Raw genomic sequence first — 72,089 nt, forward strand, 5'->3', positions numbered from 1 at the left:
AAATTAAAACATAAATATCAAATTGTAAATTATTCTTTATTAGGAGTAACTAAAGGAAAGAATGTATTGATCAACTCTGATATTAAATGTCTCAGACTTTAGAACAGAATAACAAGTATTTTAAAAGCTTTTCTTGTCTTTGTTCTACCACTTCATATTAAGATGCTGAGTATAATATAGAAGTACATATGGAATATAAATATAATGTGAGCATATTATACTATTATGTATAATTGGGCTTCCTCAAGTGATGTTTTTAACAAACTTTTATTATACATACTATACACTATTATTATAGAAATTATTATTTCTGCTTAAAGGTGATTGTATGGTTGGGAAATGCAGATATATTATGTGTAAATTTAAATATTTTTCTAAAAAAGTATAAATCAGATGTTCATGAATTTTGGAAATAAAAATACATAATGCCTAGCTAGTTCTTAAGAGGTAGGCTATATCTTCTGTTTTTCAAAGTATTTACTCTGAATTATTGGTGGAGCTAACTTTTATTGAGGTTTCTCTGTTGCCAGGTACTTTATTACCAAGGTTGCCATCAGAACCGGGAATGACATTACTCACTATCAGGATTGAGAAAATTGGTCTGAAAGACGCTGGACAGTGCATTGATCCCTATATTACAGTTAGTGTAAAGGGTAAATAACTGGCAAATTGCATTATGCTTTTTCTCATATGGGACAAAGTTTTTGACAGGGGATGGTATTTTATATGTGACAACTTACTTTAATGCATTCTATAATGAGGCAAAATCCTAGAAGAGATCATAACAGAACATAGTTCTGAAAGACTTACAAAATATATTTCCTACTTGCTTTTGAGTTTGTATAGATTTTTGCTCTTCAGATTCCAGCTAATGTGCGGACTAAACATACACATTGTATGTTTAACAGCAGCTACAGCCTTCAGGATGTAGATTAACCATAGCACTCCTCACCTTCCATGGGTGTGTAGTTTTCTACACAAAGCCCCATGTCCTGTTTTCCCATCTCTCCTGCTTCAGCCCCTCTTCTTCCTGTGCTACTGAGGTATCTACATAGGTGAGTCCTACAGAGGCAGATGAAAATCAGGGGACAGGGAAGTAGGGTGCATCCATAACATCCATGCCCTGAAAGCAATCCCGTGGGATGATGATATGATTAAGGAATAAATTATACCATTTTACAGAAATAACTATAATTAGTACAAATGGCTTATTTTAATCTGTAGTTTTGCACCAAAGGAACAGATTGGTGCTGAAATTAAATGGAGGAACTTTTATCAATTGCAGAAATAAAGTCAGATCCATGGGTTAATTAGTGCTAATTAAAAGAAAAATATGACCACAAAGAAAAAGATTTATTTAAAGAACATAATCCACAGCACTAATACTGGTACACTTTTAAATTCCGATGTTACCACTTATCAAATATATAGTATACTCGAAAATATTTACATTGTTTGATAGACCATTTGTAAAACTGCATACTCATTCAGAAAGTATACTTAAAACACAAAAATATTTAATGATGTTGTAAATGTTAAGTTACCTTTGCCTATGTTAAACTGAAATATTTTTATGTAAAAATTTTTTAACTATTAAATGTACTAAATTGTTTTTGAGCTTTTTGAGACACATAAATGAATAACACATAAACACTGAGGAGTTATTAAATGAGTCCATGTTGAATTTCATTAAACTGAGATTTTAAAACCCAGAAAATTAAAACTATACATAATGTACCATCTGGTTGTTGTAAATTCAGGGTATGTTGTAAACAGTATAACCAGAATTTAGATAATATATATGAAAAATTATTCATTAACAAAAGGGTTTTTGTTGGCTGTTCTCATCCATTTTTGGTTCTTAACAGGGAAATTATGATAAGGTTAGGTTTAAAGTCTTTTCTAAATAAGCCATATACTTGATCAAAGTTAGAAATTGGTGGCAGAGCTCCATTGTGGCAAATTATATACTCCAGATTTTTTTCTTTTGCATAGAAAAAATATAGTGGGCTATTCCCTAAGGAAAACATGTTTGTTCTTTTTACCACTTCACTATGAAGATCAAGTTTTGTCCACTTGGCCATGTAAAGGCTTCCTTGTCCCCTTCATGAGGACTCCTATCCAGTCTATATTCATTTCTCTCCACATACCCCATGAACTTCAACAACTCTCACATACTTGCTCACACCAAATAGGAATTTCTTAGCCTGAGAATCTCTTCTCAGCTCTTTCCATGCCTCTTTAGGAACTGTAACCTTTGCAGTTTCTAGATTTTCCGTCTGTATATGTGAATGCTCATAAGCAGAAACTTATTTGTTTCTCCAGATCTGAATGGCATAGATTTAACTCCTGTGCAAGATACTCCTGTGGCTTCAAGAAGATAAGATAAATATGTTCATTTTAATGTGGACATTGAGCTCCAGAAGCATATTGAAAAATTAACCAAAGGTTTGTAATTATCAGTTACTGACTTCTTAAGGACTTCTTAAGGAAAGTACTTACCTGGGTTTGTGTTGATAGTGTACTTAAAACAAGATCTTATTTCACATAGTTATGAATATTGACTTAAAGTCAAATCAACAATTTTTTTTAAAATATGAGAATTAGCAGTTGCATTATCTAGTTGTGTAATAATGTGGTTAAATATTATTTGACAGGGAAGTATTTCTCATAATACAGAGTTAAGGAAAGCAGGTTCTCTAATAATTACCTTAAGTCCTTTTAGGAACCTAATGATTACTTTCTAACAGTTAAGGAATTATTTTTTTTCTTTCAATAAGATGCATTGGGTAAAAAGATACTATAACTGGCAGTTAGTTTGTAAGAATATGGAAAGGACAATCTGGGCATGGTGGTTTCAGGAGGGAGAGAAATAAAATATCAAAGGAACTCTTTTAAATTTCTATTGTAATATAGGTGCTTATTGAAACCATTTCTATAGGTACTGCTGATACTTAAGTAACTTCTGTTTTTCTTGTGGTATTTAATATTTTATATTCTTTGGTAGTTTATGATTCTACCTGTGTACATAACTTACATTCTTGCTATACAATTTTGTTGTACTTTGTAGAATTAAATGATATGGAGAAATGTCACTCAGACATGGTAGAAGAGCTTGGAGTGACAGCCACAGTGAGTTATCAACAGTTGTGTCATCAGACTGTTTGACACATGTTACTTTGTAAAATCATAGGCTTCTGGTGACACATAAGAAATGTGTAGTCTCTGGCTTATGTGGTTTGTTTTAATTCCTTAGGTGCAGCTATCTTCTTTGAATTCAAACACTACAAGCCTAAAAAAAGGTTTACCAGCACCAAGTGTTTTGCTTTCATGGAGATGGATGAGATTAAACCTGGGCCAATTGTAATAGAACTGTAAGTGACATACATATAGGATTCATACTGTACTAATGGTTACTAGTTCATGTTTCTTCTTAGTCCCTCTTATCTAGAATGTAACATTGGAGTAAATCAATCATCAAAGTATTTTAAACAATCATCTTTCTATTGTGGTTACATATACAAGAAACCCACTGACTTTAAAAGAAAGAAATTGCAGTTATTGACCAAGAAACCACTTTATCATCATCTACATCAAACTTTGCACAAGGAATGATTCTGACATGAGTAATGTGGAATTTCTGTGAATTATACCACTCAGTAGAAACCATCATAGCTCTGGGTAGCATATTCATCCTTCAGGAGGCAGGAAGTGAGCCGTACCTATAGGCCAGTGAGTCCATTGCAAAGCTGTACCACAGAACTAAAGTCCAGCACCTCATTGTTATGACTCCTTTGGATACAAGGTTTATTGTAGATTTTGAAACATGTTTTTACTTTTCTATTAATTCTGCAATTAATAGTCTTTTTCCTAATTTACCACTGTTCCTACCCTGCTTCCTGGAACAATACTGCTATAGTAGGTAGGCTCATCTTCAAACTTTAAAATACAGCAATAAGAATGTGCTAGAGTTTACACATTTGCTCACTTTTGCTCCAATATGGTCTTTTGATTTGAATTAACTTCAAACTTTTGAATTGAATTGGGTAGGATAGTTCCAGATTGCTTTGAAAGGAAATTGGATCAGTTATGGTCTGTCTTATAGACTGTTCCTTAGAGCTGGACTAAATTCACCCTTATCTGATAGTTCTACTTAGAAATAGTGTGCCTTGACCAGATCAATATCTTATAGGGGAGTGCCCCCCAGATTGTAGCTGTGATTTTTTTCCAGATGACCAGATTGTTTTTCTGAAAGTAAGCATATTTTTAGTCATGTTGATTAGTTGTTCTACATCACATTGCTATTGTTTCTAGGGTTAACATTAATGATTCTAGGGTTAACATTAAAACCATCTCTCTCAGAATAATTACAAATTTTTGGGTGGGTTTAAATCATGTCATCTAAATATAATTGAGTCAGATGCTAATGAGATACTGCAGGAACAACTGCTGTTTTTCTGACAACTGATAGTGAAACCTTAAAACCTGCATACCTTGTCTTTATAAAGTGATGGGTATGCAAAATCTGGAAAGATATTCTATTTTGTTTAAATATAGGTAGATACAACTGCCATTTATTTCCTATTTACATATATTGACATTCATATGAAAATATGCAGATCATTAGCCTATTGTAATTTCACCATTTACATTACTTTTAACTTAATGATGAGACATAAATAAATCTTTCATAGTACACAAGGTGGATATTTGATACAGAGAACACAAAAGTTTTGTGAGGAGCTTTTTTGTGGGTTACATGTAGAACCCATGTATTTTAATATTCACTATTTTAAATGAACAATGCATGAAGGGAATGCAATACTTGGCCTATTTTTAAACTAGTGTAAACCCTAATCATACCATCTGTTTGCTTTTTAAAACGAATAACAGTTATTTTAGCCCTTGCACTTCAAGAGATCTAGTCTTTAATTTTTCAGTTGTCTGTTAGGTCAATTTTGTTTACTAGATGAATGTTAATAAAACTATATGAGGCTGAAAGAATTCTCAACCAAATTTAGTCTTTTCTTTCATCTGGATTGGGTTAATTTCACAAGTGCAAAAATAGTTCAGTTTACAGTAGTTCTAGGAAATGAAGAATTTGCCTTAATAAAATGTTCACTCAACTGAAACTCTGAGTAGTCAAAATTTCCAGACTGTAAACTTCTCAAGAGAAGGGCCTCATCTTCTCCATGTCATGTAAACTTTCCAAGGTGCTTGGCAGCAATCTGTACCCTGTGGAGTATTCAGTACCTTTTTGTTTGATGTTACTGATGTTGAAGTTGCTCCCTTAAAATCTACTATTAAAATGTAGCAAAACTGATACATTGTTCTTTCTGTTTTTTCATAGACTATAAAACATGTATATCAAAGTGATAATTTAAAAAAAAACAAACCTTTTTTTTGGTTGTAGATGGACACAGTACCTTTATATTTATATGTGGTGCTGAGGATCAAACCCAGTGCCTCACAGGCAACCCCAGCCCCTCAAAGTGATAATTTATATGAAGAAACATTTAGCATCCTTCACATAAGAATGCTTTTCTTAACCTCTATTTATTTATGTGATGCTGAGGATTAAACCCAGGGCCTTGCCTGTGCTAGGCAAGTACTCTACCACTGAGCCACAACCCCAGCTGCCACCAAAGAATGGGGTTATATGAAAAAAAAAAGAGGATGCTTTGTATGAATGTCTTTCATCAGCATTAAACAAACTTAAATTGAACATTGTCATTAGCTTAGCTTTAATTCAGACCTGAATGACCAAACCTCCCCCGCCAAAAAAGGTGGTTTTATCTTGAAGCAATTAACACAAAACAATCTGTATCTCACAAATTAGTTGTTTAAATTTACTTTCTAGTGTGGGAGGGGATGAGTCACTGGACAATAATTACAACTATAGCAGTAATACTTTCAGGTTGAAACACTACTGCTTCACAAATGAAATGATTTTAGTAACTAAACTCAAACACAATTTGCTGGAGAGGACTTCTAAAACTTTTGAGATACAAAAGTATAATTGAATCAAGGGACAGTATTCTCTCACAACCGGTATATGGGCAGCTACCTTGGGCTTTGCTACAGAAGTGGTACAATCAGATGGATGTAAGGAGAGGCAACTACGGATGGGTTCAGAACTGCTCAGATAAACTACGTAGAATGCATTATAGTTTACTAATAGAATAAATACAAAAAAGGCTTTAGAGGGAAAACTACTGTTGCTTTGAATAAAAAAATAAATCTGCCTTTCCTTGAAAATCTATCTTCCTAGCTGACATCACCTTTATTTAAATGCTATTTTAAAATTAGAAGTTATAGTAACTTCAGCATTGCCTTGTGTCCTGTAGAGGTTGAAAGATACATTCAAAATTGGTGTTTGTGACTTAAATTTTATTTTACATGGTTAAAAATGGCATAAGCTATTATATGGTTTTCCTCTTACACACAGCTGCTGCTTCTGATATTAAATGGAGGCTATGTAGATTGAATTCTTCCTAACGGACTCATTCTTTTTGATTCTGAGTCATCTTCAGAAGTTTAGAGATTTTGTTTCACAGAGATTTTGTTTCACACTGAAGCTTTTGCCCCTATTTTGAGAATACTTAGGGGACATAAAAAGAACAATGATATGTTCTAGGTTTCAACAATCCTATTACTTTCTAGTAAAGAATAGAAGAATATGGTCTAGCAGTAAACATAAGTACTAGGCTTTTATAATTTTATTTAAATCTTAAACCTCTTAAAATGTACTGTTAAAATTGCTGTAATTAAAATTACAGCTCTGGAGAGCTAGTTGTTAGGAACATTGTTTTAAAGACAGTAGTTACAGATTCAGGACTTGCTTTAATTGATTTTTAAATAAAATATATTTGAGTATCTGTTAAAAAAAAAGAATTTAATTCAGCCCATAGTTGCTGATTAAAGACATTATAAGCCTTAGAGTTTCATTCATTCTTTCTCAGAGGATTATACTTTTCTAATTTTTTTATCATATTCCTTGAAAATCAGTGGCAAGGTATGGGAAAGAGAAGAGTGTGTGTGTACATTTTTTTTTTAAAGAAATTTCCTTATTTTTTTTAATTAATTTTTATTGTTGGTTAATTTCCTTACTTTTTATAGACACAACATACCACCCTATATTTTACTGTTATAATGCAATAATGGCAAAAGCAGTAGAACTTCAGGTCAAACGACTTTTGCTACTAATGTAAACTCATTTTCAGAAAACCATTCTCACATGAACAGTGGTTAGAAAAAAGTACATGAATGTGCTACAAAAATAGAGCCACAAGACTTCTCACAAGTAAAAGAAATTCCTCTGTGTAAGTCCACAGTTGACCAAGGTCCAGCCTCCTTAACAGTGAGCAACAGGAAATATGCTGCCAAGTCACCATCTTCAGTTCTGAGAGTGAGTTTACATGCTTCCCCAATGGCACAAAGTCTCATGACGATCCAATGAATCAACAGACACTTGGGAAATATTAATAAACAAATTTTTATGAACTATTACAACAAAGAACTTCAGCAAGAAGGAAAATGAAGTTTATGATCTTTGAGTAAACATTTTTAGTGTAACAGTCTCTGTGACCAGATATTTAAAGAGAAAAATCAAGGTTATAAAACACCATTTCTCTGTTATCAACTGGAATACACTAAAAATAGGATAATGGAAATACATGTTCTTAAAGCATTTCCACAGGAAATGTCCATAATTATGACATTCTAAATCATTTAGCAATTGTATATGCTACATTAACTAAAACAAAGGTATTCCTTATTGCACGTTTTAAAGTTGGAAGGATACTCTAGTTTAAGTGGGGGATATTTAGGGGGAAAATATGTTGGCTCCAAATGTATACTGCGCCAAGGCAGCTTCATTCTAAAAACATAAGGCATTTAAAATAAACTTTTATATTTTCAAGCCAATAATCCTTCAACACAATGAATAGTTCATAGTCCACTTTCTGACTAAGTGTCAGAGGTTAATTTTATGGGCCCTGTTTTAAGGCCTGTGAACAGCCCTCACTACTCTGAGAATCGGGTGTACGTGGAGGTTCATCTTTAAAGCCTGAAGACATTAAGTCTTTTGCAGCAGGTGGTGGCCCATAGTCTTGGGGACCATGAGTTGGAGGTGGTAATGGGGCACCAGGAATGAAGTACTCTCTTGGGCCAAATGAGCCTAAAGGTCTAAATGGTGCAGGTCCTGGAAAAAAATCACGAGGGTCAAAAGGCAAATCCCATTGTCCAGGTGAAACACCTGGTGCATATTCTCTGAAGCCTATTGGTGGACGCATACAAGGACCTGGAAAATAAAAAGGAAGTGATGTAAATACCCAGAAATTTCTGAACTTGGGTGATTTCAAGTATGTTAATATAGTCTTTAATTTCTCCCAAGCCTAGAACATCAACTGGTGAATATCCTGACTTGCCAGTTGAGGCAAACTGAAATAGAACAAGTTTAGGTTATAGCCTGGCCAACCAGCCATGAAGCAACATATTAAGGATTTAAACATGGCTCTACCTAGCTCCAGGCTTATCTTTTTTCTTTCCCTACTATATAATTGCAGAATTATTTCTATCTCAAAAGAGCTCCATTTATATTTGGAAGTACTATATTACCATGACAAGATGATAGATTATGAAATAAGAACTTTACTACATCAAAGAAATTTTGATAAAAGGAAATCTCACTATTTATTATTGTATCCATTAAAAATTCATGAAGTATTTCAGCATGGACTTTATACATGCCATCAGAATCAAGGTGCATGCCCCCCTGGAAAAGGCCTTCCACAGCCACCTAATTAAATCAGCAACATTTATTAGGTCACTGTTAAATCCTCTTTAACACTTCCCTCTGACTTTTCTCAAGGTAAGGAGGGTTTGACTTTTCCTTTTCTATATTCTATAACCTACTGCTTATGCTTCCATTATGGGTGATTACAAACTTTATGTTATAGGATTTTCATATCTGTGACAAAATTTTAAGTTATGGCATGTGTCTCATCCACCTTTCCATCTATTGCAGTGCATATCAACATATTTTCAACAAACATCTGCAGAAGTAATATTTGTGGCTTTTCTCTATATAGCCCCTTATCCTTGTCTATGAGATAGCTATTGCCTATCTCAGTATAAGATTATGTAGTGTCCCATATATCCCAGAAAACTGGAGGAAAAGTTAAAATGTACTCAGTTGTATCCTTTCATTGTTAAGACCTGAGATAGCAACCAACTGTTTTAGCAAGCAATAGAAATGAAAGATGAATGTGATTTATAAGTCAATCACTACTGTTCAGATCATCATACCAAATGGTGGAGGAATTGGCCGAGGCCCAAAAGGCCCACCGAGCTGAAATGGCAGTCCATACCAAAAGGGAGGTGGTGGAGGCCGTCCCATTGGGGGTTCCATGGGGGGGCCCATGAAGGGTACCCCTGAGAAAGGAGGGGGCCCTTTCATAGCCATATTAACCTGCAATTTAAGATTTGAAAGCAGTTAAAAGTTTTAAAATTCCTATGTATTAAGACAAAGTACCAACACCGATAAAAGCTAAAACCCAAAACAGGCACCTGTCCAGAGAATACCATCAGTGAAACAAAACTCTACCCACCCCTCCTGTGTATTCCCACTGACAGCTTACAGAAGTTAGAAGGATTCCACAAGAGGGAGCAGTTTGTTAGTGATTATATCTGCACAGGAAAGGGAAAGGCAAGAGGACTGGCAGAGGTTATTAACAGAGGTGATTTCTGACCAGTATGTCATGCTGTATTCACTACAACCTATTTCAAAGGGAGTCCCCCCCCCTCCCCATCACTTCCCTTTCATCACAGTAGCTCATTACTTCCATATTAAGAATGAACAGAATAAAATGAAAAATACATTCTGTACCCATGTAATAATAGCTACTATTCAGAGTATCTTCAGTAAGTCTTTCATAATTATTCAACCTCTGAGATCTTTAAGTAGACTGTCTTGTTTTAAATAAGAGGGAACAAAAGCAAATGGATTATGATAATTTGTTGAAGGCCACACTGCATATTAAAGGGTCTCAATCCCAGGGTTGCCTCCAAGCCATGCTTTTCCCACCTCTACTCCTCTATAACAACGGGTGTTTGCTCTCTTTTAAATCTTCTACTACAAAGGGGTTTGGGGGTCTTATCTAAGCTGCCCTTATATTTCTCCAGAAATGTATATTCCTGGAATATGTATACACTGGAACTTGAGAAGTATTTTCCAACACAATGCTATATACACAAATTAGGAAGACAAGGCTTTAATATTTACTTTCATTTTACTGTACACAATTTGAGATATTGATTTATCATTTCCTATGAGTAGTGAGTTTGAAACTAAACAATTAAAAATTTATTTTATTATAGAGCTGCAGAAGACCTACCAGATATAATAGCAACACAGTTACAAGAGAATGCACTTATGTGAACAAATGAGACCATTGCTTGGGACTGGCTCAAGAGGTCATTTCAGATTATCATTGTTGCACTGAAAGAGTATTTCACTTTCAGAAAACCTGATACCAATCTAATTCAAATCACTCAAAATAGGGTTTGCACAAATGGAGGAATTCTTAAATAGCATTCTTCCAAACAAAAATAAAAATGATGAATTATATAATTTATAATGAATTTACTTTGCCTTAGAACATTCAACACAAAACACCATATAAAGTTAGAGTGATAACTTTTCACATTCTGTAGTTCATTATAGTTGTACACACTTAAGCCACATTTCCAAGGAGAAAAGTAAGCTCAATATTGCATGCAATTTAAAGCAAACAAGATCAGTGTCATGCTCTGAATATCCTTCCCAGAAATGCACAGAATAAAACCCAATTCAGTTCTCAACCTCTAAGTACTTACTCCAACTGGATGCTCAGTTAAAGAAGTAATGGTAGAAACTGAGGGGGTCTCAGGTTCTTGGGGAACAGTTTGCTTTTAAAAAAACAAATGGAATAGTACAAATAGAACACAAAGAAGGATAAAGCAAAGAGCAAGTACTGTAGGAAAGCAACATGTTCCTGCACGACCACGTGATTCACAATAACTACAGAACTTACCTTGCCCTTATCCGTCACCTTAGCTGGAGAAGAACTTTTGGAGCTGCTGTTCATGTGAGCTGGACCACATCCTGGGTCTGTTAGAGATCAAAGAATGGATTCAGACTTATTCTAACATGAAGAGAATAAAAATCCTGCATCCACAATTACAGATTCTTTGAAATTACTTGGTCTCTTTACCAGAGGCAACGGGTTTCCCAGATGCTTCAGAAGACCATTGAGTACGAGGTAAAGGTCCATCCATTGACCCTTGGGAAAAAAGATCAGAGCCCTTGTATGTATTTTTCAGAAGAAATAAACCACTGGTGGACAGGTCAGGGTTCAACAATAACTAGAAAGCAACATTAAAAATGGGTTGCTCAGGGGTTGGGGTTGTAGCTCAGTTGCAGAGTGTTTGCCTAGCATGTGTGAGGCACTGGGTTTGATTCTCAGCACCACACCATCTACAATTAAAAATATTTAAAAAAAATGGGTTGCCCAATACATAAATCACAATTTATGAAGAGACTTAAGTAAAATAAAGAACTGCCTTGGGTTGATATAATAGCAAATTAATACGTACTGGTCCTAAACTTTAAGCTACAGACTTGAAGTATGTGTAAGTTGGCTTTTCTTTAGTCTGTATAACCTGACTTCCAATCTTACCAAGACTACAGTCCTATTTAGAATTGGAAATAAGACTCAGTATTTCATATTGGAAATATGTATGCTACATAAAGTTTAAGGCTACTTTTATAATATTTGGAAAAGGAACACCATAGAGATTTAATTTAAAGATAAAGGTTTACACTTCACAGTGTAAAACTTAAAAGAAAAAAACAATACAGGGACCTCGAGGAAAAAAAAATGTTTTCTATTCTAGAACAGATTTTACAGAAAACATTCATTAAGATAAAGTAAGAAATTATCTTCTATATATTGTACAGGCCCCAATTCTATGTTTTCATTAGAATATTCAAAAGGGAAAAAAAACCAAAACCTTGAAGCAGTTTACTATAAAGCAACATGTAAATGCTCACCAAATCCATTTCTAGGCATATCTCTTTGATTAATAGTAGCAGAAGGAGGTCTCCCAGCTGGCTCTGCTGTCAGTGAAGGGGAACAGTCTCCACCACTCACGGGGGATGGACCAAAAGAGCCATTATGGTTCAGTGGACCTAAAGACAACAATGCCGTGTTACTACTTTAAGGCAGCCTTCTCCCTGACACCAACCCCCACACCTCCCGCTTTAGCAAATCATTCAGATTATTTCATAACCATTACACACAGAAATAAAAAGTAATTTACATACATTCTGCACCAAGAAATAAAATAGCTCCTTTTACAAAGTGCCCCCTACCTCTCCGAGGATGATTTTGTAAATTTGGTCTCCCCGGCATTGGTTTTACAATCACAGGTTCATCTTGCCGCATTGCCATCTTTTGGGTCATTTCCAGTAGTCTTGAATATTGAGAAAGAATGGGCTGAATTATGAAACAGCAATCATAGATAATATCTAGCATAACCTTAAAACACTATAAAACATACAGTAAGATACCAAAAATCACATACTTCTGTCTCAAATTAGCAGCTTCCCTTTTCTCTTCAGCTATAGCTCTTTCTGCAGAATGAGCTTTGAGCTATTAAAGAGAAAATATTCAAATTCAGTTGCGGTAGGCTATGCAAAAAATAAAGAAAAGGGGAAAAAAATCTTACCCAATTATCATGAGCTTTCTTCTCATGCATAGCAATCTGAAAAAGACAACACATTAAAAAATGTTTTTAGGAATTCATTATTATAGCCTATAATTGTCTGTATTAGATATCAAAGAATTCTGCAACTACAGGACAGTATTAATTACTACCTGGTTTTTAAATGAGCGCTCGGTTTTCTGTAATTCTTCTTCCATCTCTTCAATTCTCTGCCTAAGAATTACAACAATTGAATAAAATTTGAAACATTCTGACCATTTCCCCTTTATTCCATCAGCTATACTTTTAAAGACTTTTATCGTACATAAGAAAAACATTTCTATAGTTATATGAATCCAGTGTGATCAAAACTAATACTACAGGCCAGGTGCAATGCCACATGGCAGTAGTCCCAATGATTGGGAAGCTGAGGCAGGAGGATCACAAGTTCGAGGTCAGTCTCAGCAATTAAGTGGGAACCTATGCAACTGAGACCCTGTGTCTCAAAGTAAAAAAAAAGGTCTAAGGATGTAGCTTAGTAGTAAAGCACCAAAAATAAATAAATAAAATAAAAACCTAATACTAATAACTTCTTTATCATTTAATTGCTAGAGATTCTGAATTGATAAATTATAATTTCCTTAACTGTTCATCAGTGTGTTCTCAAGTAATTCTGCTAGAAATATCTTCCTCCTTAAAACTTTTTCTTTTTTTCAAATTATATCCATAGAAGATTTCCAAGGTCTATCAAATGCCACACTTTTGTGGGTCTTGATATAACACACAGCAAACTGATTTCTTAAAGAATTACTACAACATACAAAACCCCCAGAACTGTTTGCATTGACCAAGTTCCCTATGGTCTTGCCCACTGGGTACAAGTAAATTTTTGTTAACATTTTTCATTTGTTAAGTTGAAATTTATTTTTTCTCCTGTGTGAATTGAATGTGTTCATATCCTCTCGTTATTTATACTTCCATGCTATTTTCTTCTATCTACATAATGTAAAAAAAAAAAGATTAAAAAGAAAGCTAACACTAATTCATTAGACACTGACACCCTCCTTTAGAAACTGAACTCACTTGTAATTTTTAACTTCCTGTACATCGGAAACCACCTTTTCATCTGCAGCTGACAGCTGCTGCTCTTTTTCTAGTCTCTCACATTCTTCTTGACTCTGTTTCCTAAAATAAAACCAGTTATCAAATCAAAAGTTTCTCTTTGTGAATATCACTTCCCACAATTCTATAAAATGCTTAGGCACATAAAATAGGAATTCAAACCTGCAATTTCATAAATCAAACTCTGGCAAATCACTTACATTTTCTAACTTCTCCTCTTAATTCTCTACTTACCAGTAAATAAAATAAATGTGAAAACAACATGTGCCCCAAGGGCAAGTCTCCTGTGTGTAAGATAATAAAAACTCACTTTACTTCAATGTGGAAGATCAGGACTGATCAACCTAACATAATTAAACATATTAGGATAAAGCAGGGGATAATTCTTTTCTCGTTTCTGCCATGGGTAGGACACTAAGTATATCTTTGTCATGGAGGAACTCTTTTCTCAATCCAAGACTGGTACCATAATAAACATATAGTCAGTCAAAGAAAAAATCTTCTAGAATATATCTTTTAGCTATGCAATTAACCACAGAATATTTTTCACACTTTAGATATGTATTTCAAAAGAATTGTAAATTAAGCAAAAAGACAAATCTGAGTTTTGATAGTGTCTATCAACCAGAAAAAGAAGCTAAACTGACCCACTATCAGAGTATTATCTACTGACAAGTTTTAACTCTGATCATGAAACTCAAGATGTTCATCTACTGACACAAAGGTAGCCACATTTAATGATTTAAAAAATACTATTTTCTGCTATCCTTGTACTACTTTAGCCATAGTTCCAATTCAAAAGATAATTAACTTGAAACTTAATTTTCCATAAATCAGAACTACAGTAAAAAAGGATTACTGATACCAAATAGAAAAAGCTGATTATATATTCTTATATAGCTTCTCATTTAATTCTTCAGCAAGTATTTTATGAGTGGCTATAATATACTAATTACCTTGTAAGATGCTAAAGAATAAAAGAGCTCACTGTTTCAGGTATAAATGATGCCTAAAGGAATATAATAATTTTCCCCACTGGCTTAAGAAAGAATATGGAGAAAACTGAATCTTGAAGGACAGAGAGAATTTTGTTTCCAATTATCAAAGAGTTAGTCTGAGAGCACTGAGAACAATCAAAACATCTTTATAAGAATATAAAATTGTGTTTGAAGGGATCCAAGCTAAAAAGTCAGTGAAGATATACGTATGTGGCCAAGATCCATTAGAAAAAGGAAACTCATAATTACAAGTAAGGCTGGCACTTTAAGGTACCTTTCTCCTATTAAAGATAACACAAAGATATGAGTCTGAACCAAGCCTTCATTAAATTCCTGGGCTTAGAGGAAAAAAGAGGCTACCAATAAAGGGACCCTTAATAAAAGCCCTAGCCTTTGAGTTTAGATTAGAAAGTACTGCACACTTAAGTGATGAACAGGCAAAAAATCCAAAAGGAACAATACTGAAACATTGAAAAGACAAGTCATTTTTGAATTATCTTAATTGCTGACTAAGTTTAAAGTGACAAACTTACTCAAGTAACCTCAACACTTTTCTATAAGAAGATAACTTCGTCTTAGTCCTCAAATTTCATCTATAATTATCACAACAATGTTGGCCAATCAAAACTGACCAGGCACTCCATAAGACAAAATTCTGAGAGAAAAAATGCCACAGAAAAGGAAACCAGCTAATGGGGTTATCCGCACATGTTTTAAAATCACTGCGCTTTATATAGTCAAAAAAGTAAAGTCAAGAATATGAATTTCAGGGCTGGGAATATAGTTTAGTTGGTAGAGTGCTGCCTTGCATGCACAAGGCTCTGGGTTCAAACCCCAGCACCACAAAAGAGGAAAAAAAAAGATTATGAATTTTGTCAAAGGATTAGAAACTATAAAACCAATAAATAGTTGGGTGTGGTGACCTACCTACAGTCGAAGATACTCAGGAGGCAGAGGCAGAATTATGAGATTAAAGATAGCTTGGAAAGCAGTAAGACCCTAGTCCCTTATGAGAAAGAGCAAGGAGTCTGGGGAGGTAGCTCAATAGTAGAGCACATGGCTCAAGGTCCTGGGTTTGAGCTGTAGTACTGAAATAGGACTGGGGTTGTGGCTCAGTAGTGAAGCACAGGCCCCACATGTGTGGGGCACTGGGATCAGTCCTCAACACCATATAAAATAAATAAAATATTGTGTCGGGCTGGGGATGTGGCTCAAGTGGTAGTGTGCTCGACTGGCATGCGTGCGGCCCGGGTTCAATCCTCAGCACCCCATGCAAACAAAGATGTTGTGTCTGCCAAAAACTAAAAAATAAATATTAAAATTCTCTTTCTCTCTCTCTTAAAAAAATCCTATAAAAAATAATATATTGTGTCCATCTACAACTAAAATAATATTTTAAACCCTGAATTTTTTAAAATCCTAAACTCAATGAATGATTTTAGCAGCAGATTTGGGAAGTAAAATAAATCCTAGCACTTTTAAGACAGGTCAGAAGAAAATATCCAGAAGAAGTAAATCCAGAATGTAGGAGGCAGGGGAAATCAAATTCTAATATGCATTATTATAATCAGAAGAGAGAATGAGGTAAAATCAACATTTAGAAAAAGACTCGAAAATTCATCCCAAGCAACATAACTGCAAGAGGAAAAGTGGGTGGGGTGGGGAAAACTACACCTAGGCACTTCCAAATACAACTGTTAAAAAAAGAGAAAGGACTACAGAAACTAGAAGAGGGATAAGACCAAACAACAATGATAATGGACTCCTTAAAGAAAAAATTTAAAACAGATGGTAATTAATTGGATATTTTTAAATTGCTAAAACTAAGTAACAGTCAAAATTCAGTAGCCAAAAGAAAGATCCTTTAAAAATGGAAACTGGTTTTAACTCTAATCATGAAGTTCATGTCAACCTAATACAGATTATAAAGGTAGTAATATTTAGTGAATAAAATACTATTCTCTGTTTATCCTTGTACTACCTTTGATACACTAATCAAATCTATCATTAAAGGACAATGTTCAAATAGAATGAAAATAATTTCAAATAAGAAACCAACAGTGTAGAATGCAGAACTACAGAAACTTTAAATATGTGTATAAATTGAATGAATGTCTTGTGGAGTTCACAGTATATGAAGTACTAACATACAATGCCACAACAGTTATCTGATTCAGGAGCTACTTAAAGCCCATAAAAAAAAATAATAAACCTATTAATCTATGTCAGGTTTTTATTAAATCCAGAATATATACCATGGCCTTTAAATTATGAGAAGATGAATAAAATTATAATTATATAATTATAATTCCATTATAATTTATGATTACATCAAGCTTATACAGGGGATGAGGAAAATAATTAAAAATATTTAAACTATTAAAAAGATACAAGGAAGAAAAAAAGAACAGGTCATCAAATAGAAAGCAAATTCTTCATAAACCACACGCACATATTGACATGGACAGACTTATATTTTAGAAAGTCCACTCAAGCGGCTATAGAGAAAACTACTAAGAATTTGAAATAAGTTATATACAAATATAAAAAATGGAGAATGAAGACAGATGATCTAGGTTAGAAACAGAAAAGATGACACAGGCATGAACTAACATAGTACCTGGGGATGAGTAAAAAGAGTAAAAACCACCGATGATGACTGAATGAATTTTGGAGGAGTTGAGAAAAATAGTGCTACAATTTAACTGCATTACAAAAAAATTAATTGCCATTTAGGTCATTCAGATTACTAGTAGGGACAGAGAAAACAAGTGTTCTTTTAAAAAAAAGTGATAAAATGAGAAATGTTTCTTTGAAACAGGCCAGGAATTTAGAACTGGCCTGAACAAAAATTTGAGATTCTAAAAAGGTCGCTTGGAGATCACAGAATTTTAGAAAAGTTAATGGAAAGGTTTCAATATTTAATGCATTAATTAGGCAACAGAAGTCAAAATACCTAAAAATAGTTAGGTCTGTAAGAAGGTCTGTCTTTGCTTTACAAGATATATATACCGAAGAGTAAAATCAGGTGCAAACAAATAAAATCTGACACAACCTATTTTTAGAGAATCCAAGTATTTTTGTGGATTAAAAACTTCAAATGAACTTTCAAAAAATAACTAGCTCCACACTAAGAAGGTTAATATATAAATATATTCTACAAACAAGTACTTCTGTAATTATAACTCCTAAGGTCCTTGCCACAGTTCAATTTTGTGTGAACATCTGAGATAGTCAAGTCCAAAACTTGTACCATCAATAAGTAAATATTATCCCTTTTTGAAGTTTTTATTCTACTAAAACATGTCATTCCAAATCACTCAGTATTTTTAAAGGTCCAGAGTTAGAGATACAAGTTCAAAACATTAGAATTACATAACTGATCACAATGAAAGGTAATTAAAATAAATAGGGAGATCATAGAAAGGGTCTAGAACTTTGAGAGGTATTTCCACATCAGTGACTGTTAATACCATTTTACCACTTCCAGCCTTCATATGAATTTGACAATTGATTACGATGTCCTCACAGCCTTAGTTTATGGTTCCAACTACCTCAGGACTCTTAAGACTGACAATGGAAAGAAAAATGCAACTTATAGGAAACAAAACACAAAGGAAAAAAGACAAATCTCTACTTATTACAACTAGAAGAAATTGTAAATAATCTTAAGAAAACATAAAATTATCTATTAGTTCACACAGTGATAACAATAACAAACAATGAAAATCTTACTTTTGTAGTGCCATCTCATTTTTCTGGTAGAGTTCATTTAAAATCTCCACTTTCTGCCTTAGAGTTTTGCATTCCTCTTCCAGTCCAACTTTAGAAGACTGCAGTGAATTGCAGTCACCTTCTAATTTCTTTATTTGGTCTGTAAAGGATAAAACAGCTTATCTCTATATGTGTACAAGGACTTAAGAACTTGTTTGAGGGAGTAGTGCCAAGAAAAGTAAGAAGCATGAAAGCAAGAAGCCATTCTTTATCTTTCCAATAAAATTTTATGTCTTTCCAACATGGCAATTTCTTCTCAAAAAGAACCCACCTTTTAGATTACATTTTGTGGACATCGAGGCTCTTAGCATAAGTTGTAAAAGTTTTAGATCCTCTTCAACTACTGATATTGTAGTTTGTGTCTAAAAATTGCAGAAAAGAGAGGTATTCTTAAAAGTGAGGCACAGGAAGAATTCACAGGCACTATGGAACTCTTACAAAGAACTATACCCGAGAGACATCCATCATCTGCTTAATTTGATCTTTGATCTTCTCGTTCCGATCACCTAAAAAACAAAAGACTTTAGCTTTTTCTTTCCTTACTTTTAACTCTATATTCTCCTAACTTCCCCAAACTAAACAATGATTGTGTTCAAACACCAGAAGAAAAAAAATCAATTAAATAACTAAACTGATTAGACTAATGACTTTTAAGAGAATTGCAAGCTTAGATTTAAAAAAAAAAAGGAGAGAGAGAGGTGAATTTCAGGCTGGGGTTGTGGCTCAGTGGTAGAGTGCTCACCTAGCATGTGTGAGGCACTGAGTTTGATCCTCAGCATAAAAATAAATAAAAGTACTGTGTCTGTCTTAAAAACAAAACAAAAAAGGTGAATTTCTAGTTTGCACAACTAAAATGTTATCTATGCTATTCTTGTAAGATAAAAGCTATTCTTCTCTCTCAGATCTATCTTCACCTGGGCAAGTAAGTGTCTTATTTAGAAAGATTCAATCCTCTATTTTCTCCCTGAATCTACTACCAGGTGTGGTTTGAAATACTTGCTATGTAAGCAATATCCAACTTGGGAGAAAACATCTAGAAATATTTTCCTCATCAGTAAACACTGTTACACTCCCTCTCTCTAGCTTTCTGATAGTCTCTAGCCTCTGTTCTCACAGCCTTAGTTTATGGTTCCAACTACCTCTGGACTCTTAAGACTGACTGTGGACCTTAAAACCACAGAGCCATAGAGATGATGAGTATCAAAATCAACTATCATCTGCATAAGAAATAAATTTCTCTTACTGTACAATGTTCAATACTCTAAGTATTGTACAGGATGTGACTATTGTAGCTGCAGTGTACTTACTAGTTTTCAATGGGATAGAAAAGGTCAGTGTTCTTCACATGCCTATTGCTACATTATACCCCAGCAACCCACCTCTGCCAATGCAACAGACATATCTATAGATCCAGTGATATGTGTCTACAACCCTGAAGCTTAAGAAGAAAATCAGCCAGCTGAAAAGTGGCATCTGTATAAATATTTAATTAAAGACAGGAAAGCAAAAAAAGGATTCAACCTCCCTGAGACTGATCTTACCTGCTACCTCTCCGTTGGTTAATTCATCTGACTCATCTTCTCTATTTTGATCCTCAGATTCAGATTCACATTGTAACCGATTCAACTGTGTGATATAATTAGTCAAAGCCTAGAAAAGAAGCAAAAGGTTGGAAGACTCTCGATTTTAATTCAGAAGGTTTCAGGAGAAATCATGAGATGAAACATGTATTTGGAGTATAAACTTACATTAATAGTATCATCTTTGTGATTAAGAAATACAAGTAAATCTTTCTGGGACTTCTCAAATGATTTGATGTGTTCACTGAGCTCAGCGTGTGATGTACACCAGTCTTTGACTTCCTGCTGCAACTGAAAAGTCAAAACACATGAATTCCTGTGGGTTAGGGAGGGGTTTCTGCACTGGATACATCAGGACTACAAGACTTAGACAAAGAAATAGAGAACCATACTCCTCGGTGGCCTGCCTCAATTGAGGGGGTTGAGACCTTGGTTAAGGAAGAGGGCAGAGTGGCCCCAACTCTCACAGCTGCAGTAAGAACATCAGAGTTCTCAGGAAGTTGACCCTGTTTATTGCATTCCCCAGAAAATTGCTGCCAATTCAAATAATTTACCTCCAGCAGGAATGGCTGGGCACATATGACTGTCTCCTAAATTTAGACTCCTTATCATGTAATCTTCCCTTGGCCAGTGAATCAGTAACTACTCAAAAGAGGATCATAAAATACTTAATTTTTTGGTTTAAAAAGTTTCTTTGAGGCTATGCAAGTTAATAACTGATTGACATTTGATAAGAAAAGCAATAATCCAAAAATCCAAAACAGATGGAGAACATATATATGCACTCAATTTAGGGAGCATGTTTAAACTTTGCATATCTAGAAAAGGTCCTACATGAATATTCCTTACCTCAGAAACAGATCCAAGAAAGATACAAGATAATGATATTCACTTCTCTAGTTTACATTATGTATGACATCAAATTTTCTTTACCTGCTCTTTCGTCGTCTTAAGTATGGTATTTTCTTTCTGAAGCTGACAGCATTCCAACTTCACCTTCTCTTCACGAAGCTTAGCTTCATTAAAGACAATTTGAAGCTAATGCAAAACACTAGAGTTAGTGAATTAATTCCAAAGAAAAAACAAAGTTATACTTTCCCAAACCAGACATCATATAGTTCTCATTTTTTGCACATTTTAACACACTTCAAATTTTTGGTCCGCAACAAAACTAAGATGTAGTATTAATATCCCATTATGCCAACTATCCCATTAGCAAGAGTTGGCAGCTTTACCTCTGAAAATTCAGAAGTATTCACTGAAATGACATCTTCAAGCTTCTCTATAGATTTCTTATTTTCAATTATCTGCCAGGTGAAAACAGAACACAAAATATGCATTAGGATTTCAGTAGAAATAGTGATATGTGTGTGTGTGTGTGTGCGTGTGTGCGTGTGTGTGTATGTGTGTGTGTGTGTACACACACATATATATATACTAAAAAAGATAAACACAACAAAATATTTGTCAAGCCATCCCATTACATTTCAGTAATGCAGGGGATCCAGCTTTGAACTAAGCAAAAAATCAAGAACTGAAAGAGATGAGGGAAAATGAAGTCATAAATATTTCATGGCATCCACAACCTTACTGTTTATGAGATAACCAGAAAAAAAGGTCAAAGTATAGAAAATCATAATGCAATAATAAAATGTTTTAAAACATAGAAAATTAATTAATTACTGTTTCAAATAAACCAGTTCAAATTAGTAATTTTTTTTCTAGTGATAGAGAAAAAAATTTCCCAAGATCATTTTTAAAATTTTCTTATCTGAAGTAAAAAATGATAAAATTTAATGGAGAATAGACTAATCTCACATACAGAAGAATTCCCAAAAATTTATAAAGATATTCGCTCCTTAAGGAAGTGGACATAACTCCCCAATCTTTGTTTGCAATGCCTGGGATTGAATCCTGGGCCTCATGCATGCTAGGCAAGTGCTCTACCATGAGCTGCATCCTGAGCTCGTAACTCTTCATACTTTAACTGTGGGCTGTGCATGGTAACTTCCAAAGAATATAATATGAAAAGGATTGGAAAGAATTTTTACAGTGAAGAAATCTGATAAATACTACCTCAGCTAGGTGATCAAGCTTACTTGGGGGTAGGATATTTCAGAACACACTCTCTACTATCTTTTGCAACTTTTATGTAATTACAGAAACTTATAGAAATTGAAAATGAAATATGTAAGTAAAAATTTTTAAGTACAGAAAATTGATTAATTCATTACTCTTTCAAGTAAAAAGTAAACAAATACTGTTCAATTGGACAATAGTTTTTTAGTTGATCTGCATGTTTCCAAGGGCAGAGCAAAGCAATATGAAAATTATCCAAGGTTGAGAATAAAAATATTTCCTAGGCCCATAAAAATAATTTGTTGTATCAGTACTTAAAAGTTCCACAAAATGGGCACAGATGTGGGTTCAACTTCCTTGACTCCTAATCTTACTTTAGTTAACAGCTGGACTAAGTTCAACTTAACCAATTTTACAAAATATTTCAAAAGCCAAATTAAAGCAACACTTAGCAGCAAAACTCTTACCAAGTCGTGATTCTTAGCATTCTGTTCTCTTTCAGATTCTAACATAACATGAAGACTTTTAGCTCTCTCATCCAGAAATTCTTTAGCTTTTTCAAGAAGCTTTATTTTATCCTGGGAAAAAAGGTGTCAAGATTACTCACTCATTACATTTACTTTTGAGTTTAGAATGTAATTCCCCCCAAAGAAGGGATTTTTACCTTATATTTAGTTGCTTCATCAGAAAGAATCATATTTTGTTTCATGGTTTCTTGGATCTGTTTCTCTGATTCCTTTATCTATGTAAATAAAGCATTCAGAATTAAGATACACAAATTATAGTGCTACTATACAAGTTACTTCCAGACAAGTGACCCTTTCCAGAAGAAAGCAGTACTTAATACATATGACTGCTTAGAATTTGGATGATTTGTAGGAAATAATGAAGTAAAAACTTTAAAATATGATTTTTAAATTAAAACAGGTAGAAATGATTCAAGCTAGAACCAAGGGAGAAAGAAACAAAAAAATAATTATACCTTCTCTTCATACTTTGAAAATTTCTGTATCAGTTCTTCATCTTTTTTCATGAAATTGATTATCTTTTGGGCAATTTGCTGTTCAGTGACTAAAAGGGGGAAATACACAAGATTATTACAATCACTAAATGAAATCCAATTACTCAATCTACTAAAAGCAAAGACATGTTATATGGTACTATGAGGAAATACTTCTTAGCATAACTATTATGCTTTTAAAAAGCAATCTATGCTTATTAGCAATTAGAGTATAAAATTATTAAAATTTAAGAAAAATATAAGAACAATGACATTTTGCTGGGCACGGTGGTGCACACCTGTAATCCCAGTGGCTCAGGAGGCTGAGCTAGAAGGATCCCAAGTTCAAAGCCAGCCTCAGCAAGAGCGAGACACTAAGCAACTAAGTGAGACTTGGTCTCTAAATATAGGGGGTTTGGGATGTGGCTCAGTAGAGTGCCCCAGAGTTCAATCCCAGGTACCCTTCCCATCCAAAATGATATTTCAATTTAAGCTTATTTCACAGATGGGAAATACAGTAAAGTGTTGTAGCTTGATATTCCTCCCTTCTCAAAACACTTTCTTTTCAGAAAATGGAATCATTTAATTCTTTGCAAAGAAAAACAGAAATGAAAGCATACTGATTCACATTACCATTCTTTAAATTATCTATTCAATTACTTAATGCATGACTAAATCATTAGCATAGAAATACTCTTCAAATGTAATACATCTGCATTACATCAATATTCAAAGTTAATCTGCCCCAAATTAAAACTTATCATCTCCCTATCCACAATTTGTTCCTCCTCTTTATCTCCTATCTCAGAGTTGGAACCATCATCATCTACTCAGTTATCCATGCTAGCAACCTAGGAATAGTAAAATTTTCAGGAGGTAAAAAAAGTAATAGACATTAAAAGTCACTGTATCTACTTCTAACATACATAAAACACACATCAAACACCAATACAATACAAGTTTAAGAAACCTAAAAATTTACCTTGATATACTCTATCTTTTACCTAGAAGAGAGAAAAAAGATTAAATTTGATGTCAAACATCTGCTCAATAGAAACAGCATTCCTAAAACAACAGTCAGAATCATTACCAAGTGAGAATTTAATAACATTCTGGTTCAGAATAATAAATTTATAGGATTAAAAATAAGTAAAGGTTAACAAGCATTTTAAATTTAATTGGTAGTTATATTTCATAAATAGGCTCTGACATAAAAACACTAAGATATGTACCTTATTTCACAGTAAAGATGTGTGTGTGTACTCAAAATCATTTACTTGAGAATTCTAGAAAACCAGGATAAAGTCTAGAAACAATGACTATTCAAAAGGAATTTGAGGAAACAATATTAAAGGCATAATCTTTGTACTAAGATATGCCAATTTCACTCACCAGAAAACATCTTAGAACTCCAATTTAAATTTGGCTATTGGCTGAATTTAGAAACTAATAGGCTACATCATCTTGTTTCTACAAACCACTAAATATATAGCAAGAAATCTGAAAGGGAAGACTGCTAGAAGAAAATGCACAAGCAACAAGAGAAATGACAATTAAGATATTCTGGAAAGGACAAAAACAATCATTTCCTAAAGACAGCAATAAACTGCCTGATAATAAAACCTAAGCAGAATTTTTTTTTAAAAACATCACTAAATTTCTTTGTAACTTAGCATATACTTGTCCTTTCAAATGTTATAAATGGTGATGGAATACTCAGATGTGTCCATGGATCATCCATGGGATCTTCGTAATAGGAAATTGCATTCAGAAAACTCCAACACAGAAAGAAATGGCATTTCTTTAATGTCATAGCCTTGCTAACCTTTTACTCAAAATGACAATAGAAGAAAATGGGAAGTAGCATAAAAGTGGTCATCTAAGGAAGAGACTAAAGCTCCAAAGTCAAATGCTGAAACTGAGGAGCAACAGCTAGGAACCAGATCCCACATAACCTAGTGAAAAGAGAAACAGGTATTGTTTCTTTCTTGAAATGAAAGAAACAAGAAAGAAATATAAAGGGTTTTCATGTTTTTCCCTTCTCTTTATCCTTCTATTTCCTTTTTCCTTTTAGCTGAGAAAAAGTTCAATGAGATTGAACTGTGAAAATTCCTCACAGGAATCCAGGCAAACGATTCTTCTATTTAAGAAGGGAATGCTTTTTAAGAGATCTTACACTCAATTGTACAAGGAGAGGAAACTTATCTTAACAATGATATGTCTGATATAATTAAGAAATCAAAAAAAGAACACTCAGATTTGAAAAGATTTGTATCCAATGCTTTTGGCCTCTTTAACTGTTAGGCTTTTCATATGCAAAGTCCATTTACCTAAAATAATTTTCTTCCAATTATGTTAAATAACTATGAAACAGAATGACCTACAGTACAAACATATGTATGTATAAGCTTATATATATATACGCTTATACATATATGTACACACATACACAGAGATAGACTAATTCTGCTCAGAAAAAAAAGACTTAATGAACAAAACATTTAATGGATTTTTGGACAACACATAATCTATACTTCCAAATAAAAAGGTATTTTCTGAACATATGATCAAATCATAAAATCTGGGAAAAATATATATAAAAGACTGGAAAAATTATCTTATCTCCTTTTTCTCATATTACTGTATTTCTTTGTAGCATTTCCCCCTGTTTATATGTGTTTATATTAACATACAGTTCATCAACATTTAAATCTTAGTTTCTGCTTTTTTTTCCACTTCACATTTAATTGTGAGCATTTTCTGTACCTCAAAGCTTTGAAAAGGATAAATCTGCCTACTATTCCATTAAGCGAACATACAATATCCCCTAAATGAATTATGTTGTGCTAAGTCTTCAATCTAATACACTGTTCCACTGAAAAACATTACCAAAATCTTCAAAGCATAGTTATTTCTTTAATATAGATTACTAGACATATATGCTACATAAAAGGATATTTATCTAACCTATCCCATCTTTTATCCCACTTTTAAGACTTATGATACGTATGAAACTACTGGTCAGGATGGCTGTAAGAATTACCAGTTCTACCAACTGCACCCACACTAAATTATTTTATAAGGTTAGTTTGACTTAAACCACTAATTTGTGTTTTAGCAACTGAAAAGGAAAAAAAGTGGGGGGGCAGTGACTATATAAAATAATCCTTGTGCTTATGTGCTAAGGTATAAGTAAGTTAATTTACTCACAACAAGAACAGTTCTCCAAAAGAAAATGACAAAGGATACCAATCCAAAGAAAACAGTGAAAACTACAGGCTCCCATGGTAGTCCATAAAAATCAGGCCCAGGTTGATACTCATCAGGCAATGTAGTAAACAGCTGAAACAGAAAAATTAGAAGAAATGGGAAACCTTAAATTTATAACAAAACAGTCACAAAGAATCATGGCAATTCTAAACCAACCTCCTCGTCAGAAATCCACCTCCTCAATATTTTCCAATAGTTTCTTCAAGAGAAAGGATACTGACAGTCTCATATTTTTTGTTCACTTGCAGTGTTTTCAAGTATAATGAATCTAAATACTTATTTAAAAAATTTATTTATGTATCTTTAGTTTCAGGTGGACACATTATTTTGTTTTTATATGGTGCTAAGGATCGAACCCCTAACCCTAACCATCTAACCCTAACCCTAACCCTAACCCTAACCCTGTGCCTCATGCATGCTAGGCAAGCGCTCTACCACTGAACCACAACCCCAGCCTGAATCTAAATACTTTAAATTGAGCATACTTTAAATTTTCCAGTTTGTAACAGGCCCTATATCATCACATTGTCTAACACCTGGCTAGAATCCCTCTGGATCATTCTTTTCTTTTAGATAACCTGGTTTTTATAATTTAAAAAATTTAATTAAGACAAAAACTTAAATATATGAAAGAACTAATTAATTTTATGGCAAAAAATAAAAACAATGAAACAAAAAAAAGATTTCAAGCCCCTTTGGGTATCATTTGATAAGCTAGAAGAATACCTTACTATTCTGAAAAGTGTTTAAATAAAGAAAAGGAATCAAATATTTATCTCCTGCCTTAACTATACAAACCAAATAACTGTGTAAAGAATAATCAATCATAGCCAGGCGCCGTGGCACACACTTGTAATCCCAGTAGCTAGGGAGGCTGAGGAGGGAGGATAGCAAGTTCAAAGTCAGCCTCAGCAAAAGGGAATTGCTAAGCAACTCAGTGAAACACTGTATATAAATAAAATACAAAATAGGGCTGGGGATATGGCTCACTAGCCAAATGCCCCTGAGTTTAATTCCCAATACCCCCCCCCAAAAAAAAGAATAATCAAATTTTTATTTGTGTAGGCATCCCATCCTTTAAATGAAGAAAGAAAAATCCAGCAACTCAGACCATTGCTATTTTGCAACCTATAATATATTAGCAAATCTCACCAACGTCACTGTTGACTAGTAGTCAACATCAAAGGAGAGGATATGCATATGTCAATGCAATATTTCCTATTAAGTTTTCATTAGAAAAAGAATTGAACCTAAACCCGACTATGAATTTCCAAGAAATATAAAGCAACAGAGAGAAGCTGAGGTTGTTAGCTCTGCACTTGCCTAGAATGCATGGAGCCCGAGGTTCAATCCCAGCACCACCAAAAAAAAAAAAAAAAAAAAAAGGCAATAGAGAAAACAGGTTAAATTGTTGTACCAGGGGGATGTCATTTATTCACCAAAACTACAATATATCCTAGAAGTCCCACAAACATATTTTTTTCAATTACTGCAAAAAGTTACAACAAAAGGAGAAATCAATTAACTTATATGAGACTTGTTCTCCCACTGAAAGCAACCAGAAAGTTGGAATATATATATACATATATATATATATATATATATATATATATATATATATATATATATATTTTTTTTTTTTTGTACCAGGGATTGAACTCAGGAGCACTTGATCACTAAGCCACATCCCCAGTCTCAGCCCCATTTTGTATTTTATTTAGAGACAGGGTCTCACTGAGTTACTTAGAACCTCACTTTTGCTAAGGCTGGCTTTGAACTCATGATTCTCTCTCAGCTTCCTGAGCCACTAGGATATTAAGGCATGTGCCACCATGCACAGTCAAAATATATTTTTAAAGAGCTATTTTTCAGATAGAAAGCCACAAGGGACATGCAACTGTCACCCCTAAGAGAAGGAGAACAAATAGGTGAGCATTCTACCTTGAGGCACCCTCTAGACATCAGTTTGGGAAGGGGAACCCAAATGGGGCCTAACAGTCTCACTGAGGAGAAAGAGACCAGAGTTCCAGGAGATTAAGCAGCCAAAAACATGTAGAGAAAACTACCAGAAAGATGGGAGCCACAAAGAAAGAGAGTTCCAGAAATCTGCATGGAGGTGGTCTTGAGTTTGGGGCTACATTCTAAGCAGTACCTGCAAGGGCCAAGAACAACTATAAGCTAACCAATCCCACAGTTGGCACTGAGCTGGGAGAAGTCTGGATTCCAGCTAGCCAGAGAGAGTTGACATACAAAAACACTATGGTCAACAAGCTCATGAAGAAGTATTTGATCCAGGCATGATGGCACATGTCTGTAATCCCAGCAGCTCAGAAGGTTGAGGTAGGAGGATCCCAAGTTTGAGGCTGGCAACTTATCAAGAGCCTAAGCAAGTTAGTGAGACCCTATCTCAAAAAAAAAAGTTCACTCAATATCATTAATTATCAGGAAATAAACTCACAAAGACATACCCACTAGAATGGCCCAAGTGCTAGTGAAGATGAAGTCAAGTGGAAGTCTCCTAAATTGCTGGTGGAAGTATAAAATGATTGTGGTCATTTATTAGCATGGCTTGACAGTATCACATAAGATAAAAACATACATTAGACGTAGGAGGCAATTGCACTCCTAGATATGAGTCCACTTATAGGGGCATACATATGAAATAGTACTGTAGGAAAAATGAATCTATAGTTTAAAAAAAAGTTATCAGTGGTTGCCTGGAACAGGTGGTGAAGGAACTCACTGGGAAGGATCCCAAGGAAACCCCTTTTCTAGTGAAAAAACTGTTCTATATCTTGATTATGGTAGTTTTTACATAGGTATCTACATTTGTTAAAACTCAGAGTGTGATTGCTTTGGCAGCACATATACTAAAATTGGGACAATACAGAAAAAATTAGCATGGTCCCTGAGCAAGGATGACAACCACATTTGTGAAGCATTCCATAGTTTTGTGGAAACAACTCTTCAACAGATGAATGGATAAAGAAACTGTGGTACATATACAAAATGAAATGTTACTTATAGCATTAAAAGAGAAAAAAATTATGGCATCTGCGGGTGAATGGGAATATCAGGCTAAGGGAAGTAAGCCAATCCCCAAAACCAAAAACTGTATGTTCTCTCTGAAAGTGGATGCTGACCCATAATGGGGGTGAGGTGGGTGGCAAGGGGCATGGAAAGAATGGAGGAACTTTGATTGGGCAAAGGGGAGGTAGGACAGGCGAGAGGGCATAGGGATAGGAAAGATGGTGGAATGAGATGAACTTCATTACCCGAGGTACATGTAGGACTACTACACGTGTTGTGTACAACTAGGAAAAGTTTTGTTCCATTTATGTACAATGAATCGAAATGCATTCTGCTATCATGTATAACCAATTACAACAAATTAAAAAAAAAAATCACTGATATTGGATATCAAGGAATTACTGTTAAGTTGGGTGATGGCCCGTGGGTTCATTATACTATTCTCTATGCTTTTCTTTAAAGCTTTTCTAATTACATTTATTTTTTAATTAGTACATAGAAATAAACATTATAATTATTGAAGTAGGTAACATGAAATTTTGATGCATGTATACACTATGTAAAGTTTAAATCAGGTTAAATATATCTACCTCCTCAAACATCATTTATGGTAAAACTTTCACAATCTTTTCTTCTAGTATTCTGAAATGTACAGTATGTTATGGTTACCTATAGTCCCCTACTATTCTCTCTGCTCTTATTTGAAAGTTTCCATGATAAAAATACTAAAAATAATTTTTAAATTAAGATATAACTTCAAATATTTAAAGGATTTCTATGTAGAAAAGAATTCAATTTTATAGAGGAAATCATGTGGAGGAAAATTTGGAGTCAATACAAGGATGAACTAGACAACAGAAGAACATATAGCCTTGTAAGAGAGTGACTCATGCTAGGAAATACTGGTGTAGAGGCCTCATAACTACTCGTCAGGGCCACAGTAAAGAAAATTACACCAATGAGTGAGAAACTAGACTAACAGCCTTCCAAGGTTTCTTCTAACACTAAGATTCTACTAAGATTCCATTGATCAATGAATCTGATTGGTGCACATCTCCCAAACACATCAGAGCCTATTACTCTCCAGTCCTATCAGATATCATACTACTTGTTTAAGATTTTACATTGACTTGTTCATAATTTTTGCATATATTTGTTAAGTCCTTTTCTTAAGACTTTCAAAAATCACAATCATGCCTTACACCTGTTAGACTCTTTTAGTCCTCGCACAATGTCCTGTACATACTGGGACATCAAAATGCCTTTTTGAAGGCTCCTTTCAAATCAGTCTCATAACATTGTGCCTCTTCTTTGCCACTCACATCAATGTCTTACCTATCACTGCAAAATCACTGAGCATACCTGCACCACATTCGTGTACCCCGACCTAGACCTAGAGGAGGGCTCTGTGCATACCTAAAAATATGAATAAAGAAATCCTTCCCATATCGTGAGGCTGTAAACTTTCCAAGTGATGTTGATTCATTCTGATAATCAAATTATGACTGTGGAAGACTGGGCTTTAATCACTGGAAATATCATTATTCTAACTGCCTGGCTTGTACATACTCCTTACCCAGGTGGCTGCCACCACCATGAACAAACATGGAGCCAACTGAAAAATGATTCATTTCTCCCCATCACATCTTTTCCACCCTGGTGGCCTTTCCTCCCCAGGTATTCAATGTCTTTATACCACCTCTGACTGGCTACATGAGAATTAGGGGGTGCGTGGGGGTAAAACCCTACAAAATGCCAGACACCTCACCAGACACTTTACCTTGTCAAATCATTTAATTCTTATGATTGGAGTAAGCATTATCTACATTTTTCAGATGGGGAATCTGATATTCAAAAGTTTAGTTATTTGCCCAAACTTCTAAATGATAACCTTGGGTTTGAAACCAGATCTACCTGGCTACAAAATCTATACATTTTACAAGGAAAACAACAACATCACTTTTCTTACACAAGTCTTGAAATAACACAACCTACAGGGAACAACTTCAGTTGAGAAGGATTACTGTCACAATGGCCCTAGGACCATCTTCACCTCCAAGCTCTAAAAGCTTTCTCATTCCTATAATTAAACTCTAAAAGTCCAACATCAACAAATACCATGAGGGGGAGGTAAGTCCTAAAATGCTTAGATAAGCTTCTAGGCAGATTAAATGTCTTGTTTGGATCATGATTTTCTTTAGAAAGGTCAGCCTTAAGTGACTCTTTCTAAGAAACAGATCTAACCTAATTCCTTTCATTCTTAAAACTTTCTAAGGATCCCCACTATTAATGGTCTAATGCTACTTTGGCTCATGACTTCCTTTAAGATTTGCTGGCCTCTCCAACAGACCATTCCCCTCCAACTTCACACTTTATACAACACCAACTATTCACCTTCTCCTGGCCTCCCCAAATATCCTTTTCTTCATGTTTCCATTTCTCTTAACACATTTCTTCTGACTGCCAGCTTCCCCCACCATCCTCCACCCCAGCCTGTCTAATCAACAACAAACCACATGTCACACTCCTGTTTGCCCTTTGCCTGTGCTTCAAACACATCTCAACTACTTTCTGACCTTATTGATCACCCTTCCAACCATAATAAATGCATTTATGAACAATAATGTTCTACCATCAAATAAATACCTCTCTTTCTGCCATTATCTTACTGTGTTTCAAGAACGAAAGGTTTTGAGGGGAAGAACCAAGTTTTTACAGGTGTACAAATGTCCAGCCTTGGTAGACAGCAAATCTTCCTCATATGCTAAACTAAGTAGGCATTAAGTCACACCCCTATGGCTTTTGTTTTAGGAGCTATCTACTCAAAGGGTCAGGAATCATTTTCATAAAGACATTTTAAGTTCTTCACTTCATGACCAGAAGCCACTTAAAAACTAATAAATAATCAACATTCTAATTGAAGAAACTATGTCAAACTTACCATCTTAGTGAAATAAAGCAAGTATGAATATAACAAGGAAAGCATGTTGTCCAAAAGGGTGGCATTTGCTGGCTCTTCCACCTTTATCTCCTTTAGTTTTTCTTCTGTATCAGCATCATCAACAGGAGTACCTTCTGTTATAAGTAGCTCTAAAATTGAAAGGGGAAATGGCTATTTTATTTTATGCTATAGAATAAGAATTGTCTCTCTTCAGTTTCAATATTCATCGAGTGTTTCACTAAATATATGAGTCACAGTGCCTGGAATATGTGGCTCTCCTAAAGACAATTAACACAGAGAAAAAAACTTCAAAATCCTAATTAGAGCTGTCAGATCCTTCAATTATAAAATGAACAATCTCCAGTCTACTCTCCACTACTTCCATGGCCATACAACTGCTACCAGAACAATATTTACTAAAGGAAAAATTTTAAAACCAGAGATATATAGACAGGGTCACATTCAACAAACATGGATTTAGTGCTGGTGAAACTTTGTGTTAAAAATTTTAGGAAAGCTGAAAGAGAGGGAGTCTTGGTTTGCAGATTTACAGGTGGAATGAGCCAAGGCTTAACACAGCATCTGGCACCTGGCAGAGATACTCAACAACTATTTATTGAGTGGACAGATGACAGCTATTTAAAAAGAACACAGTAATACCAAGAGAGACTAAAGACAATTGGGTACAGACCTGCATTGAGGATCTGTGAATGAGGTAGAATTCCAGTTAGACCTGAGAGCTTGTAGGGGTGGAATTTCAGTATGAGTTACATGAGCCTGGAGTATGTTTGATTAAACAGCTAGGAGTCCAACATGCAGTTATTAAGAAGTTGGACCAGTTGGGCTGGGGATGTGGCTCAAGCGGTAATGCGCTCGTCTGGCCGTGCGGCCAGGGTTCGATCCTCAGCACCACATACAAAAAAAAAAAAAAAAAGATGTTGTGTCCGTCGATTCCATTCGCCACTATTTTTTTAAGCTTTTGCCTACTTTTTAAAATTTTTTTTTAGTTTTTGATGGACCTTTATTTTATTTATTTGTATGCAGTGCTGAGAATCAAACCCAGTGCCTCACATGTTAGACAAGCACTCTACTACTGAGCTACAACCCCAGGCCCTCCATTCACTATTGGTCTATGAATTTGACTGCTGGTGAAGTCTGCCCATTGGCTCAGCATCTCAGCACCTGAGACACATTAAATGACATTTGGGAAGATTTTACCTATAAAGGTGATTGACATCATTTTGTGGTGGAACCTAAAAGGCCAGGGAAATAATTCATGCTTAATTTTGTAAGCCAAGTTTTCCCTAATCTTGAAAGTTTTGGAGCATGAAAATAACAAATCTTAATGATGCGTTATTCATTTTCAGAACCTTATGGAGTTAAACACAGTTCATAAGTCAGTAGTGTTCATATATGGATGCAATGTCTTCTGGAAAATGGGAGAACTGATGTTATTCCTTCTCAAATTAACTGAATCCCCCCCTGCTATGAGTTCTCCTACACTCTGTGTGCAGATGTGGGGGGTCAGGATCAGTGCTGCTAAGCCCTGCACTGGTGCAGGATAATGCTATAGCTATGCTTACAGACCAGAACCTTTAAAAACACAAAATACAGTAATTATGGCTTCATAGCACCATACTGGATGGAGAAAATAAAACAATTAGTCATCATCTAATTTACTGATAAAATGAGAGTGAGCAACACAAAAATAGAATGCTGTTGATGCCATTATTGGGGATTTTTTTGAAAAATTGTTTCTCACCTCCCACTGGATACTGTGTACTATGATGAAGTATTCATAAGTGTCAGTCTAAAATGGATTGCAGTTCTGTACTGTTTCCTGTAAGTATATAGTATAAAGATCTGGACCATTGACTGCATTTGAAAAAGTTTAATTACCATGTCCAGGAAGCAAGTCAAAACAGGACTTGAGGTATATTACATTCCATTTAGAAGAAAAGGGAAAAAACACAGAATTTATGAGACTATGAACAGTGATTCTCAAGCTAACTTGTACCAGGCCAGACTTTCCTGGAAGGCCTGCTAAACACAGATTGTGGGTCCCACCCCCAGAGTTTCTGGTGCTGTTGGTCTGGTGGAAAATTACAGTTTTATAGCATAAGGCCTTTGAAAAATAATATTTTAGTTGTAAATGGTTTACACAAGCTAGTCATAGCTAAACATTTGCTTTTAGGTGAGTTACAGTCTCTGGCCTATTTTTGATTTCTAGTCATCTTTATTCTTGATTTTCTCTCACTTAAGAGATTTTTTTTTGAACTCACATGTACCTATATCACTCTCTGCTCTATTTTGTACCTTTGGCAACAAATATCCTTGAAAGCCTTCATTATGATAATGCCTCTACTTTGTAGAGAAAAATTGGCAAGCTTTACCTGGGTCTACTTTCTCAGTATTTGGGATCTGAGACACTTCTAAGACACCCATGTCCTCAGTCACAGGTTGACTCAAGAGGCTGGGCTCTTCAGGATGGTTCATATTTAAATGATGACTCAGGAGGCGAGGCTCTTCATGAAGATTTCTATTAAGATTATTTGTGTTCTCTTTAGGAAAATCATCTTCATGGGGTGGCTGCATCTCTACAGGGGAGAAGAATGCATTGAGCCAGCTGGATGACAGTATCTACCCCCACTTAAGCCCAATGATCAGCACTCCCCCTCAGCACACAGCTCCAGAAACCTCAACACTGCCCTCCATGTCCTGGCATGCGCCCATGAGAACAACTGGGCAAGGATATGGGAGGGTTAATTGTTATCATCCCATTTAAAGGATGACTAAACTATACAGTCAAATTTATAAAGAAGCCTTTAATCCAAAGTATTTTATAAACAAATACATTTATGATAGAGGCTTCAATAACTTAACTTCCCTTGGCAAACCAACATACACCCACATGAATAAATGTGCAGAAGAGAATTCTGGTCCAGAACAAAAATGTGAAATGTCTATTCTGCTCAGAAATAACAGGAACTCTTTCATCTACAAGTGTGCTGGTCTCACCGAGCCAGTATAGAGAAGGGAATTCCGTAAGTCTAGCTTGCTAATGTGCCTTTCAAATATGTTCAAAGTAACCTAGGAGCCAAATGGTGAACCTATCTCCTTCCTGAGCTCAGGACATAGACCAATAGGATCCAGAGCAAAGATTATCTCTTTACAGCTTCATATTCTACCCTGAACATTCACTTGTACTTTGCATTCTTATCCAAAATATATCTGCTTTGATTAAATGTACAACTGTTTTCTTCCTCAAATTATCAGGTAAAAATAGCATTCTTGGGAAGTAAATTTTTCCAATGGCTTTATGTCCTTCTAAAATTCTTATCATATACTCTCAGTTGAAATATTTCATTTTGAAAAACAATAGATAGAGATGATCAAATATGAAACCAGGAAACAGAAAGCTTTCATCAGGATATTGTCTCATTGTCAGTTTGACGAATATTTAATTGAAAGGCTTCTATGTGTCAAGCACTACATTATAAGGCTTGTCATCCTGGTTCCATCCTTGATTAATATGCATGCAAGGACCTTAGAACCCAGTGGAGTAAAACCAGAATAAGTGACCTCTCCCCCAAGAGACTGGAAATAGCATGGTATCCACAAAAAATAAATGCTGGGGAGGGGAATTCAGGCAAGCTATCCATTAAAAGTTATTCTAGGGCTAGGGTTGAGTGACAGCACTTGCCTAGTGCAGGTGAGGCACTGGGTTCGATCCTCAGCACCACATAAAAAGAGATTAAATTCTAAAAAAAAAAAAAAGTTATGCTAGTCACTCCACACCCACATGATCTAGTACAGATATTTTATGATTAAGAAATTATGTTTAATAAAGCCCTTTTATAATTTTAACATAAAATCTGTACTCTTAACAGGTCTACTTTTGTGCATTAGTTTCTCATTTATATCTTTCTCTTTAGCTTTTTATAAAATTTCTCTTTGAACATGCTAACCAATCCCAACTGTCCTAAAGGAAAAAAAGAATAAGCAATGTCCTTTCATGCTCTAGCCCCAAAGAATGAATAAAGGAACATATGGGGCTCCTGAGTCAGCCTTCTTTCTCCTTTAGGCACATGGAAACTGAACAGAACTTTACAATAATACACAAAAACACCTGGATGGAACAACTCCTTTTCTCCAGCTCAAGCCGCAGGCAGTTATTTACCTTCAGCTTTAGACCAGATTTCCTCTAGAGGAGGCGCTGTTATCAATGAAGCAGTCTCCTCCACTGTGGAGTGCTTGTACCTCACAAAATAGATCAAGTATTGGATATCATCCAGCACGGCAGCCTCTTCAAATATGTTACTTTCCTTTATTCCTATGTCTCTAATATCATTCACACGATTATCAAGCATTTGCTCTGCTACGCTCAAAATGTGTGACTCAGAGGCACGGAAGACCTTATCTAGAACTTTTTCCACATTATAGGGCAGGCTTTCCTGCTGTGCCGACTTCAGCTTTAATGACATTTCCTGCAACATGGCTTCCAGTTCTTGGCTATCAAAGTACTTCAGGAAGCGTTGCAAGGACTTTTGTTCTGTAAAGAAGCTGCGGATTATGGGCAAGTCTTCCTCCTGATCGCTAAGCTCTGGCTTTAGGGCTATATGTGGACTCTGTGGAAGTATATCATCTTCAAGGTCTGCAGAAGCAGGACCCTGGCTTTCTGTGTCTGTGATATGCCCTATGTCCTCAAGGTCCTCTTTTGAGATTTCTTTTCCAGTAGCCTTTTCTGTAGACCCTGAAGTGTTCAGATGTTCCTTAGGGTTGTCTTTTTCAAGATCATCAGAATCTTTATCCTGAAATACTTCACTTATCCCTGAAGTCTGAGTGTTTTCCTCATCACTTCCGTCAAAGAGTCCCTGGGCTTCCTCATCTGCCAGAGGACTTTCCTCCTTTCCCATTTCCATATCACCTCGTTCCTTGTCCATCATGTCTACCCTTTTGGCTGTGGTTTCACTTTTCTTAAAAATCTCCCAAATTATACTCGTTTCTTGTTTGTTTTCTTTGGTTTCTAGATCAGGATTGATAGTCTCTAAAATTGCTTTCTCAAGAACGTGCTGGCTAACATTCTGAATCCCAGAATGTTTTTCTTTTGACTGTTTTGCACTTACAACATTTTCATCCTCCAGTAGCTCTTCAGGGGGATAATAATCCTCCTCTACTGCTGCTGGCCTTTTGGTATGGAGACTCGGTACTTCTACCTCATCAGTTTGCTCTGTTTTTTTAATTTCCTGTGTCCCCTGTGTTGCCTTATGCTGAATCAATTCTTCAGCCGAGGACTGCTCTTTACCCTCGTCCTTGGAAAGCCCTATCTTCTCATTTACATGACTAACTGTAACAATCACATCTCTTTCTTGTTGCCAAGAAAGATTTTTTCCGGGACTGGGGACTTCTTCTTCCGGTTCTCTTAACAAACCAATTCCATCTGGAGAGGAGAATCCAGATTGATTTTCAGTTTTCAGAACTAGTCCCTCTTTAATTTCCTGAGATTTTTGCTCCACTGAGTCTATGTGCAGGGTTGGTGTACTTACTGAACCTGGCTCCTCCATTCCATCTTTGGATGCATCATTTTGATTATCTCCCAGGAATGTTGCAATACCCAAGGATTCTGGTGGTTTACTCTGTTCTTGGGTCATCAGACTCCCTACAGCTTTATGTAGAGATTTATTCTCTAAGCTATCTTCCAAAATCTTCTCTCCAGGTGAAGAGAGTTCTTCATTCACTTCTTTTGAGATATGGATAACTGCTTCTTTTAGGTCATTCTCGTTGTTTTCAAAGGCTGATTTTAATGTGTCCTTGCCCTTTTCAACAGCTGGCAATGAGCTGAGCTTATTGCTTTGGGGAGAAGTATATGCAATCATCCCTTCTATCTTCTCATCCTCTAATTCTGAAACATCTTGCATCAGGTGCTTCTTAGGCTCCTGAACATCTGTCTCTTTTCCTTTAATATGAAGTTCGATGTCCACTTTTGGCTCTTCATCATTATCTGTCTTAGAGGTTTCCACAGAAAGACCATATTTTGCACTTTCAGGATAAATATAATCTGTTGCTGCTTGTGGTTTCTTCTGTTTTCTGTCTGGAACTAAAGCTTCCTCATCTTCTTTTTCTTCTTCTGAATAAGAATTCCGCAAATCCATCATATCTGTTTTCTCATCACCACCTGTGCCAATATATAAAGTATCCTCCAAGGTTGTCAGTATATTTTTATCATCCTTGATGCCTGGGGGCAGAGTTACCTCAACCTTATCTTCTTCATTTGAATTTTGCTCTTCACCTATTGAATATTTCTCCACTCCAAACTCCACTGAGAATTTCATGCCTTCTTCACTTATAAAGGTTAGTAATGGGAGCTCCCCAAAGCTTTCCTCATTCTCCTCTTCTTCCTTATCAAATGCATAATAATCAGCACCCAATTCCTCATCATCAAAATCTTCGTCTAATGAAGTCACCAGTCTGGTCGTCTCATAATCAGACACAAGTGCATGAGCAGTATAGCCAAATTTGGTTTTCAAGTCTAATGTCATTTCTTTTTTCAAAAGTGTATAAGCATTAGTCTTCTGTTCATTTGAGACCTGAGAACTGTTGCTGGTTTTGTTGTTTTCACTTTCTTGCACTTTCAATTCATCTTGTAGTATTTCTTCAAAGGGTTCAAATGAAGTTTGTTCACCTTGAGCATTATCTGTTTGACTATCTGCATGAGGATGGTTCTTCTGAGCCAGAAATTGTTCCTCAAGATCCATAGTGTTTTCTGAGAATGCACTTTCAATTTGCTCTGAGTTTGCTACTACTGGTTTAGGTTCAGGTTCAACATCCTGGGAGACTTCAGGAAATTGTTCCACTTTTTCTATAGCTTTCTCAGAATCTTCATCTGCAGAATCATACAATTCCAAAAATCCTAGAAGTTCTTCTACACTATAATTATCAAAATCATGTCTTCCACCATCAAAACAGACAAAATCTGTCTCCTGTAAGGAAAAGGAAAACATTAGTGTGTCAATAACAAAGTGTCACAAAAGCAAACTCATCCATGCTCCCAAATTCAGGATTGGTTCTAAAGAATCTTTGGGGTCAACCAGATTACCCTCCTCCAACCCCCATTGGCTAACTCCTTCTATGGCTGAGTAAATCTGTCTTTTTCTAGACTACAGTGTTAGAAAGTCCATTCTTTCTTTCTTTCTTTTTTTAACATGGGTCATATTCTTTAAAAAGCATAATGAGTAAAAATGGTGACAATTTGGTCTCCAACAGCCTGACTCTTGGGTCTCTCTCAATTTGCTCTGAGCATAAGTAGGGAAAAGCAAGGTATCACTTGTAGGATCCTCCAGCTCTAAAATCTACACCTATGTTTCAGGAATTTAATTCTTAATCATTTGCTCAGGAGAAGCTGGAAGATCCTGCAGCATTGAGAAAGATGAATCAGTTTTAAAGTATCTTACTGAGATACAAGTACATTTGATGGAATAAAGAATGATATTAAGGAGGCTCCTCACATTATTATTACCACAAGAACAAACTGAAAACAAGATTCAACAAGTTATACACCTTCCTCTTCATCAGGGTTTCACAGTCACTAAGACCTCTCTCAGGACTATCTATATATTTATTTAGTCTTCCTTCTTGCCACTAGTAAGCAAATTGACATATAAATGGAGCCATAGTATGAATGGAATTTTTTTAAAAAATTTCCATCTCCTAATTAAATCTTCATAATATTCTGTGGGGGTTCTGGGGGTGGGGGAGGCAGTTCAATGTAGTAGGGATGAGTGATTTCCTCTCCCCATCACATGCATTTCTAAGCCATGAGGGATGCATGCAATGGGAAACATAATGAAAAGACAGAGTTCAAAACAAATGAGTTCTCTGTAATCAGTGAACTGTCACAGCTTAAATCCCAAGAACTAACTCTCTTTACCAACAATGAAGTCCAACAAGCAACAGAAGTGATTTTATGGCCCCTGAGATTATGAAGAAATTTTAGGAACAGCAACAACAAACAGGATGACTTTATCCATTCACCCCATCTAATCTAAGAACTATCCTAGCCTAGCGGCTTGCATATTCTACAGCCACTACAAAGAGCTGCCCAAAGATGTTTCAATGTTGGTGGGCATCAATTACTACACAATTTAAAACTCTAGAAAATAATCAGCTGAAGTGAGAATTCTAGAACACGAAATCCTTTCAGTCACAAAATCAATTTAAGTCAGAGCACAATACAGGAATGCTGTATAAAGGAAGCAGTTGGGGCCTTAAAAGATCTGAGACTGAACATCACCTGAAACGCTCAGGTCCCCTTTTCCAAATCTATAACATGACTATGATCCCATATATGACTAAGAATAAGAAAACCTTTGTAAGTACGTATTTCTAGCCTAGTATAAAAGTTAGAGTTTATTAATTTAACCTAAATATACTTAAAATGACTAATAACTATCCAATGAGTAGTTTTCAAGTTGGAATACCTCCTTTTGCCTGTAAAATGAAATTATTTACCTCTTAAATTTAATAGCCAAGTACAAATATATTACATTATTTATTTTTCACATATAAAACAGAAGAGAAAAGCCCTATAGTTGAGTAAACAGCCTTCTATAAGAATATCTGTTTCAATATATTAGAAAACTCTCAGATTATAATATAATCACCCTTGAATGCCTTTCAAACTTTTTTTTATAGGTAGTCTGATTTCAAATGAAAATCTGATACACAAATGTTATAAACACATTATAAAACTTTCAGAAGCAGTTAACTGAATATAATGGGTGGATTTATAAGCCAGTTTACAATTGAGAACAAAAAAGAAATCCATAACTTACAACTGTTGAAATTTGTAGCTCTTCTTTAGTATATTCACGAACTACCTTGATGAAATCTTTTGGAAAATATCGAAAAATATGGCCAACCTATAGTGCAAAGGAGACAAATATAAAATAAATTCTGTACAAGGAATATAAATAAGAGATTCTCAGAAGTGGCAGGAAATATACACATAATAGATAGGTATATGGTATAACCAAGAAAGAAAGTTGCTATAACAATTACACTGAGATTATTATTCCAAATAAAAATTAAGTACAGAACTGTTAAAACAACATTTCCAACCACTGAAGTTTTCTTTTTTACATTTAGCTTAATTCTCAACACAGAGCATATAAAGTTAAGACTTCTGAAGTAAATAAAAGATCTGCATAGGAGATTATTGTATATTATATGGTTAAAACTATATAAATCAAAGCTGGCTATAAATGCAATTCCAAATAACCTCTAGCAAGAATTTACCTGTACATTTTGTAGCATTGCTCATAAACCAATATTTATGTCTTTCTTAACCAATACACAACAGTCATGAAAATTAATAAGTAAAAACAATACAAAATCTCTAAAATGTATTACCACTATAGCAAATGTATTGATAGTATATGCTTTCCTAGCTTTTTCCAAATCTACTTTTACAAGTACTTGGGGAGAAAATAATATTCAATATAATGCATACTAAACCACATATCAAGCTTCAGTTTCACCCAAAATAAATCCTCTGCAGAAAAGAACCCCATTTATTTTCAGCACCAACAGCTAAATTATATGAAGTTACATAAAGTGTACAAAAGGTATATAAAGTTCCCCTTGAGAAAGACACTCTTATTACTAACTACTGACTAAAAGGAACAGAAGATTCTTGCCAATAATTAAAGGAAACTGATAGGCAAATCAAACGCCCAAAAAAGAAAATTAAAAAAGGCATCTTATCACTAACTCTAAAATATCCCCATTCATGAATGTTCTTGTTATATCTAGAAACCATCTGAGAGCCAGTATTAGTGGTAGAATACTGCCATGAAGATTAGATAAGACAAGACGGAGCAATTAAAAGCTTCATCACTGGCAGATAAAGTCTGAGACTCTAGAAAATCAACAACATTGCAGAATGAAAACTAAAAACTCAAAAGGAGAATCATTTTGAAAACTAAAGAGTTTTTAATTTCCTAAGTATAACATTCATGACATGAGAGGCGAGTCTGAGGGGAAATACACTTTTCCCTTCTGATGAAAATTCTATTAAGGTTAAATTTGGAAAAGGAAAAAAAAACAGAGATGTATGGAGAAAGGAAATACATTTATCTCTTCTTAATCTGTGTCAATTGAGACCATAGATTATATAAAGCTCCATAATTACACACTGGGTGGTATCCCATTTCTTGTGATATGAAAAAAAAATGATGCAGAATCATGGAGGCTCATGACTGGAAATAATTTTTATACCTAATTTTGCTTTCATACATCATCCCTGCCGAGGTGCTGCTGATTTGATTTGTGGGTGGGGAGCAAAGAACTGCCACAAGAGAACAAATTCTGCATAAGCTACTATCAGAACAAATGTACTTAAGTGCCACTGACCTGAAAGGAAATATTCAAAAGGAAGATGGATTAGACAGGGGTCCTTTCCTAACGGAGTTTTTCACTTTATAGGGAGCTAAGATAAAACACAACCTGACTGAAGGCAAAGAAGACAAATGAATGCCACAGGAGCAATGCAAAGAAAGTGCCACCCAAACACTCATCAGTCGGCAAAGATCCTTTCTGGTCAGGTGCTGAAAGCAGGGCTCCTCAGGAAGACAGGATGAGTGCTGCCACCCAGAATGGCAAGAGTCCTAGGGATGAACATAGTTAACAGGCTACAATGTGACAGGAGAAAATGTAAATCAAGCCCATTTATCCAAAAGTTCAAAGAAGGGGAGAAAGATGACTACTGTATGAAAAATGCCACTTAGGTACATGGAAAAACAGTTCCAAGTTTAAAGATTACGAATCCTATTTGGTATACTTGAAAGAAACAATAGATGGTTCTTTATATGGAGTACTGCAACTGGGACTCTGTCTAAATATAAAGTTTGTACCTAAAGGCACCAAGTTTCAAGATCATTCCCTAAGAATCAGAAATGGCAACAAAATGAAACTAGTTTTCCCATAGGGATTACTCTTATTTTCTGCTGTGTGGTATTTTATTTAGGGTGAGAACTTTCAGGGATGCAACCCGGAATGTCTCTAAACTGGAACATTCCTACAGTCATCAAAGACCCTTGCTACTATTTTAAGTAAACAATCCACATATCACATTTAAATGAAAAGGACAATACTCATAAGTCTCTCAATGAGGTCACTCCTAGTGAATCTCCCCGTTTAAAATATCAAAGCATGATATAAACAATGTCATGTCTTTCATCAGAAGATCCATACAACTGGCTAGAAGTAGTACCCCTGGGGGAACCTTCAGGCATAGATTATAGGAAAAGCAGGAAATGGATGACCCAGAAGTTGCAAAAAAGAAAAAAAAAAGCACATAATGAACATAATATTCTGCTTTTTTAGAGTAAAAACAGCACAAATGATTAGGTAAAATACACAAAAAAATCAACTTTAAATATGCATGCCTGAGTTACTATCTCAGACTTAATTTACAGGATTAACTCTAATGTCCTTGAATCCTTCCTTTTTAAAGCAACAAAGCTAAGAATTGTCAGGTTTTCACCATGACAACCTTTATGATGTGTAGAGCCTTCTGGAACTTGATGTGAGGGGTAGCAACCACAACCAGTTCAGTTCTGTTTCAGAAAGTCTACTGACTTTCTATGCTGTGCCAGGCCTAAGGCATGTTAGGAGCACAGGGCCTGGCAGAGAGGTTAGGTTAACTCTACAAAGACCCCAAGAAATCAGTCATTTAAATCTATACTGCTGAAAAACCCATCAAAAGTAAGAATATAACACCTGTCAAACTTTTACTTACACTTCTGGCCCAAAGTTCTGGTGATACCTCTGCCAGTTTATAGTAGACATATACAGGGTCACCTTTTTTAAAATTCACAAAACGACAATCTGGGCCTCTGAAATCTTCAAGAGCTTCACCTCGGTACATTAACACTGTATATGAACATTGAAAAAAGAAAAACAAACATTAGAATTTGACTTTTCACAATCCACATTGACCCATCAGGAAATATGAATCCCACTATGAACAAAAATCAAGTTTTTCCAGTACTCTCTGGAATCACTTTTAATTCACCTGCTCAAAGTATCTAAAATTCTTCGAGATTTTATTGCTATAAAATACAATATTCCCTGCAATTAGACAAGGGAAAAGGAAGCTTCTCTATTTTTCTCTGTGCTGAGAAATAAAAAGCAATGTGGCTACCACCAATCATGGCTGGTTTCAGTGAAACTCTTGGTTCTTGCAGGCCTCAATTTTTTTCTGATTCATAATCATAAAAAGCTTCATTTTGCAAATATGTAAATCCAAGTGTAGACACGGACAGGCTTAAGTATGGCTTCATGCAGAGGTAATAGGGAGGGAAGAGGGAAGAATATCCAGGAACCCCCAAGGGGTTAATTAACTTGAACTAACCGATAAAAGACATTACCTTTAAGTGGCTGCAAGTGCTACCATGCAGCCATAAACACTGTCAATTTCATTTGCAGCAGAGTTGCTGTCTCTGTGTTCAGGATCTGGGTAAATTACCAGGAAATGTATTTTCTCTGAGCAAATATTGTTGACTATATCCAACATTAAGATTGTTTCAAAACATCCTCATTCGTATTTTTTTTTTAATAAACAAAATCAAAAGTGGGTATCCTATCTGACAAGGAACAAGTTTAACCATGAGAAAAGGTCAGGCAATACCTTCATGCTTAAAATGCAGGACTAGAATCACAATTGATCTAGAAACTGGTAGAAGCAACATTTTTCTTTTGGTTGACCAAATACACAGTTTCTGATTTAAGATGAAATGGACAATAGATGTATGTAAAAAGCACAAAGAAGAAATGGAAATAACACTTTTTCTAAAGGCCAATTAGCAGTAAAATACACAAGAATGTGTGTTTTATAAAAATATATGTCTGAGGAACAAACACAGATTTGGAGAGGGTAACTTGTTATTTTGAAGCTAAAATAGGACTATTTTCAAAACTGTCAGCATCCTAATTCATATATAATTAAGAGGCCAACTTGAAGGTGAGAGACACTTTAAGGTGGGGAATTCTCATCACAAGTGGAAATGGCAATGTTTCTCTTGTTCCCCCTTAGGTCATAGAGGATTTACAAATCAGTAATATATTAGGTGACAACATAATGCATACTATGGAGCACCTATTTAGTTATTTTTTTTTGGAGCACTTATTTGGAAGGCACACAAGGACACCTGACATACACACCTCACTACTTCCTACAACACAACACAGACCCACCTGTTGTGTTTGGTCACATTTGTTTGGACACAGGCCATTTCTCAAGTTATGTTACCCCACTGAACCTTACCAACACCATGTCTTAGTACCGAGGAAGCATCAGTGATGAGATTGTCCAGGTAGCCCATGTAGGATAGCGCTTGATAGCCAAGAATAGCAAACATTCTACCATGCTGGAAGCCTGATTTTGTTCACCCAAAACTGAAAGGAAATATCATGGCAGCTGCTTTGCTTTTCTGAGTGTTTATTTACTCCAGCCTTAGGGTTACCTCTAGGAACTGCTTAACATATATTGGAAACATCTTTTTTCTTTATTGGAGTGGAACAAACAATTCAAATTATAAAATTTGTTTTTGGTAACACCAATTTAGGCATAAAGTGCTCAATGGTAAACTTCTTGGCCTTTTCAGCATGAATATTTTAAAATATGTACTGCTTACAATTTATGGACAACATGGTCATCAAATTACAAGGTTACTAGAAACCAAGCGGGAGGCCAAAAGAAGTATTCTGGGCCAGTAAATATATAGAGGAAAGAGGTTCCAACAACAGTAGCAACTGAGTCTAAAACTGAATTGGCTTATAAAAATCTTGGAGTATTTATTATTGTTATTGCAACAAACCTCTTCATCTGAATCTGAATGGCTACATCCTCCCCACCGCCCACCTCCAATCCAGGATTGGGAAGCAATTCTGTCCGCTTCCTGCGCACAGAAGAGGCTGCAGTTCCCAGGTTGCCGGTGCAGATCCTTGGTCTCTTTCAAAAGCAAAAGATTACTGGCCCAGCTGCTACCCTACCTCAAATATGAAGGGAGGCTTCTATGCACAGAAATGACAGGTTGAAGCAGATTCGGGGCCAAGACCTCGGAACACATTGCGTGCCTGGACTCGGTGCTCTTCCCAAGCCTAAACTCTAGTCCCTGTTAAAAGGCAAAACCAGCCCAATCCCCAGTGCAGCAAAAAAACGAAGGGGCCAGTGAGCCTTTCCCAAGGAGCCCCACCATCAACCTGCCACTGGGATTAGGGCCACCTAGCCCTGGAGAGCATTTGCCCTGATACCGAACCGGCCCAGGTCCTTGTGGCGGGGGCAGAAAAGCGCTCTGCTACTGTGTGGGGAGCCCCGGGCGCGTGGCGTGCAACCCCATCACCCACTGAGATCCTAGGCAAATCCTGGAAGGGAATAAACTGAGAGCTGTCCCTGGGGAATCGTGTTTCCCAACCCCCGCCTCAGTCAGTAGAGAAAAATAAAACGCTGGCAACAAGTGGGAGTCCAAGCCCCCGCAACCCGAGCGGGCTGGCGGGGGTGCCGGCAGAGCCGGAGGGGGCACACGCAGGGTCCCGAGGCTCTTGTCACTCCTGCACCCCACCCGTCATCCTGCAACCCCCTAGCCCAGCCTGCGGGGCTGGGGACCGGGGGATCAGAGCCCCATACAGCCCCAAAGAGCCACCACGGAGACCCCAGGCCGCCCGCCCGCCTGCGCACTCACTGCTGCATTCGTCGTCTGCACAGAATTTGTGCTTCCAGAAGCGCTGGCCAGTGCTCGGGTCCGGTTGGCCCAGTACTCGCCAGGTCGGACAGAGCACGAACAGCCAGAAGAGCAGCCCGGGCGCCGCAGCCATGTTGTGGTCACCTCGGGGAGCCGGTGACGCGGTGGAGTAGGCTGCGGCGGGCATCGGGGCTCAGGGGGCAGGTGGGTAGCGAGGCGCGGAGGGGCAGCACCCGGGAAGGCTTCAGCCTTTTCCGGTTGATACGTCAGCAGGGATATATGGGGGTCGATGCACTGGCTCTACTGGGGAATGCAGGGAGCCGGAGCTCCCCGTCCTTCTCTAGTGGAGACCTGCTCCTCAACTGAAGACCTTCTCCTCTAGTCGCTGCCGTGGCAACTAGGACTCTCTTTCTCGTCCAATCACCTGCCTTTGCTTCGGTGCCCTCACAAGCGACTCTCCGCATGATTCCATTCGTCACCCACCATCCCCCGCCACTCCGCCAACCGGTCTTTTCTGGCTTTCCTCAACGTCTCATTTGTGGTCCATCCTGAACTAGCCTACTCCACTTCACCATCACTCCCATCCCCCATTCCTGGTCTGGTACCACCTTTTCTGAACTACCAAATCCCACCCATGACTTGTCACAGCTAGACTATGGTTCCAAGCTCCCTCCCCTTCAAACTCCTAGAGGTTCCTTGAAGCCCCACCCCAAGATCCCTCTGATTAGGAAAGGGGAAAGTGGGAAAGTGAATGGAACTGTGAGTGAGGGTGTAAACTGGAGACTATGGCTTGCTTTTTTTTTAAGGCGGGGACAAGTGAGGGCAGAGAGATGGACAGTAGTCTTCGGGCTAAGATCTTGAGATTCTTATCTTTATCCATAAGGGAAGAAATCATTTAATTCAACAGCATATTTTTAACTTTCATTTTGTGCTACCATTCATGCCAGATGCTGGACAAAGCCCTATCATGGTGTGGGAGTGGATGAAAATCAAAAGACAAGATATCTGGTCCTGGTCTGAAAAAGTCCACAACTTCATGGGAACCAACTGTCAAAACCGGTTGTCAGAGAAGAAAGCTATTAGCTAACATTTCTTGAACACTTTCTTTATGTCCAGTTGTTATTCTGAAGGTTTTATACATATCAATTCATTTAATCTTCATAACAATAGTACCTTACAGTAGTAGTAGGTCCTATTCCAATCCTTATTTTAGAGTAAATTGAGGCAGTCACACATCCAGTTGAAAGGTTAATAAAACAGGTACTTGTTACTCTGTTTTTCTGTATACTCAACAAAACACCGTTGAAATCTTAAAAAACTGTCTGCTAACCTTGTTCCCAGAATGTTCTGTCCCCAACTGCCGAACTGCTTGCTAATCTTGTTCCCAGAATGTGCTGTCCCCAACTGCCAAACTGCAGAATGTAACTTCCCTCCCTGCCCTCTCCAAGGAAAGTATATAAGCTCTGCTTAAGCTGTTGTCAGGGCTCTTTGCTCTCTCTTTGCTCTGTTCAAGTGAGCTCTGAGCCCCAGCATGCTGGTCAATAAACCCTTTGCCATTGCATGAGATAGTCTCTTGGTGGTCTCTTCCTCCGACACTCGCCTGACCTTTACACAGTGAGTAATGGAGCTAAGTTTCAAACCCAAGGAGTAGACTCCTTTTCATCACAACCCATCAACTAACAAGCAAATGTTGTACTTTCTGACAAGAGGACCAAAATATGATTTAAATCATAATATAGCTGAATTACTGATATGTACAGTTAAGGGGGGGAAAGGCACAAGCTAGCCAGCCCAAGGAAGAGTGTCTGCAATGCTTCCATCCTTGGTGTAGCCATTCTCATTTGTCTGTGACCAAGGGCTTGTTACTATAGTCTCTGCTGAAGTTATTCATCAACCTCCAACAATGAACCCATCAGTTGTTTCCACAAATTAACTGAATCTTTAAAACTTAGAGAAAAGAATGTAGTCCACCATGTTCATAATGTTAAATAAAGAAAACAATGGAAAAAAGTGTGCACAAACATTTGTCTACAGGGGCCATGAGAGGTCCCCGTTGGTCCAGTGTACTTCTGCGCTTTCTGGAGAACCAGTGGATCATAGAGAGAAACTGTCTGAGTCATTCTTCATTTCTTTTCTACCATGTATTTATTATGTTATAAAATGTATCTAGTAGGCATCTCTAACAACATGTTGAAAACTGAGCTCATTTTTCTCTCAAAATCTGCTCCTTTCAGTCTTCCCTATCTCAGAAATAAGAATGACAACTTAATTCCCATTATCCAGGTGCTCAAAGCCCAAAACTTACAAACCATCTTTGATCTCTTTTCTCTCACATTCCAACTCCAGTCCATTAGACAATATTATGTCTTTATTTTTAAAATTTTATTGAGATATAGTTGACCTACAATAAATTGCAAATGTTTAAGGTGTAAAATTTGATAAGTTTTGACATGAATATACCCATGAGACTATCACCAAAATCAAAAGAGTCTTTCATCCTTCTTTGTAATCCCTCCCCTCTCCTTTTCTGGCTGTCTCCAAACATCTCCTGTCATTATAGATTGTTTTGCATTTTCTAGAATTTGATATAAATTATACAGCATTTTATTTATTTATTTTTCTGACTTCCTTCTTTCCAAGTAAGCATTTGAAACATGCCCAGAATCTGACCACTCCTCTGCATCTGCTAAGTCAATATACAGGCCAAACCCACATAATAAGTCACCTGAATGATTTCCATAGCCTTCTTCTGTCCTTGCTTCTGCCCTTATTTTCCCCAATATCTATTGTCCTGATGGCAACTAGAGTGATATTTTTAAATATAAATTTGATTGTGTCTCTCTGTTCAAAATCTTCCTATAGCTTCCCATTTCCAAATAAAAGGCAATGACTTTAGCCAGGCCTGGTCGTACTCATCTGTAATCCCAGAAGCTCAGGAGGCTGCCAGGAGGATCCTGAGTTCAAAGCCAGCCTCAGAAATGTAGTGAGTCCCTAAGCAACTCAGTGAGACCCTATCTCTAAATAAAATATTTTAAAAAGGACTGTGGGTGTTGCTCAGTGTTTAAGTGCCCCTGGAGGTTCAATCTCTGGTATCAGGAAAAAAAAGGAAAAAAAGCCATGACTTTATTATGGACTGCCCTGCCTTATAATGGACTGCTCTTAATCAATGTGACTCCCCTCATCCTTTTCTCCCCATTTCCTAACATTCTTCTCTCGCTCTGTTAGTTCCATTTAAATACACCAAGCCCACCCCTGCTTCAGAGCATTTACACTTGCAACTTTGCCTCAACCTTAACTCCCCAAATCATCTGACAAGCTAACTACGCCCCTCACTTTATCATGTCTTTGTAACAGTGGCATTTCATGTGATAAAGGCCTTCCCTGGCCACCCTACACAAAATAGAGCCTCTTGCCAAGACTATCAAGCCCATCACTCTGCCTTTCTTTATCTTCAGACTTGCCTTACCACTTTAGACTTCTCTTACTACTTGCCTTACATTTGTTTATCTACTTGACTGCTCCAACCCAACCTCAAACACAATTTCCAACACGAGCAGGAAATTAGTTGTTTTGTTCACTACTGTTACATCAGTGACTAGGGAAATGCCTAGAATGTATGAGAGAGTTAACAAATGATTTGTTGAATAAACTCATGGTTCCAATGATCTCAACTCCAGGGATGTACCCCTGAATGTTTGTGTTGAATAAAAACATAGTTGTTGTGGAGAGTAGTTGTTTGGTTACATGATACTGGAATATTTAAGCAGTTCTTTAAAAACTAGTTTTAATTTTTTCTTATTTTTCTTATTAGATAATATGGTATGTTGTAGAATTTTTCTTATTATAGAATAGAGATTAATGATAATTCATTGGTGGAAAAATCAGAATAGCAAAATGATCTAATTGCATATTATCTTCTTGATATTTACTTTGACTCATAATCAGATATAATTTTATATGCATAGTTAGTGCTTCCAGTTACTGAAGAACTAGCTGCTTAGTTTGTAGAGTTTTCAATATTTTGATTTATCAGTATTATTTTTTAAACTTATTGCCTTAAAGACATATTAACTAGTCTGGTGGATAATGAGAAGAAAATTTCTCAACTGGCCACAATAAGGTAGTGGTAGTTCTTTCTACCAGGATACATACAATTAGTAGATGAATCAGCATTCACTTTTACTCATAGCATTTAAATATGTGGCATTGATGTTTAATATAAGGTTATGTTAAAAACCTTCAGAAAAGTAACAAGATAGAATGTGGTGGTGATTGTTGGCATGGAGATAAATAATCTCAAGTGCATTATTCTTTAATACCTCAAAGGGAATTCTTACGGGGTAAGGGTTGAGTAATTGTTAAAGGTAAATGTATCCAGTTTGGGTGGAGGGGACATAAAATTCAAAGTATGAAGGGTTCCTAATGTCAGAGTACAATCTAAATGAGACAAGAAAAACATATCTGAAAGAAATAATTGGCAGCATAATAACATATACCATTGGAAACTTGTGAAGGCACTTGCCTAGGAGCATTCAGAAGGCCTAACACTGCCGTTACCAGGAAGAACCTCATCTATTGTAAATGATGTGCCAGAGAATAGTGTTAAACATTATGGAGGACTAAATCTCTCCAAGAGGGGCAACAGATTTACCCTCGCATATGAAACGTTGGAAAAAAGTGGACAAAATACAAACAACAACAGTTTTCAGATATTAGATAGTAAGCAGCATAAGAGTGACCTCTAAGATAAAGTTAAGCATGAGAGATGAGTGCTAGGATTATCCCAGTTTACTCCCTGGAAAGAATTTTTCAGGCCACATTCAGAGAAGGGAAACTCAAATAGAAAATCTCCTGAGTTGAAGAGATGGATTTTAAAGTCTGAAGAGACCGATGCAGCTAGAAGTCACAGATCAGAGTAAAGGAGAGAGTAGAGAACTGCAGAGGGAGAGAGAGTGTGTACATGTACTAGCTCTCTAGACATCTATGGAGGGTTCCCCTGAAGTCTGTGGTTAAGTAACAATGGGCACACATATAATGCCAGAGAAAGAATCTTCAGAAAGGAACAGGATGGAAGGTGGTGGTGATTGTTGGCATGGAGATCAATTTTTGTAATCACCAGCTGGAATGGAAAATCTATAATAAAAAGGCATCAAGTAACATAGTCAGTAAAAGGCAAAAATCAGCCCAAAATTGAAGGTAACTCCTGTCTAGCAGAATCTTAAAAAGATAAAAATGTTTCCAAGATAGTTTACACAGCTCAAGAATACTTAAAAAGAATACAAAATATCCAATACTCAACAAGGTAAAATCACAATGTTTGGAATCCAATAAAAATGTATGAGGCATGCAAAGAGGTAGGAAAATATAACCCATGTTGAAAAGAAAATTAATAGAAATGATCATTAATTACACTGTGATAGAGTTATTATACAAGGACATTAATACAGTTGTATACCATATGTTCAAGATGCTATGGAAAAGCATAAGCATGTAAAGGAGAAAAAAGAAGATATAAAAATGATCTAATTCAAACTCAGATAAAACAATGGCTAAGGTGAAAATTACACTGAATGAGATTAACAGCAAATTCTACATTGAAGAAGTCAATATCAGCAAACTGAATATGCAGTGATAAAGACTCTCCAAAATGAAACACGGAGAAAGAGACTGAACTGAACAGAGCATCAGTATGCACAGCTTCAACCAGTCCAATATATGTGTTATGGTAGTTCCTAAAAGAGGTGAGAAAAACACATTTGAAGAAATAATAAATAAAAATGTTCCATATCTGATGAACACTCAGATTCAAAAAGCTCAATGAACAAGAAAAATGATAAAGATGACACAAATATACACTAAATGCTTAAAACCAATGCTAAGAAAAAAATTGAAAAGCATCTACAGAAAACAGATACCATTATGTACAAAGGAGTGAGAGTAAAATGTCAAAATTCATTCAAGAACCATGCAAACCAGAAAACAGTACATCAATATTTTCAAGTTCTGAAAGAAAAAAACACTGACATCCTAGGATTCCATTCCAAATGAAAATATATTTCAAAATGATGTAGTCTTTAATGCAAAAGAATTTTTTTTAATTTTTTTAATTTTTATTTTTTAGTTCTCGGCGGACACAACATGTTTGTTTGTATGTGGTGCTGAGGATCGAACCCGGGCCGCACGCATGCCAGGCGAGTGCACTACCGCTTGAGCCACATCCCCAGCCCCAATGCAAAAGAATTAAGTTAAACCCTACCCCACATAAAAATTACCTCAAAATGGACCACAGACATAAATGTAAGAACTCAAAATGGACAACACATATATATGTAAGAACCAAAACCAAATGTAAGAAAGCATAAGTAAATCTTGGAGAAGACAATGACTCCGTAGTTAAGACACCAAAGGCCCAAGCACCAAAAGAAAAAATAATAAAGTAATAAACTTCATCAAATTTAAAACTTTTAAAGGCTACCATCGAAGAAAGTGAAAATAAAATCATAGAAGAAAATATTTACAATTCATGTAGTTAGAATATAACTACCGAGAATACATAAGCAATTCTTATTGTTCAATATGAAAAGACAAATGGCAAGAAATTAGAATAGACATTTCTCCGAAGAAAATAAGCAAAAGCCAATAAGCAAATGAAAGGATACCCAGCACCATTAGGGAAATGTACAACCTCAGTGAGATACTACTTCACATCTATTAAGATGGTTATAATCAAAAAGGTAATAATAAGTTGGAAAGGATGTGGATCAATGGGAACCCTCACACACTACTGGTAGGGATAGACTACAGACCTAAATGTAGCAGCTAAACCTATACAACTTCTGGAAGAAAATATAAAAAGCTGCTTGGCAGAGACTCTCTCTGCCTCATGCTCTCTTTTTTCTCTCTCTCTCCTCTCAGAAATAGATCAGACTTAAAAACTTTGTCTCATGCTGGGCGTGGTGGTACATACCTGTAATACCAGTGGCTCAAGAGGCTGAGGCAGGGGGATTGCAAATTCAAAGCCAGCCTCAGCAAAAGTGAGGCACTAAGCAACTCAGTGAAACCCTGTCTCTAAATAAAATACAAAATAGGACTGGGGATGTGGCTCAGTGGTGGTATGCCCCTGAGTTCAATCCCCAGTACTAAAAACAACAACAACAAACTGTCTATTCTATATTCATTGTTATGGAAATGGAAAGGTAAGCTGACAGACTAGGACAAAGTATTGGCAAAACATATATCTCTCAAGAGAATGATATCTAGGATATACAAATGATTCTTGCAACTTATTAATAAGAAAAATGACCCAATTTGAAAGGATGGGCAGAAGATTTTTTTCTTCACCAAAGTAGATACAAATATGGTGAATGTGCACATGAAAGGATATCCAACATAATTTGAAATGTAAATCAAAACTGCAGTGTTATTACACTTACAGTAGGATGGACAAAATTTAAGACTGATCATAACAAATGTTGACAAAGATGAAGACTATGGTATCTCTCTTAGAACTGCAGACTATAACATGTAGTACAAACAATGGCAAACTGTTAGAAAACTGTTTGGCAGTTGCTTTAAAAATTAAATCACATCTGTCGAGATATTTACTCCAGAGAAATAAAAGCATACATCCACACTGAGACTTGTGCACAACTATTCATGGTGGTTTTATTTGTAATAGTCAAAAAATCCCCAATGTTGGACTGTGGGAACATGTCATGCCTCAGAATCCTTATACTCATATTAACCATATAGTAGGCATTTGATTACTAACTATTCCATGAATGTAGATATTGATTTTTTTACTGTTAATAGAACTTCTCTTTTATTAAATATAACAGCCAAAAGAAAATCACGTATAGCACAATGAATTATCACAAAGTAAACATATCCACTAAACCCTAACCCAGGTCAAGAAATTGGACATCAAATGCACCTTCATGAGCCCTCTCTCATTGCTCCCCTAATTATTCCCTCCGCTCCCCCAGAGTTAGGCACTATTTTAACTCCTAATAACAAGGATTAGTTTTGCCTGTTTTGTTACTTTATTCAGTGTAATCATACATATGTGTTCTTTGGTGTGTGGCTTTTTTAGCTCCATATGTATTTTTATAAGATTTATCCAAGTTGTTGAATGTGAATGTACTTCTTATTTTCATTGCTTAATAATTTTCCACTGTATAAATATAACCTGGTTTCCTTAAAAAAAATCCCCAATGTATATCAATAGGAAAATAGATAATAAATTTTGGAAACATACTTAGCAAGAATAAAGAACTATTGATAATAGCAAAAACAGGGAGATTCTGAATGAAATAAACTAGACAAAAAGTAATATGCATTGAAAAATTCTTTTTTTTGTACTCCCTAGTACAAATATCCAAGGGTGCTCTACTGCTGAGCTACATCCCCAGCCCTTTTTATTTATTTATTCTTTTATTATTATTATTATTTATTTATTTATTTTTTTTTGCTATCAGAGATGAAACTCTTGGGAATTCAAGCACTAAGCCACATCCCCAGCCCTCTTTTGTATTTTATTTAGAGATAGGTCCCACTGAGTTACTCAGGGCCTCATTAAGTTGCTAAGGTTGGCTTTGAACTCCCAATTCTCCTGTTTCACCATTCTGAGCCTCTGGGATTACAGGTGTGTGCCACCATGCCCAGTTTAGTTTTTATTTTGAAACAGAGTCTGGCTCAGTTCCCCAAGTTTACCTCAAACTTTCGATCCTCCAGCCTCAGCCTCCTAAATATCTCGGATTACAGACTCTGCCACCACCTCCCAGCAGATTCAGTTATATTTAAAGGTAGAAAGTTATAAACCAGGTGAATCCTAGTAAAGGTCTTAGTAAAAACTTAATAAAAATAAGAGCACGATGCTTGGTCACAATATGGTAAGTCAGAAAAGACAACAAATATCCATTTTCTCTCAGGTTGACCAGAACAATATAATTTCTCAATGGATTTCAAAGGGTCTCCTTCCTTCTTTCCTTGCCCTCCCTCCCTCCCTCCCTCCCTCCCTCCCTTCCTTCCTTCCTTCCTTCCTTCCTTCCTTCCTTCCTTCCTTTCTGAGTTTTGGCGTGTGTGTGTGTATGTGTGTGTGTGTACTTCATCTTCTGTGCCAGTGTAAGAGGTTTAGGCAATGGATCAACCTTTACACCTGTGCCTAAGGACCCCAATCTTGGATCTATCTCCAAGGGTGGAGGTGACTCTAGATCCTCATTATAATCTCGAAAATGGGAACTCCTAAAAAATAAACAGATCTTTCTTGGTAACACCAGTTTCCTCTTTGGTAGAAGTTAGTGCAGTGGGAGGGTGGCAAGGGCCCTACCCTGCCACAAAATAAATGCTAAAATGCATTTTGGTACAAATCATAAACACTAAAGAGTTAAAAGTAAGAGATGAGTCTTGGGATTTGAGTTAGACCTGGATAAGTACATAGGATTCAGATTCTAAAAAGAGAATAAAAAGCAAGTGAATTAAACAGCATAAGAAAGACTCAGCAGAAAGAAATATGTTTAAAGGACAGTAAAGACACCTCATTTTGCTAAGAGGAAAGGATTCTATAAAGGATGACATATTTGTGTGCTTAGGTCAGATTATGAAATTCCTTGAAAATCAAGCATAAGGATTTAGACTTAATAGAATAAAAATGCAGAAAATATTAGATTTTAAGTAAAGGGATCATATAACTTCAGTGGAATTTAAACAAGTATCTTGTCCTTAAATCCAGGGAAGATGGAGGTTTAGGCTGGGCATGACCAGTAGGGCTGAGGCATTCCCCACAATTAAAAAGTCATGTCGAAGTGTACTGTACTAATGGGAGTGAGTCATATACAAGGCAAGGTCTTCTGCCAGCACCTACTGTTTGTCTAGCCCTGACAAATATTATTCCACTTTCAATTGTACAAAGAAAGAAACTCAAACATCTGAAATTGCCACTAATATATGGCATGTATATGAGTTCCTGTTTCTGGTTCTGCCTAATTTACCTTGGCATTCTTTTCATGGAGGTCAAATATTTGGTGTGTTGAAATAAATGCAGAACAGATATTGGGGACATGTGGCCTATACATCTCAATTTCCACAGTGCACTGTTTGGCTTTTTTTAATATTTATTTTTTAGTTTTCAGCAGACACAACATCTTTGTTTGTATGTTGTGCTGAGGATCAAACCCGGGCTGCACGCATACCAGGCGAGCACGCTACCACTTGAGCCACGTCCCCAGCCCCGCACTGTTTGGCTTGATCCATTTAGTTTTCAGAAATATAAGTTACTTCCTTACCAGAATAACAGCAGAAGTAAGGAATATAGCCAAAAGGATTGTAGTGAGAGTCAGAAGTCTAATTGTGTGACTATAGGCAAATCATTAACTTTTCTGAGTCTCAGATATTTCATCTATACAAATATGGGTCAAAGTTAAAATTGTATAGTTCATTTTTTAAGAAGAAAATGAGATACTATATGAAAGATTGCCCATTTATGTGGCTTAAATAATTAAACAGCAAAATCCTGGCTGTTACAGCCAATATAGACAATTGACAAAGCAACAAAAGACTTGGCAATAAATGCTTTCATCACGAAGGAGCCATTTTTAGATAGTGCCTACTCTGGAAACTGTTCTCTTCTCACTGAAACAAAGTAAGGCTGATAACATCCTCCCAAAGTGTGCTTGGAAGATCACAAGCACCTCTTGGAGGAGACAGGGAGAGTGGAGGATAAAATATGTTCTTTGGGATAACATATAGTCTACCAGAGCATACACTGAAGCAAAGCAAGCCCTCCTGAATCTTCAGCATTTTAACTGATGCATGCAGTATAAAATTAGAAACAGGATCATAAACACTATTATGAAGAATATACTCAGCGGGGGACACTGATCAAACATATATGGGAAAGTAAGTTCTCTGCGATAGTATGAAAGCTCAGTCTTACCCAAATCCACATGAAATTTGAAATGGTTTGGAATACATAAGAGGATCAGTGAATGACATCAAACCCAAATGATGAAATAGAGAATCTGAACATGATCTTTCTCTTATTTCTCACTGATCCCTTAGAACCACCAATAGAATTATAATATTAACTCTACATGTAAATTAAATTTTCTAGAAGTCATATTTTAAAAAGTAAGACAGATGAGCTTCATTTAATAATACATTTTACATAATTCAATATATTCAAAATGTCATCCTTTTAACTTGTAATCAAAATAAAAATATAACTGTTATTTTACACTCTTCATAATAAGTCTTTGATATCTGACTTATGGCACATCTCAGTTCAAACTGGGCACATTTAAAGACAGTCGCAGCATAAGAAAGTAGGGATTGTAAATTAACACTAGGCCATATCATATATTTGCACTTATTTTAAAGAAAAGCCAAGTTTAAAAGTATGTTTAAGGTTTTAAAATATTTTTGGCCAACCTCTCTTGGTACTTACACAGAAGTGAGAAAAGATGATTGAAAGTATCTCAACATCCCTCTTTTTTTTTTTTCACTCAGAGGTTAAGATTTCTGTTGCAATAGCTAGGGATTGCATTGTCATTTCAGATGAATCTCAAGTCTGTAATCAAAAGTGTAAGTCATCATTAGGTTCCTACACTTGCCATTCTTTTATTATTTTTCATTTTTATCTTAAATATATTTACTTCTTGATAAATATAAAGAAATAAAGAATTATATTTAAATGGATAATAAAACAATTTGACTGTATAAAATCCCTTTTCGTTTTAGGTAGACCTACTGGTACAAACAAGTCCCCTGGGTGGTCTATTTTTCTTTGGTAACAGGGATTGAACTCAAGGGCTCTAGACCACTGAGCCACATCTCCAGCCCTATTTTGTATTTTATTTAGAGATAGGGTCTCACTGAATTGTTTAGGGCCTTACTTTTGCTGAGGCTGGCTTTGAACTCAGGATCCTCCTGCCTCAGCCTCCAGAGCCACTGGGATTACAGGCACCTGCTCTGTTCTCTTACTTAACTGCAACTGTGTTTTCCTTGCAGTTAAGTAAGAGACCTTGGTAGATTACTTCTTTGCACCAGGGTTTCTGGATAGAACTCTATTGGTACTTTGGTTTGAACGCTTCCTTCTATCTGAAGGTTATATACTATCTATGGGCCTGGCCAAAAAATGTTAGTAGTTTCCTCAGTCATGGTGAAACAACAACAAAATGCCCCCAGGCATTTCTAAATTTCTCTTGATAAGATAGTATCACTCTCCCAGTTTGAGAGTCACTGCTTGAAACTTAAGTTAAACTCTGATCATTTAACAAAGCACCTTTAGTTGTAAGTATCCTATATTTTGTAGTTTGCAAGTATTCTGTATTTTGTAATTTCTTTTATCAGCTAAAAAGAAAGGATTCTAAAATCAACATTTAAGGCCGGGCTTCATGATGCACACTGTAATCCCAGTGGCTCTGGAGGCTGAGGCAGGAGGATCTTGAGTTCAAATTCACCCTCAGCAATTTAGCAAGGCCTTTAGTAATTATGGATTCCCTATCTCAAAATAAAAAAATGTAAAAAAGGGCTGGTGATGTGGACCAGTGGTTAAGCACCTAGATTCAATCCCCTGTGCCCATCCTCCACAAATCAACATTTTAAAAACCAGAAGCACTAAAACAAAAAAGAAACCCAAAGGCCCTTGTAAACACAACTGACTTTGCTTCAAAGGTTTTTTGCTTTTTGTTTTCCACTTAAAGTTAACACTACCTTTAAAAAAAAATCACATTTTTGAATTTAGTTTTTCTGACATCTAAGAGGGATCTTACATTTTTCTACTTCCCTTTCCAAGACTATTCCCTCTTTTGCACTGTGTAATCTTAAATCAAAATCTGAATTAGTTGCATTGATTTTCCTTTGTGTTAATAGTCAAATTATGATACAATTTGAATTATTGAAATGCACATGGAGGGGTTTATTTTCTTATTTTTAATGAAAACTCATGTTTTTAAAATTAGCACCTAGGGGACTACAGGTGGAGACTTAATATGTAGAGTCATCAGCATGATAATTGTAATTAAATAAACACAAATCAGTTCATGATAGCTGATTTCATTTACCATTATAATCAACTTTCTCCTCTATAAAACAGCACAATTAGTCCTAAATTGACATTCAATAATTGTATATTAGAGTTTCAAGGAAAACACTGAAGAGTTAGTGACTATCATAATGATTGAGATGTGTTTTGACATCAGTAATTATTATTATTTTTAAGATGGGGGTCTTGCTATGTTGCCTAACCTGATCTCCAACTCCTGGACTCAAGCAATCCTCCTGGCTTGGCAATCTGAGTAGTTAGGACTACAAGTCAACAAAACAGCCCAGTAATTATTGTTTAGTAGATCTCTTTTTGGACACTAAAATCACTACTAATATGATTGTATATGTTTGAAATTGGTTTTATGAGCAACATACAGATTTGATGCAATTCCCATCAAAATACCCACGAATTGGTGTGAACATACTTTGTATACAACCAGAGATATGAAAAACTGTGCTCTATATATGTAATATGAATTGTAATGCATTCTGTTGTCATACATATATTTAAAATAATAATAATAATAATAATAATAATAATGATAATAATAATAATAAATGTCATTTTTCCAGAACTAGGAAAAACAGTCCTGAAATCCATTTGGAAGAATAAAATATTCAGAATAGCCAAAACGATTCTAAGTCAATAAAGCAAGCTGGAGGCATCATCACAATACCTGACTTCAAATTATACTACAAAGCTATTGAAATAACCATTGCATGGCTCCGACATAAAACCAGATACATAGACCAATGGGAGAGAAGAGAAGACACAGAAAAAGATCCAACACAGTTCATAGTCATCTGATCCTTGACAAAGGTGCCAAAACATATTGGGAGAAAAGACAGGCTTTTAAACAAATGGTGCCAGAAAAATTGGTTATCCATATGTAGACAAATAAGACTAGACCCTGTACAAACTTGAAAGAGATTAAAAGCCCAGGAATTAGACCAGAAACTATGCAAATCCTTGGAAGAAAATATAGGTTTGAGACTCCAGCATATAGGTACAGGCAATGACTTTCTTATTAGAACTCCTAAAGCTCAGAAAATAATGACAAAAGTTAATAAACAGAATGGCATCAAATTAAAAAGCTTCTGCACAGCAAAGGAAACAATTAGTAACATGAAGAAAGAACCTAAGGAATGGGAGAAAATATTTGCTAACTACTCTTTTTTTTTAAAGGAGAGAGAGAATTTGTAATATTTATTTTTTAGTTTTTGGCAGACACAACATCTTTGTTTGTATGTGGTGCTGAGGATCGAACCTGGACTGCATGCATGCCAGGCGAGTGCGCTACCACTTGAGCCACATCCCCAGCCCTGCTAACTACTCTTTTGACACAGGATTAATATCCAGACTATATAAGAAACTTTAAAAAACTTAACATCAAAACCTCAAATAACCTAGCTTAATTGGGCAAATGAATTAAACAGATACTTCTCAAAAGAAGAAATAAAAATGGGCAACAAATCTATGAAAATGTTCAACATCATTAGCAATTAGGAAAATGCAAATCAAAACTACAGTGAGCCTTCATCTCACTCTAGTCAGAATATCAGCCATCAAGAATTCGAAAGATATGGGGCTGAGGTTGTGGCTCAGCAGCAGATCGCTTGTCTAGCACGTGCGAGGCTCTGGGTTCGATCCTCAGCACCACATTAAAAATAAATAAATAAAAATAAAGGTATTGTGTCCAACTACTTAAAAAAAAGAATATGAACAATAATAAATGCTAGAGAGAATGTGGAGAAGAAGGGACACTTTTTTCTCTGTTGACAGGATTGTAAATGAATATAACCACTATTGAAATCAGTATGGAGGTTCCTCAAAAGACTAGGCAGGAAACCACCATATAACCCAGCTATACAACTACTCAATGTTTATCCTAAAGTATTAAAGTCATAATACTAGAGTAGTACATGCATACCCATGTTTATAGCAGCACAGTTCACAGTTGCCAAACTATGGAACCAAACTAGGTGCTTATCAAGGATGAAAAAAGAAAATGTGGCATATACACACAATGGAGCTTTATTCAGCCATAAAGGTGAATTATGTCATTTGCTGGAAAACGGATGAAACTTGAGAACATTCTGTTACACAAAATAAGCTAAACTCATAAGGTCAAGGGAGCATATGTTTTCTCTCGTATGTGAAAGCAAGAGAGGAAAAAGGAAAAGAAAAGTGAAAATCAAAAGGAGATCAGTAGAGTGTAGGAAAGGGACCAGGAGAGGGAGAAGTGAAGGGAAAATACTGGGGAATGATATTGGCCAAACTGTAGTGTTATATTGTGCATGTGGAAATATGTAACGACAAATACTGCCATGATTTACGACTATAATGTATCACCAAAAAAAAAAAATGGAAAAAATAAAAGAAAGCAAACAAAAAGAACAAAATTGCTTTCATGTATGTATGTATGTATATACACAGCTTAGCCAAACATTTGTTGTGAGCATAAACATTAATTAATACTCTGGAACAGTGATGAGCAAATCATAGCTGTCAGCCTGACACTGTTTTTTTAATTATTCTCTTTTTTCCTTTTTTCTCTTTCTTTTTTTTTTCATTCTTCTCTCTCACCCTCCCTCCCTCCCTCCCTCTCTCTCTCTCTCTTTCTTTCATATTTCCCAGGCTGGCCTGAACTCCTAGGCTCAAGTAATCTTCCTGCCTCAGCTTTCTGAGTAGTTTCGACTGTTGGAGTACACCACGGTGTCCAACAATAACACTTGCTTTTGTAAACAAAGTTTTATTAGAACACAGAAGCTTATATTATTTACCCACAGTCTAGGCTGTTTTTGTGCTACACTGGCACTTGAGTAGCAATGAAGACTTGCCTACAAAGTCTAATATATTTATTATCAGTCTCTTTTCAGGAAAAGTTTGTTGATCCCTGATTAGATTATAGATTAAAGTCAGCAGAACAAATACATAAACATTTCTTTTCTTACGAAAAAAACTGGCTGTATGAAATGAGATAAATGATCTGTTAATTGCCAAGATAAATGTCTCTTCCCTATAGAAAGTGTGTATTCAGGACTAGAAATCTTGACACTGTGTCATGTCAAATGTAGGAAAAAACCTGGCAGTTCATTTTGATGAGAGTTAAGAAATTTCTTTTCCAGGACATTTTGAGGTGTATCTAAACTTTGTAGATAATACAGGGAAGAACATTTTAATCTGCAAATAGATTATGTTCATTATTAATTTGTAATCATTTCACAACTATCATATAATATTAAAGCATCATAGGAGACTGCCTATTGGATTGTAATAGAAACTTTTATGACTCTAGACATTAACTTGTATTTTTCTAGTTAATGTAGACCCATACTTTTAAGCTAGTGCTATTGGTAAAATATATGATTACTTAAGTCTGACTGCCTTACTAATTTTGACCAGTTTATTTTTCAGATATCCATTTTGGGGTTTACTCTTTCAATTAATTTTGGGTTCCATGGGCAATGAAATTGTTGTTGAGTATGTAAGATGTTGCAGTTTCTATGTAAGTTCACCTAAGTGCCTCTACCACTATTGATGGGCAAGGATATAAGTAATTTAGTACTTTTACTTGAAACTGTTATAGATCTACTGTACTGGATTTGTTTTCCTGACACAAAAGAGTATAAAACTAGAAAAACTAAACATTTTCAGGTATTAATTTCAGACATGACTGTAGGCCTGGTGCACAAAACACACTTATACAGGGAGATGAAGCTCAAGTAAGATGGTGGTCATACTGAGTTAAGGAGAAAATTATCAAAGTGCAAGATTATCATAGTGGTTGGAATTTTGTGGACAAGAATGTCTTGAGTTATGTATGGTGGGTGCAATGTGATTATGTGTGTGTGTTAGAGAGAGAATACTAAAAGCCTGGAGGAAATTCATTTTTGAAATGAATGTACCAGATGAGACTCTTTAAGGCTTAGCAGAGTTTGACTGCTATAAAGACTGAAGATGATGCTAAATGGCAATGTTGGAAGAAATTAGGTTTCCAGCAGAGTCAGGTTGCAGCAGCTTCACTAATATATCAGGTAATTAATTAAGAGTTCAGAAATAAGCCTTAGCAAAAAGAACCACACACAAAAGAGTAAAGGGAAAATGGTAGACCTACATTTGAAACCAAAATTGACTCATGCTAAAAATGTATGTGGCAGCCAGAAAGGAAAAAGGAAAAGAAAGGTGTGTGTGTGTGTGAAAGGAATCTCACAACAATCAAAGGGAGATCAGTACAATAGAGGAAAGCGATCAGGGGAGAGAGGAAAGCAGGTAAAAGAGAAATACTCAAGAATAATATTGGCTAAGTTTTATCACTATATTCTACATATGTATGAAAACATAACAACAAATCCCACCAGTATGTACAAGTATAATGCACCATGAAATATGGAAAAAAGAAAAATACCAAACCTAGCCAGGCACGGTGGAATATGCCTATAATCCCAGTGACTCAGGTGGTTGAAGCAAGAGGATCATGAGCTCAAAGCCAGCCTTAGTAAATCGAGGTGCTAAAGCAGCTCAGTAAGACCCTGTCTCTCAAAATACAAAATAGGTCTGGGGATGTGGCTCAGTACTTGAGTACCCTGAGTTCAATCTCTGGTACCAAATAATAATAATAATAATAATAATAATAATAATAATAATACCAAATATAATATGATCAAAACAATTCACCAGTAATTAGCCTGCATGACACATAAAACAGAATATCCTTTATAGGAAGACAACATAATCCAGACTTCCTCTGATGTATCATCTATAAATGACCAGAATATAATTAAAAAAATTTTTTTTGCTACCAGGGATTGAACCCAGGGGTGCTTAACCATTGAGCCAGAACCTCAGTCCTTTTTTGCATTTTATTTAGATACAGGGTCTCATTGAGTTGCTAAGTGCATCCCTTAGTTGCAGAGGCTAGCTTTGAACTCTTGATCCTCCTGCCTCAGCAACTCCTGAGTTGCTGGGATTATAGGCATGTAGAATAACATTAAATTTTGCCAGAATGCAAAGCAGATAGTAAAATGAGAACCACAAGAGAAAATATCACATATAAAAAAAGTTCCGTGAGCTGACACAGATGTTAGGATTAGCAGAAAAAAAATTTAAATAGTTTTTATAACTAATTTCAAGGAGCGAGGCATGGTGAGTTAATGTATCATAGTGCACAAAATCTGGTGTTTTGGAATGTACTGACCTTGGTTCAAATCTCTTTTGACTCATATCAAAAATAATACTGACTATGCAGAGTCGATAGGCAAAATAAATGAGATGAGCCATGTGAAATCATAGTTACTGCACTGCCTAATAAATGTTACTTTATTTTCCTTTTCTCCAATTCTTTCCTTCTTGCACAGACATTAACTACCTGTCTCCATCAATCTAATTCACACTCTCAAGTTGTATTCTGTAAAACTTTCTAATATATTTGTTTTTTTTAATGGTTGTTCAAAACATTACAATGCTGTTGACACATCATATTTAATACATTTGATTCAAGTGGGTTATGAACTCCCATTTTTACCATGTGTACAGATTGCAGAATCACATTGGTTACTTTCTATTATATTTGTATATATGTGTCTACACACACACACACACACACACACACACACACACTGCATACTGTATTTCTTACTTGACTATAAATACCTCAAAGGATGTTCCAACTCCTTCATGGTGTGTATTATAGCTTCAGGATTGTTCCCCAACATCTGCAACATAGAATAACATATATTATACTATTTTTTTTGTCAAAAAATAGTATCATATATGCCCCCCAACACAAAGTACCCAGCATGGCAGTGATACATCTGACTGTTAGATCTCTGGACCCCTGAAGGTTTTTTGTTGTTGTTGTTTATTATTCTAGGGAATAGGAAATTTTTGCTTATATTAATGCAAATGAAGAGATGACCAAAAGCATGTTAGAGACACTCCCCTTCAATATGTCTACTAAAAATATAACTAAAAGTCCCTTTGGAGGATATTTGCAAAGGATCACTGGAATGTTTTAATTTTCATGTATTATAATTCTCTGCAAATGATTTCTGGATATTCCCATCTAAATAATGAAGTTCGAACTCAAGTTGAAACTATGTCAACAACCAAATATAATAGTTTGAAGCAAAACCAAGGAAGGTTTTCTTTAAGAAAGAAGGAGGAGAAGAAGAAGAAAAATAAAACCAGAAAATGTGCAGGCCTTTTGACAGTCTAAAAAGGAAAATCCATATTATCTTCTATGTTTAGTTTTAGAGATTTATGTTCTGAGTCTACAGTAATTCTTCTAGCTTAAACAGTACATTGTGCACAAATAAGCACTTAAATAAACTCTGACTAATCTAATGATCGTGAAAATATTTTTTCACATTATAGAGAATAAAAAACTTTCAAAAACTTAGTAAATGCATTTACTATTACTTATAACATCTTAAGAACTTGAACTGCATTTGGCACGTGGCTTAGAACATTGTTTGGGTTCCCATAACACTCGATAACAAAATGTTACCGAATAGATGCTGAAACACAAGAAAATATCTTCAGGATTTGATGGGTTCTTAACTTTTCCACTGGCTGCATTATTGTATTATATGGATCTCACCATGGTGGCTGGATGCTAACTTATTCCCAGGCACTGAGGTGGGATGGTGTGGGCAAAAGAAAACTAAGAAGCTTCCAGGAAACTTCATGCTTGACCAGTCCTGGACCACAGGGGGAAAAATTACAGAGAATTTTGAACTTTGAGGAGTCACATAAAATCTTTTTAAATGCTGCCATCTTAAATTTTCAATAAATGAATGATTCATGTCATGGATCTGGTTCATTCCTGCATTTTGCTTTAACTTGGATTGGTTCCTGCTTTTCAGTTCTTGATGGTTCAAGGTCAAATATGTTTTCTTTTAATGAGAAGTAGAGAGTCTGGCTTGTATAGAACTTTGCCAACTTAGAAACAAGGATTTTTTTTCTTGTGAATAGAAAATTGTGACCTCAAGTGGTTATAATTATAAATGATAATAGAGTATTGTGCTAGGTGACAGGCAGTTATTTAAGTTTGAATCCTTATGAACTTATTTATTCCTAAGAGCAACACCATGCAATAGATATTATTATTTGTATTTTATAGATGGGAAACCCAAGGCAAATATATGTAATTAACTTGGTCAATATCATATAGTAAGCAGTTGAGTTCAGAGTTGAAGTCAGTGACCAGAGGATGGATAACAATCATGAGTGTTTTGCAGAAGAAACTCTTGGAGATGCAGGATATGTATTAGTTTCCTGTCATTATAATGAGATACCTGAGAATTAATTTTTTAATATTTATTTTTTTAGATATAGGTGGACACATTTTATATTTGTGTGGAGCTGAGGATCAAATCCAGTGCCTCACGCATGCTAGGCAAATGCTCTACCTCTGAGCCACAACCCCAGCCCTGGTAATTAATTTTTAAAGGAAAAAAAGATGTATTTTGCCTCATAGATTTAGAAGATTCAGTCCAGGTGCATTATACTTGCTGAATGAATGTGTTTGAATGGATTTTCTCAAATGTCATCATTGGATTATAGCAAGGCAAACACAGGGCCATGTTGAGCTCCTCAAAGGCCACACTTCAACCTGCACTCATTTGGAATTTGTGCAGGCAGAGATGGCACAAAAAACAGCTGAAGTTAGGATTCAGAAACATAAGTGAAAACTCTGTAATGAGGAACATTTCACAGGACTGTTACTGTAAAACACAGGCTTACCAGGATAAAACAGTATTTAGCATGTGAAAGATGTTTTCATACATCATCATAAAGTCCTATTTTTTTCAACTATGCAGATTGATTTAGTGAAAAGTAAAAAAAATGCATGTGTAGATTTTCAATAATCTGGTTAACTGTGGTCATCAACAGTCACAATAATTACTGGAATTTTTTAGAATATCATATATTTCAAGATGAGACCTACTCAGATTGAGGTAATTGGGAAGTTATTTTATCAGTATCTGAGATTTAGAGCACTAACTTCAGTGGTTCTTAAAAAAATTGTTATATCTTAAAACAACACATGTTGGGGTATGTTATTCTCCACTATGTACTAATTCTATATTAAATCATTTTTGTATTGTATTGAATAACTTTACATATAGTATTTTAAGCAATCTTATGGACAATATTGAAGGATACACAGATTTAATTTTTTAAAATTTTCAGACTTTTGTCAAGAATCTTTTAATCCTCATTTTAAAGTGACAATTTTTTGTCATCCCGAGAGTTCTATTCATCAATACTCAAAAGAAAAAAAAAATTGACAAAAGTGGATTTGTATGGTACTCTGTATTTCAGAGTGTTCTATACACCTTAAATTATAGACAGACAGATAGATAGATACGTAGATAGATAGATACACACATAGATAGATAGATACATACATACATACATACATAATTTTTCAGAAAACATTTAGGGTCCCCTTCCTTTTTGTATTTTGATATCATTGAGAAAAAGCATTCATTTTTCACTAGGTGAAACGTGTGTTCTTAATTTGCCAGGATGGGGAGCTTTTTGTTTTCAGGGGTCTTTGATTTAAAAAAACAACAGTGAATATCCTTTTTCTAGAAGGTTGATTAGGATGTAAAACAATTTGCCAAAAGAATGCCTTAAGGTACTGAGTCCCTCTAACAAATTAAGTTTTTATTTTACAAAATTTGGCATGATATTGAGGTTACAGAAATTCAATGACGACATTCAGCAAAATAATCAGTATAATTATAAACTGTTCATGATTACTCATTTTAAAACAAGTGATATCTGTTTGTAATAACTTTATTTGGGTTGGCAATATAATTTTAGTTTTATATAATTATGAGCTAAGGATGGAAAGCATAAAGCATGACTAATGTTTTAATTTTTACGCATCTCTGGAATGTGACTATTAGATATATGCCTCAGCACCAATTATAAGAAAGCCTAAAATTTTTTACAAGTAATATTTCATAATAAAATCTGAAGAAAGCTAGTTATCTGTCAAATATAATTCTGAGGATTTAAAAAATGAATGAAAATCAGAATAAATCACATGGAAAAAAATCAAACACATAATAGCTATTTGAGTTTCAACTAGAATTAGATGATAAATTCATGCAATGTAATAAAAATGGGCTCATATTTACAAACTGAAAAATCTTTTAAACTAATAAAGCCCCTCAAAATTTTCTTTAAGAAAAATGGAATAAATATAATTTTTATAAATTACTTTTTTTCTATCATGACACCTTTTCACCATATTTAAAAAAAACTGATTTCAATACATCTTTTTTAAAAAAATTGGTACCAGGCATTGAACCCAGAGGCACTTAACCACTGAGCCACATCCCTAGCCCTTTCTATTTTTTTTATAGTTTGAGATAAGGTCTCACTAAGTTGCTTAGGGTCTTTCTAAGTTTCTGAGGATGTCTTTGAACTTGTGATTGTCCTACCTCAGCCTCTTGAATCACTGGGATTATGGGCATGCACCACCATGCCTGTCTAGATTTTAATAATTTTTAAGAAAAATTCTTAGTAAAACATTTTACTCATTGTGGCCATTAATTGCCAACATAAATATTTAAGAATGTTTTGCATTTGTGGTTGAGAACTACATGGTTTGATGTTACATGTCAGATATATTATTCAATGTCTCATAATTACAGAATCAATTTCCAAGGTGTTTAAAACTGTTGTGTATTAAAATTCTACAAGTTTGGCTATTTTATTACCTGATAGGTAGCATTAATATTACATTAACCTACTTTTGTACTATGCATTTATAGACAGTATTTAAAACAATCTTACAGAGAACACTTATTCTATTTTAAAAATTATAGATGCCATATATAATATTTTCATATACCTAAAACAGTTAAAAAAGAAATCCACATATATACAATTAAACAACTGAGTAATTAACTATTAATCAATAATATATTAACAATGCTAGATATTTTCATGGCCGAAATAAGAACCACCACTTTTCTAATATCTACTAGTACAAGTAAAAAATGTTTCCCTTTATATCAACCTATTTTATTGAGAAATAATCATTGTTTATATTAATACTAGGTAATAATTATACCTTTGACCTATGCATTACCTCATAAGGTTTACAGAGTGCTTCCCATGCATGATAAATTAAATTTTAGCCAGTTATAGCCTGATATACATAACAAGTTAAACCCTTAAAAACACATAAGTTTTAGCATACTCATTCTACAACATATCATAGATTCAAGAAGATATTTGAAATACCAAATGTCTCTCTTGCATCTTACAATAGTCCTATGACCTAAAATTTGATATCACATAAATTTTCAAGAACTTAACATTTGTATTTTGCATGTTACTCTACAAACAGTTTCAAAACTAAGAAAATGTACATCACAGGGAAACTTTATAACTTAGAAACCAACATTATTCTTCCACCACTAACCTCTGCTGAGATGTGTGGAATTACAAAGAGAAAGTTCAAACTGAAATATTAAACTTGCTCAGTACACAGACTAAAATGTCTAAATGAAAAAAAAAGAATTAACAAAGGACAATTATGAATTGCTTATCATTACATATTCTCCAAAACCCAATCCTCTAGTTGGAAAACAAGAAATGTCATAACAGAGCAGTTGAGATGTAGGGGATACCAGCACTGAGAAGTAACCTGTGTCTCATTTAAGAATCCCTTGGTCTCATCCCCCCTCACTGTTACTGACCAAAACAGAGGACCCGTCACAGAAGAGCCCATATCTCTGTGAACAAACCTACAGGAGTAATGACAACACGACACCCAATAATCTTATTCCTACTTGTCCTTCAGGACTAACCAGGGGCATCAGCATGTCTAAGACACATTCTCTGATCACTGTCCCTCACTTCTGGAATAAATGTCACCTTTATATGCAAGTGGGTGCTTAGCCCAATTATTGCAGGTAGAAAACACCACTAGAGTGATGTATTTACATTTTTATTTTGAGTGCTCTGAGTGCAAAGTTCCTGCAAACAGACAATTATTATTTTATTTTTATATCCCTGGGACCAAACCCAGCCTAGCACATAAATGCTCAGTAAATGTTTATTGAATGTTGAATGGAAGTTGAATGTAGATACTGTGACTACATCTGGCACATCTACCACACTAATGATTTAGAGGTGAGGAGAAAGAGTTAATTGCTTTAAAATGCTAAAAAAAAAAGAAAGATTATTAATTGCATGTAGTAAAAATGCCACTATACAGTTTCCCTAATGGTGGAACTAAAGCAGTTATTATACCAGGAACCATTTTGAACCTACCATTATTGACTATGTAACATCTCTGAAGTATAAATATGGAGACATGCATCATTTATTATAATGAAAGTACTTTACTACCATTGACACTTTAAATCAAGATATGTGATTTAGAAAAAAACTATTTTTAGAACATTTCTTTTTCTCCCCGGGACTCCATATTTTATATGTAAAACTTATGTGAAGCTTTCAAAGTATTACATTATTTTTCTCTTTCCAGTTAAATATAGTAGTATCTTGTCACAAAAAAAATCAGAAATTATTTTAAATATTTATATGGAAAAACTGATATCACTGAATTAAAAACACATTGTGTTACAGATGGCTAACTCTCTAAAATAAAATTTCATTTTCTTCTTTTGAAGACATGATTTTCCAAAGTGAGGCTCAATTTAAAAACTACCTATGTGTTGGGGAGTTAGGGGTGTATTTCAGTGGTACAGCATTTGCCTAGCATGCAC

At 35.5% G+C, this 72,089-nt stretch overlaps 1 protein-coding gene and 1 non-coding gene across 2 annotated transcripts; one reads left to right on the forward strand and one right to left on the reverse strand.

The window, feature by feature from the left end:
- Positions 1 to 7,988: 7,988 nt before the first annotated feature.
- Positions 7,989 to 47,415, reverse strand: LOC143640020 (transport and Golgi organization protein 1 homolog). The gene is made up of 29 exons (XM_077108006.1): positions 47,283 to 47,415; positions 44,339 to 44,472; positions 41,373 to 41,459; positions 36,722 to 39,521; positions 34,935 to 35,138; positions 32,542 to 32,690; positions 26,511 to 26,642; positions 24,283 to 24,304; positions 23,283 to 23,371; positions 22,965 to 23,042; positions 22,768 to 22,878; positions 21,457 to 21,528; positions 21,155 to 21,259; positions 20,390 to 20,512; positions 20,183 to 20,291; positions 19,092 to 19,147; positions 18,913 to 19,003; positions 18,603 to 18,741; positions 13,831 to 13,932; positions 12,921 to 12,981; positions 12,772 to 12,807; positions 12,628 to 12,695; positions 12,416 to 12,516; positions 12,095 to 12,232; positions 11,256 to 11,324; positions 11,076 to 11,152; positions 10,879 to 10,950; positions 9,310 to 9,472; positions 7,989 to 8,302 (listed from the first exon to the last, which is right to left on the reverse strand). Exons 1-29 carry the CDS (start codon positions 47,413 to 47,415, stop codon positions 7,989 to 7,991), a joined length of 5,835 nt encoding a protein of 1,944 aa, XP_076964121.1.
- On the forward strand, positions 29,417 to 29,523 carry LOC143640022 (U6 spliceosomal RNA). The gene has a single exon (XR_013154839.1). It is a non-coding gene; the product is annotated as a U6 spliceosomal RNA (small nuclear RNA).
- Positions 47,416 to 72,089: the final 24,674 nt, after the last annotated feature.

This window comes from Callospermophilus lateralis, unplaced genomic scaffold (assembly GCF_048772815.1).
Source record: "Callospermophilus lateralis isolate mCalLat2 unplaced genomic scaffold, mCalLat2.hap1 Scaffold_109, whole genome shotgun sequence".
In the NCBI taxonomy this organism is placed as follows: Eukaryota; Metazoa; Chordata; class Mammalia; order Rodentia; family Sciuridae; genus Callospermophilus; species Callospermophilus lateralis.

Coding starts and splice junctions, on each gene's coding strand:
- LOC143640020 (XM_077108006.1), bottom strand. CDS start 47,415: ATGGCTGCGGCGCCCGGGCTGCTCTTCTGGCTGTTCGTGCTCTGTCCG. Junction 23,372..24,282: donor AAAAGATAGAGTATATCAAG/GTAAATTTTTAG, acceptor TCCCCCTTTTAG/TCACTGAACAGCAAATTGCC. Junction 18,742..18,912: donor CACAAAATGTAATCTAAAAG/GTGGGTTCTTTT, acceptor TATCCTTTACAG/ACCAAATAAAGAAATTAGAA.